Below are 72,089 nucleotides of genomic sequence, written 5' to 3'. Positions count from 1 at the left end.
GCTGCTTTTCAGCATACGGTACTGGCAAATTTCTTATCGTTGAAGGAAGGATGAATGGAAAAATATACCAAAACATTCTTGATAAAAATCTGCTGCCATCTACCAGGATGATGAAGATGAAATGAGGGTGGACATTTCAGCAAGACAATGATCCCAAACACAAAGCCAAGGAAACTCTCACCTGGTTTCAAAGAAAGAAAATAAAGCTGCTAGAATGGCCCAGTCAATCATCTGACGTGAATCCATTAGAAAATTTATGGAAAGAACTAAAGATCATAGAAGAGGCCCATGGAACCTTTAAGATTTGAAGACTATTTGTGTGGAAGAATGGGCCAAAATCACACCTGAGGAATGCATGCGACTAGTTTCTCCATACAGGAGGCATCTTGAAGCTGTCATAACCAACAAAGGATTTTGTATGAAGTAATAAATACATTTCAGTTAGCGTGTTCAATACTTTTTCCCTGTGTCATTCCATTTTATTACATATAACTTAATTTCTGAACTTATTTGCTTTGGTTTCTTTGTATGTATGGATTGCATGGGTTGTTGTTGACATGTGGTGAACATTTCATGTCAATAGTACCTTTAGAAATATATTTGCTGAGAAAAATGGTGATGTGTTCAATACTTATTTTACCCGCTGTATGTACAGTTTTACCAACACAGGTCAAAGTTGTAAAATTGGGTTTGGGCATTGAGATTTGTTTTGACCTTGGTTATGAAGGGGTAAAGTAGGCTGACAATAAGACTTGGTTCTCTGTCTATACAATGTGTGCAGAAAAGCATATGTCATGGAAGACTTATTTTTTAGAGATAATTGTGCTAAGGTTTATATTTGTCTGTGGGACTTTCACTTGTGGCACATTAATTAAAGCCTATTTTGTGGGTATAAAGAATGGTAGCATATGTGTGTTGTGCATAGAGTGAGTAGGCTCAAGTTCTATTTAATTATGTCACTTTAACTGACAGTGCAGTGGGGCCCACTGTTTACTACAGCGTGATATGCATCATTCTTGTTCTTGGAGTGCCTACACAGATGCCTCAGGTCTTTCATAATTCTATCAATGCCCTTGGTCTTCTGTCTGTACTGAAAAACATGATTTGTGTGGGTGTAATGTAATTTTTAGCTTTGTTGGCCCTAAACAGGCAACAATGCAGGGTGCATTTTCCATGATGCAATGTGTGACAGACCAGAGAGCTGATCAGGAATATCAGGTATCTGAACACCCCTTAGGTGTGAATGGCACCATAAGGTCATCATTGTCAAAACAGTAGCCAGAGTATGGATGACTACCGCAAGATTCTTATCTGACTTGGAAGAACTGGAAGCAGAAGCTTTAAAGGAAAATAAAAATCTTTGCGCTCTCATAATGAAGACTGACCTGTATGGGAAGTCTTTTACTTGCCCAGGAGGAGTCAGATGCAGCATATGGAATGGATATGATTCAACTGACACCCAGATACACTTTGTTCCTTGTCTATATCTTTGCAGTATTGTTGTAATAAGTGAATCTTGGATCCCATCACCATGTGCTTGGCAACCTATGCCAGGCAGAATTTCCCACCTCCAAATGGAAATTATGATAGAAAGTACCAACCTTTAAAAAAAACTTTTTTATTTTTGTTTTTTTTACTTCATCAAATGCTAATTAAAATGCATGTGAGCGCAGATAATTATACATATGGTTTTGGACAAAAAGCTTAGCCTGGCACTGCGTTTGGCTCGATCGTAATCAAAACATTTTGCTTCCATATGGCATTGAGTTAATTACTTTTATTCTCCCTCATCGTCATATTTCTTCTTCTTTTGGATAGTCTGCGGCTCACCTCTTCCTAGCCCCAGCATATTGACGGTGTCGAAAGTCAACGTAAGTGGTGGTGCCAGCGACGGCTGCATGTTGGCTGCGTGCGTTTTTTCTCTGGCAGGGAAACTCTTTATAACTGGGAGAAAAAACAGGCTCAACGTCTCTTTGTTAGAACCAGCCAAGAAAAAAAAATGCCAGTATTTTGCTGTTGTCTTCCCTGAGTATAGATTAACCCCCGCGCTCCGACCTGCAGCTTCAACTCCGGGCTCTTAAACTAGTCAGAGGGTCATTTTATGGCAGCGCTTGTGTCAGTTATTGACGAGATTAATGGAGATTACTCAGAATCTCTCTGGCAGATATTGATGCCTCAATGCTGCCTTCAATTTACAGAATGAATTACCTGCAAGAAAGAAAGAGGAGAAGACATTGACGAATGCAAATTAAAATGAATATGCTTTGTTTACAAGTCTATCCAGAAGTTTCTCTCTGACTTCATATCTGACCTCACCAGTAAACATGCCTCCAAACGCACTGTCATGGTGCCAGATTTCCACACAGGAACAGTCTCAGGACTCAAATTCTCATTAGAAATTTTCAGGCCAAGGACCCATCCTGATTTTTTTTCAACAACAAATGAAATCCACATTGTCTCCACTTTATGTTTAATACTCTACACCTGACTTTTTTTTACTTCACAGGAATCCTTAAAATAATTTTCAGGTATCCAGGAACCCTCTATGGGAAAATGTCCGTTACATTGGTGGCCAGTGGGAAGAATGTCCCCCTTTCCAGTGGTGATGAGAATGAAACCTAAAAAAAGATAATTGGTGTCATGCAGCTGGCTCTGGAAAATGGTGTTGGCTTCAGAATTATGCAGGCACCATTATATGGGAGGTCAATGAGCTACAGCTCACCCCTACTAATCTCTGGGGGAACCCTAAGGAGGTTCTATGGAACCCTGGTTGAGGATGGCTACTCTAAACAAAACCTCAACTTTTGTTTAAATTTTGGATGCATTAGATGTTAGTTGGATTTTAATTGTTATAAGTAAACCATTTGTCTCACACTGGTAGTTCATCAGGATGTGTGCATGGCCTGTTTTGATAGAGAATGACCAGTACACCAAAAGTCAAGATTCAGGTTTTCTGCTTTGGAAATGAGTAGCTAAGAGCTCACACTGAATGCAATAATATACTAATAAAGAGATGTTTGTAAAGCTACCCATAAGAGATTATCTGTTTGGATGATAAAGAATAGTTGTGAAGCATGTTACATCTGGAAGGTAGCAACTGATTTGGGGTATTAGCTTTTTGTGGACTGGTTCATTACATGGTGAAAGTCACATTCCCTGCTTTATTAACAGACCCTGATCATGTGATAAACCATGGTCTGGTGCTGCTGAATTGGAAGTTAATAAAGTATAAATGCTTGACTTCTAGGGTGTTGGCCATTTTCTGCAATTAGGTTTTAATTGCTATATGTCAATTGAGGTGAAGAAAGGAACTCCAGATTTTGAAAATTGTCACTGAAAGAAAACCCCTGGGGCCCAATTCACAATATTTTGTTCTGATGCATGTTATGTTGCACGTTTGGGTGGCCTTTTAATTTGAATGGGCCACACCAATGCACCAGAACTAACAAAAACTTTTTTACTGACACGGCAACATTGCTTACTGTGTTGGTTTGTCATTTAAAAAGAATGCACATCTGACATTCATTCCTATGGATAAATCATCGATCATTTGTCCCAGTGATAGACAACCTCTCCATAGAAGCAAATGAGACTTTTCTAGTGAAGGACCAGTTAGGTTGGCCACACAGTGTTGATATGGCAGGAGTATGGATTGTTGAATGTAAGACTTTGCAAAGGAGTAGGGGTGTAAGAAGGGAGTCATTCAAAGGATAACTATATGAAAGTCCTTAAAACAATCCTTCATAGCTCAGCTCTTCAAACTTTCCTGTGCATTTTCTCTAACCATCACCTCATGGGCAGTGCATCAGAGGATACACACATCCCAACTTTCTGGGATGAAAAAGAAGGTTTTTATTGTTGTCTGTGCTCCTGTTTTTTAGATTTGCCCTGCTTACTGTTCTCACAGAGGTTGGGGTTCTCACTAGAACAGGAATACAGGGGAAATGTCCCAATGGGGACACTAGCTTTGGTAACCCTGATGAAGGTTACAACAATGGATTTCAGTTTAGAGGAATTCCCTCTCATCTCCTTCTTGGCTATGGGACAAGAAGTGAAAGGAAATCTCCACAATGGGGTACAGATGACAGAAAACTGACAGAGGTTATAGCCTTCCTTTAGTCTCCTCAAAGGTTTTGCATTTAGTTCTACTTTAGGCAATGAACACAATGTGCCAATATTATTGGTTAAATGCACAAGTGCTTTGTTCATCACTAGTTTTCCTTTAAACGTGTTTTTCTTTAAATAAATACATTAATTTAAAGGTTAGATAAAAGGCTTAGTGCTGAACAGTGCTGAATAATTTTGGTAGGTAAATAAACACTAATCTAATTACAGCAAAGTAATAAAGTATATGGGCCATGATCAATAACTTTCTGCTCTGTGGCAACATCCCAATTATCTATTCATATCAAATTTTAAGGTACTTGTACCTGATATGAATCAATCCACACATCACATACAGTATATAATATAGGTTTAAATGTGTGTGTCAATTGTTTGTTGACAAATATTATATAGATTTGTATACTAATGGAATATATTTATGTAATTCTAGACTATTATCCTCCTGTTGCTCCTGAAGAAGTAGACCCTTGGTCTAAGAAATGTGTAGAGCTCAACCAAAATGTTTTCCTTTCAGAATAGCAAGTTTGAATAAGAATAACTAGGATTGAATCTGAGTATTGGGTTCCTATGACATATGTTGATAGAATGACTTACAATTACAGGTGATATTAACCCCTTCACGCCGACATAACACAAATATGCAGCCTCACAGAACTGGGCTTTTTTTCCACGGGTCAGCATATTTGCTTACCTGTCTTTGTGCTGGGAGCACGCTGCACAGCGCTCTTCCAGCATAAAGACTGGGGTGTCACTGAGTACCCCGGGTCCCGTTCTAATGATTGGGACCTGGGACTCCTGATTCCAGGTCACATGATTGCTGTGATAGGCTCTGATTGGCTATCACGGCGATCAGTCACTGTACAGCCCGCCCCCCTTGTTTTTTTTTTGTTTTTTTCCTCTATGAATGGAGGAGATACATTGTATCTTTCTCTCTCCTTGCATAGAGGAAAAATAAACAAAAACTGTTTGTTAAAAAAAAAAAAAAGAAAAGATAAATAAATACTAAAAAATAAAATTAAAAATTAAGCAAAAATATCTAAATCAAGGTTTGATCTAGTTCAGTGCCATGGTTAGTGTTTGGGTCAAGGTCAGGGTCAAAGGTCAGGATTAAAAAAAAAAAATTGGTATCAGTGTCAGTTAGTGTCAGCGTGTCAACAACAAAATGCGCACTATTGTTTCTGGGCTGTACTACAGGTACAAACAACAAATAACATACACATGTATGGCATCACTGCAATTGTCAAAAACTGGAAAATTTATTTTGGGTTGTTCTTTGGTGGTAGGTTATTGTGTAACAAGAAACACACAGCTAAATTTAAAAAAATGATTTGTTTTACTATTTTGGGCCAGTTTTCCTTTGATAATAAAAAAAAATCAGGAGATATCCATTACCACCAAATGAAAGCCCAATTTGTCCTGAAAAAAAACAGGTGTAATTCATCTGGATGTACAAAGTAGTTGCGTTGATATGTACGGTTTTACTAACACATGTCAAAGTTGCAAGATTGTGCTTAGGCGTTAAGATTTCTTTTACCCTTTGGCGTGAAGGGGTTAAAGTGGGGTTGGCCAACTCATTGGCCCGTATGAGGGTGCTCAGGACCCTGTTAGGTCTTCTTTTATTCTATGCTAGGAAGGCCATAATCCTCAAGCGGAAATCTTCCCTAGCCCCTACTCTGAATTATTGGAAGCACCTAGTTAACCTAGAGTCTGGGGGTTTCCTGAAAAAATGTACTAGGGTTTGGGACATTTGGCTCAACTCTCCTTCTACTACTTCCTCTCCAGAACAATATCCTTCACATTGAGTTGGATATGTTGTTTTGAGGACATAAGTGGGGTTCCTTTCGGTACTCAGGTTTATATGTACATAAGCTGCTGTGATGTTTTTTTTGTTGTGGTGGTATGAGTATAATTTGTTTTTTTTTTTGTACCTGCAAGCCATGTGTATGCCCTATAGGCTCTGTTTTGTAACTTTTACATTGAACTTTAATAAAAAGAAGTTGCAAATAACAGTGATACTAAAGAGTTTTTTTCTTAAAAATTAAAAAGATGGTATACCTACCTGCTCTGTGCAATGATATTGTACAGAGCGGTCCCTTACCTCCTCTTTCGTAGTCCCCCACTAGTGCTGTCTGCTTATTCTTTCTTGAGGTGCCCCCTTAGCAATCTGGGTTTTAAGGGGGCACCAGTACACCCAGCACTGGTAAGCCACACCCCTGCTCCCACCTCACAGGAGTTTTACTGATATCAACAGGAGCCTATGACTGCTGCTGCACTACGTGACTTGTGAGACCAGGAAGAGAGAGGACGGTGCTGCAGTTGGAGAGGAGAGGGGAGTCAGGTATTTAGGAAGGGGGTAGGTAGAACAGTTAGTAAGGCAGTTTTTTACATAATGCACAGAATTCCTTAAAACAGTATTAACCTCAAGAGGAAATATTTATTATATTGCAGCTTACCAATTTTTAGACTTCATTCACACAGCCATAAAAATATTACTGATGTTATTACATGTGGTTTTTAGGAGAAATGTTTCTTCATAAGGATCAGTAAAATACTTGCATATAGATGCGTTTAAATGTGTAAAGACGCATATGCTATATGCATTTTGTATAGTAATATTAATATGCGTACATAATGATCATTTATTTTTCCCTTTTGTGTAGACTTTATCTATGCACTTACAAACGTGTATACATGTGTTTACATGCATAAGCATGTAAAGCATATTTTCTAAGACACAGATTTTTAGATTCTGTGTTACGGATGTGAATGCAATGAATGTTTACTCACCCATGTGAATGGTTCCATTGAAAAAATGCAGCTGTGTTCAGACCTGTAATTAAAGCAGGACTTCACCCTCACAATCAACATTGACTATTTTTAATCCTTAAGCTGCTATTCTTATAAAAAATAGTTAGGAAAGTATATCTTATTTACTCGTTTTAAACTTTTTTTTAACATTTCTTCAGTTACTTCCTGGTTTTCATGCCTATGCAAATGATGTCATACATGCCAGGAGTCTTCAGGAGGCGAGGAGGGATTTTCTCAGCTAAGCACACCCTCCTGTCTACATACCTGACCTAAGGGCAGATGGATTCCAAGAAGTAAATGCTACATGAATCATCTGCCCTTACTCAATATGGCCACAGCAAAATATACCATGGAGACATGGATGGATGGGGGAGTTTGCTTTGAACATTAAAAATGAAAGAAATAGCATTCTTAGTTTGTTGTGCTCAGATGCAGTGTAGTTCTGTATTTTTCAACAAAAAAGCTCACTTGCAGTTACAGGGATGAGACAGACTATTTACCACTGACAGGGGTGCTTACGATGATCAGCTTTTATATATTTATGCAAAATCTTTATCCCAAAAGAAAAAAAACTGTTTGCTGTAACTGATTATAAATAGTGTTGGGCTCTATGTAACCTAAGTTTGACTCGAACATAGAGCGTTCGTGTGATCGCTGAACACACGAATGGTACAGGCTCCCCACAATTCACTGCGCCCTGACAGTGCATTGTGATTGGTCAAAGCAATGCACCTGACTACAGGTCAGGTGCAATTCTTTGGCCAATCACAGCACAGGATGATGTAATAAGGGGGTGGGGTGAACCTCCGTCCTCTTGTCACTGCATGACAGTATTTAAGAATTGTCATCAGGGCGCAGCTGTCAGACAACCGGGAGCCAACATCGCAAGCAGAGCAGGTTTTTTTTTTTTCTTTTTTGGGTAACAGCGGCGGGCATCGTGATTGACAATGTATCTACTTTGGGGGACATAAAGGACTTGTCAAAGACTGTCTCCTGTTTTTTTTACACTGCACTTTTTTTTGTGGGTAATGGTACCATGTACCGCATACTCATTCACATGGGGGGACTGGGATCTGGGGGCCCCCTTGTTAAAGGGGGCTTCCAGATTCCGATAATCCTTCCACCCGCAGACCTCCAAAACCACCGGCCATGGTTGTGGGGAAGAGGCCCCCTGCCCCAAAGCACCCTCCCATGTTGAGGGCATAGCCCCCTCCCTTTCCTGACCTGCCGGGCTGCATGCTTGGATAAGGGTCTGGTATAGATTTTGGGGGGGACCCCACACCATTTTTTTTTTATTTTGGCATGGGGGTTCCCCTCAAAATCTAATCCAGACCTGAAGGGCTTGGTATAGATGGGAGGGGGGACCCCACTCCATTTAAAAAAAAAAAATTGTAATTGCCGGGCAATGCCGACAATTCTTTTTGCGTTCAGCTGTCAGCCGAAACATGAATGAATGTTCCCCTACTAAAATACCACATGACTTAATAATATAACTCTACTGTATTTTAGTAACTGTGCGGTATATTACCCCATATTCAGATGAGTAAATTATTTACTCAGTAAATTGTTTATGTTTGAAATTCGTGGTCGAACATTCTGTAGGTTTGACTGTTCGACCATGAACTGAACAGAGGGGTGTTCAGCACATCATTAATTACAAAGTGTTATCTGGAGTTCAGCTTCAGTTTGTAAGTGTAAGTGTATGTAAATCTGCTAAAACAAACTAACAAAACAAATGCAGCCACTGTCATCTATTGATTTGTAAGCTGCAATATATTACATTTTTAGTTTTAGGATTAATACTGCTGTAAGAAACATTTTGACTTTAGAAACACTTTATTACTTTGAAAATAATACTTCTATAGATTAGTCTAAAAAAGGGAAGCAACTGAGGAGGTATGAAAGACAGAGGGGTTTGGTTCTAAATTTGACTATGGCAAAAAGAATACTACTTGCTTTAATAGCAAGCAGGTTCCCAAACTATATATACATTCCAAATGTATTCTCCCACTGTTCTTGTTATCCTAAAGCAGGACTAAAGACCTCAATACTTACCTCTCTTTTAGGGTCCGATGTCCCTTACTACTGCCAGCATCTTCTACTCAGCTTCTTCCAGGTACTGGGCTGCAGCTGTCTTTATTGCCTGGTGTGGGATAAATTCACAATTGCACATGTAAAAGTTCAGTTATTCCATTGTATTATTATTATTACACAGTATTTATATAGCGCCAACAGTTCGCTCAGCGCTGTACATTACAAAGGGAGACAGAACATGCGACAGTACAATAACAATACAATGTGATACAGGAGGGGTTCGAAGGCCCTGCTCATTTGAGCTTACAATCTAGGAGGGAGGGGATAGTGGTACAGGAGGAGATAGCTGTGGGGGATGGAGTGGTAGGAAGAGTGGAGGAGGTCGGCAATTAGCAGGGGGTGGGGTAGGCTTCCCTGAAGAGGTGGGTTTTCAGGGTGCGCCTAAAGGAGAGGAGAGTAGGTGATAGTCTGATGGATTGGGGTAGGGAGTTCAAGAGGATGGGTGAAGCCCTGGAGAAATCCTGGAGGCATGCATGGGAGGAGGAGACCAGGGAACTAGAGAGAAGGAGGTCTTGTGAGGAGCGGAGTGTGCGTGTTGGGTGGTACTTGGATATTAGGTCAGTGATGTAGTTTGGGGCAGTGTTATGGACAGCTTTCTACGTCAGTGTTAGGATTTTGAATTTGATCCGTTGTGCAATCGGAAGCCAGTGGAGGGATTGGCAGAGGGGGGCTGGTGGAAACGGAGCGGTTGGTAAGGTGAATGAGTCTGGCTGCCGTATTCAGGATCGACTGAAGCGGGGATAGCCTGTGGCGAGGCAGGCCAGTGAGGAGGGAGTTGCAGTAATCGAGTTGTGATATGATGAGGGTGTGGATGAGCTGTTTAGTGGTTTCTGGGGCACCCTCTTAGTTAGCTAGGCCAGCCTTTTTCAATCAAGGTGCCTTGCTTCTTCAGGGATGCCTTGACAAAATGCCTACAAATTACCCAAAAATTGTGCACATGCCGGCGGGTGGATCAAGCCTGTTTTTTGTTACAAAAAGCCTCAGTGTTTATTGTGCAGCCTTACGACATTGGGGACTATGCAGGCCAGTTGCCAGCATCCTAACAACTGCTGACATCATTGGTTGATAAGAAGGACATCCAACAACCCCCCCCCCCGTCAGCATTGGGGTCATGTTAGCTGCGAAGGGGAGAGAAAATGAGGAGGAAGAAGAAATACCAGTCAGACACCCAACATAAATCACCTCTAATGTTGGGTGTCCTATATGTGTGGAGCTAGCATTAGTTTAGGTTTTCTTTTACATTTTAGAATGGGGTGCCTTGAGATTTTGAATAATTTTAAAGAGTGCCTCGACTGAAAGAAAGTTGAGAAACATTGAGCTAGGCTAATAGGACTAAATAAATGTAGCAGTTATTTTGGTTATACTGTAGCCAGTGGAACGATTTTCAATGCTTTTGGCTTTTCTGGGTTCTGCTGGATGCATTCACAACTACTGTCCCCTGTCTTCTGGTTAGTTCTGAAACATATTGGGCTGGAAGAGGCAGACCCTGGGCTGGAAATTCATGCAGCCTCAGGCCAAGCCCTGGTCAAGAGAATGACCAGCAGAGCGCTGAGGTGTACATAAATAGGCTGGGGCTTAGAACAGCAAGGTCATTGTCCTGGTGGAGAGAAACCCAGCCAGGAGGTGCTGTCTGCCTTCTTGGGCTGCTTAGCTGAAGACTACAGGAGGTTCATCGAGGTCCCAGCTCAGGGAAAGCTGAAGGGTCTGCTTTTGGAAAGGAGCTGGAATTAAATCAAGGGGAATCAACTGAGGAGCTAGCCTTGGGGGTCACAGTACACTATCTGGCAGGTACTAGAAGGAGGCAACCAAGTACACAAGGACACAATGAGTAAAGGCCTGAGAGAAAGAGATCCTAGTTACCTGTTCCAGAGCAGCTAATTTCAGCTTTGCTTGTGTCTGAAGTCCCTGAGTTGCAGCGCTGCTGTTTTAAAGCAAGAGGATAGCTATCCTAAAGAGCAGAAAAAAGGAAGATCTTGCACTCTACTACTCTGTTCATGTAAAATTGGAGAGACTGTTTCAGAGTTGCTGGCTCAGGGTTCCTTCCAGGGTAGGAGTCCCCTGAGCTGTATGTCCATTGTCTCTTTCCCAAGAGTTCTATCCTAAAGAGTTTATCTACTATCAGAAAGTGTCCTCTGTTTCAGTTTACACTAAATTTGTAGTATCCCAAGGCTCCCCCTATACCCTATCCAAGTTCTTCAAGAAATAAATCTAAAAAAGACACTTTCTGCCTTGTTCTTTGGAGGAGAGACTTGGAAGCTTCTGTGTGCCTGGCTGCTTGTACCCACTAGGGAAAAGAACTCAGGACATATAGCGGGGCCCATCAGGGGTCGGTGCACTACACCAGCACACACAAAGCACTACACCAGCACACAAAAAATGTAACCTGAGCTGTGCTTGTACATTCTAAAAAAGACTGCAAGCAGGCAGGTGGGCTTTTTTTATTGCAGAAGAAACATTGCACGACTCTTCTGCTATAAAACACAAGCCTGCTCACAGTATTTAAAAAGGAGACTTTAGTTTCACTTTAGTTAAGCTGTTTGAAATTATTAGTATTATTATAATAATACAGAGTTTATATTGCACCAACAGTTTGTGCAGCATTTTACTAAATAAAGGCAGACAGTACAGTTACAATACAATTCAATACAAGAGGAATCAGTGGCCCTGCTTGTTAGAGCCTACAATCTCAAAGGGAGAGTCAAGTGATTCAAATGGTAATAACTGTGAGGGGTAAGTTGATGGCAAAAGTAAAAATTTGTTTATTAGTTATTAGTTTATTATTTAGAAGCAAGATGGGCTTCTCTAAAGAGTGGTTGAGGCAGGAGATTACCAGGGAGTGAATTAGAAGCTTTGTGGTATCATTGGTTAAGAAGGGGCGTATTTTGGAGAAGCTGCGAAGGCTGAGACCTCATGATTTGGACAGCAATTGGATGTGGTACCAAAAGGAGAGTTCAGGGTCCATGGTTACACCTAGCACCCTGGCATGCGGGGACAGAAATGCGTCAGTTCGAGGGGCTTCTGTGGGTGGCATCTGTTTTCGTGAAATCCATGTGGACCTAGTGGAGACGAGTGGGGTAAGTTTCTATTTAATTCTTGCTACCTACATTGTTTGGTGTAGTTATGTCCTGGAGCGCCATTCACCTCCAGCCATTGCCCTTTCCCTTCCCTATAGTATCTAATGTTCCTTATGTGCAGAGCTGGTATATGTAGACAGGTTGTCTTCTCCTCCTAGGTCATGTCTCTGTACAGGTTTTTTTTGTCTGTAAACTGTGAATATCACACATTAAACACATATGCATCACTAAAACACACAAGAATGAAAAGGCTTTTAGAGGCAACTAAGTCTTGCACAGTTGTACGGGCTCCTCTCCTGTAATGAAATGGATTACTAGTCTGTCACTGCACACTGTGAGCTTTTCACAATGGGGGTGATTTACTGAAACTGGAGAGTGCAAAATCAGGTGCACATTTGCATACAAACCAATCAGCTTCCAGGTTTCAATGTCAAAGCTTAACTGAGCAGGCTGATGTTAGAAGCTGATTGGCTACCATGTCCAGCTGCACAAGATTCTCAGTGCACCGGTTTTAGTACATTTCCCCCAGTGTGCATTAGAAGCTGCAGCAAGTCCGATAGAGCCTGCCCTATTTCCTGGCTGGATGTCCAGAATCATCTAGTCCTTTCCACCCCAACCTGACTGTCCCTAGCCCGCCACTTTCATTTATTGGATTTCAGTTCTTTCGGTCATGGAGACTCAGCATCACATGTTGGTGTTACCTAGCGAGGTCTGCAAGCAAATACAGCCTGCCTAAAGATGCCCACACTTACAAAATAACACCCACCCATTAGGAATTTTGATATTTACACAACTCCTCCTTAGAACAAGCCCACTGCTTTCTATCGGTATAAGGGCTTTGGAGAGGAGTACTGAGGCAGGGGCTGTACTAATATCAAAAAGCAAAATATTAAGCAGATTAAACTCCAGCTTTAATGAAGTGTATCCCAAATATGGTACAATGGACCAGGGAACATTAGCTGCACGCACATGGAACAATGAAGATTTTGCCACCAGTTGGTGGATGGATGGAATTCTTTACCAAATGAGGAAGTCATAGTAAAGACAATAATAGAATTTAAGAAAAAAAAAGAATGGATGATTTTTGAGCAACTAAAAATATCCAGGGTCAAAATTTCTAAGGACTAAGACAGAAAAATTCCAATCCAGGAACTGAGCCAACTGACCTTGGGGGCTCTTGAAGGAATTTTTTTTCCACTTGTAAGGCAAAATTGGCAACATTTACACAGTTGCCTTTCTATAGTCCATCTGTGAGAATTTGTGAGAGAGTGAACTTGATGGACATCAGGCCTTTTCTTTACCCTGTTAACTGTGTAGCTTGGTTCTCAAAATAGGAACAGTTGCCTCATGTGACAATTTGTATTTAGCCTATGAGAGAGGTGGAGGAGGAAATCTACATACATTGTGAGTGCTGGAATAACCAGAAAAATAGCAGGGGATTTCCCTTCACATTCTGCATGGCTATAGGATAGCAAGGGAAATCTCCCTAATGGGAAAAAAACCTCAATGAAATACTGAAATACTCAATGAAATACAGGTAAATATTTACTAATACCACGTGAAAATGATGGTGGGCTAAGTTGAGCTTTAAAATATAAATCCAGACACAAATAACAAGATATACTATGCGTTATAGGTTGCCCCTTATTTTTAGCCTGCATACTTTTTTGCCAATAATTCTTGATGTGTAAACTTCTTGAATCTTGGGGATTTGCCAAGAACCCATGGTAGAGGTGAACCCAAACCTCATCCCTAGTGCAGAACAAATGTTAAAAGTTGAAAGCTGAACTCCAGTCTTATCTTTGACCTTACACAGTTGTACAGGCTCCGCTGCCTAGATAAAATTGCTTACTCAGATTTCACTGCACACTGTGAGCTTCTCGTAGTGTAGATTAGAAACTGCAGCAAGTCAAACAGAGACCACCATTTAATGACTAAAGGTCAGCCAGCATCATATAACTCTTTTCTTCTAGCCCCACTGTACCTGGCCCACCTGTTTTTCAAGAAATTAAGTACTGCACCCTGCTTGCCCCTACTGCTAGCCATGATCTGGCTGCATTGCATATGGAAGCACATAAACCTGTTGATGATGTCACTGGTTCTAAAATAAGGTTAGTAATGAAAAACACAACTGTTTATTCATTAATTTAATTAGCATGTTGATGTGGGGGGAAAGGAGGAATTAGAGAAGACAAAATATAAGTAGAATAAAGTTCATCTTTAAATGTGGGATTTGAACAAAATAAAGTGCCTTGAAAAATTATTCATACACCTTGATGTTTTCCACATTTTGCCATGTTACAACCAAAAACGTAAATGTATTTATTGGTATTGTATGTGATAGATCAACACAAAGTGGCACATAATTGTGAAGTGGAAGGAAAATGATAAATGGTTTTCAAAATCTTTTACAAATAAATATCTGAAAAGTGTGGCGTGCATTTGTATTCAGCCCCCCTGAGTCAGTACTTTGTAGAACCACCTTTCACTGCAATTACAGCTGTAAGTTGTTTTGGGGATGTCTCTCCCAGCTTTGCACATCTAGAGAGGGACATTTTTGCCCATTCTTTGCAAAATAGCTCAAGCTCTGTCAGATTGGATGGAGAGCGTCTGTGAAAAGCAATTTTCAAGTCTTGCCACAAATTCTCAATTAGATTTAGGTCTGGACTTTGGGCCATTCTAACACATGAATATGCTTTGATCTAATCCATTCCATTGTAGCTCTGGCTGCATGTTTAGGGTTGTTATCCTGCTGGAAGGTGTCTCAAGTCTTTTGCAGACTCTAAAAGATTGCCCTGTATTTGGCTCCATCCATCTTCCCATCATCTTCTGTCCCTGCTGAAGAAAAGCATCCCCACAACATGATGCTGCCACCATGTTTCACGGTGGGGATGGTGTGTTCAGGGTGATGTGCAATGTTAGTTTTTCGCCACACATAGCGTTTTGCGTTTAGGCCAAAAAGTTAAATTTTGGTCTCATCTGACCAGAGCACCTTCTTCCACATGTTTGCTGTGTCCCCCCATGGCTTCTCGCAAACTGCAAACAGGACTTCTTATGGCTTTCTTTCAACAATGGCTTTCTTCTTGCCACTCTTCCATAAAGGACAAATTTGTGGAGTGCACGACTAATAGTTGTCCTGAGGACAGATTCTCCCAGCTGAGCTGTGGATCTCTGCAGCTCCTCTAGAGTTACCATGGGCTTCTTGGCTGCTTCTCTGATTAATGCTCCCCTTGCCCGGCCTGTCAGTTTAGGTGGATGGCCATGTCTTGGTAGATTTGCAGTTGTGCCATACTCTTTCCATTGGATGATGGATTGAACAGTGCTCCATGAGATGTTCAAAGTTTGGGATAATTTTTATAACCTAACCCTGCTTTTAATTTCTCCACATCTTTATCCCTGACCTGTCTGGTATGTTCCTTGGCCTTCATGATGCTGTTTGTTCACTAATGTTCTCTAACAAACCTCTGAGGGCTTCACAGAACAGCTGTATTTATGAGATTAAATCACACACAGGTGGTCTCTCTTTACTAATTAGGTGACCTCTGAAGGCAATTGGTTCCACTAGATTTTAGTTAGGGGTATTAGTGTAAATGGGGCTGAATACAAATGCATGCCACACTTTTTAGATATTTATTTGTAAACAATTTTGAAAACCATTTATCATTTCCCTTTCACTTCACAATTATGTGCCAATTTGTGTTGGTCTATCACATAAAATCCCAATAAAATACATTTACATTTTTGGTTGTAACATGACAAAACATGGAAAAATTCAAGGGATATGAATACATTTTCAAGGCACTGAAAAAGAAAAAGCTATTAACGCAATAATATTGTGTGAACTATACTTGGGGTTTTTGTCAAAATGCCCCAAAGTAAGGAATTTTTATCTTGCTCTAACATACTCTCGCATTAAAGTGCATTTTTTTAAATTATTCTGGACGACAGTCTATAAGAGGTTAATCCTAAACAAGCTCAGAGAAACTCTCCCATTTGGCTGAGCCCACAAAGTCCACAAAGTCCTCTCTAGTTCCCTGGTCTCCTCCTCCCATGCCCGCCTCCAGGACTTCTCCAGGGTGTCACCCATCCTCTGGAACTCCCTGCCCCAACCCATCAGATTATCACCTACTCTCCTCTCCTTTAGGCGCACCTTGAAAACCCATCTCTTCAGGGAAGCCTACCCCGCCCCCTGCTAACTTGCCGACCTCCTCCACTCTTCCTACCACTCCATCCCCCACAGCTATCTCCTCCTGTGCCACCATCCCCTCCCTCCTAGATTGTAAGCTTGAAAGAGCAGGGCCCTCGATCCCCTCATGTTTTGCATTGTATTGGTATTGTTCTGTCACATGTTCTGTCCCCCTTTGTAATGTACAGCGCTGAGCGAACTATTGGCGCTTTATAAATACTGTATAATAATAATAATATAAATTGTATCATTTGAATTTTCCGGTTGCATCGGAGCGCTGATGCTCCGCATCATCCAGTAGGGGTGCTGTTTCCCCGGAACTTCCTTTCTAATGTTTCCCTTTATGCCCTGCTGCGCCTGCTATTAATAAATGATCAATACAAATAAGCAGAGAATACAGGAATAATAAACAGAACGGTGCTATTCTATGTTTTATCGAGCACAGACAGACAAGTAAAGCGAGAAGAGTCCTGGCTTATCTGAGGATTTTGATCCCCTTTAAGCAGGTCATTGATTCCTACTGAGGAGCAGAAATGATTTGTATGTCATTGTTGTGTGACGACCACACGGAGCCTCTTCTGGAGGAGATGCAGGATTGTTCTTACAGTGTGAGAGAGCATTAGTGGTATTGATCTAATAGCCCTGACAAATGAGACAGAACTTCGCTAATAGCATCTCATACCGGGAGACTAATGTCAGTGTCTATTTAAAGAGCTATTGTCACTCCCCTAGACCACAGAGGTGGCCCCGAACTAGAGCTCCACTAGGAAATATACAGCTATTTAGACCGGTAGGTTGTCAGCAGGAGGTGAAAGGACCCGCGCACAAACTCCACCTTTAAGACCTCCGTGGAACATTTAAAACAGATTTTATATCAGCTAGTAAAACCATACAGGAGCTGGGTACGTTTTACAAGCTGGAATAAATGCTGTTTCTACAGAAATCCTAGAGGCAATTTGCTGTATAGTGCAGCCACTAGGTAACATGGCCTGTAATTGCAACTTTTTTTTGCATTGTTAGAGTCTGTTAAAGGCTGACTTAGCTTAAAGTGGACTTAACATCAGATACAGTATTTCAATTTACTGAAACTACATGCAAAAAATAAACATTTTTTTAAAATACATTCCCCAATAACCACAAAGGTTATAAATTCACTTTTTGAGAACCAAATACCTTTGCAAACCCATATAATATCTTGTGAAAAGCAGCAGTGACATCATCACTGTGCTGTACACAGCCTAGTGCAGAGCAGAGCTGTGGGAGGGACCCAGGAGGCCACACCCACTACAGGCTACCTGTAAAAAACTACAGTAGGGGGAGGAGACAAGACCAGTCATCCTGCACAAGGAAAAAGAGCAGCAGTGGTCGGTCTTTATTACAGGAAGCTCCTACACAGAGGTAAATTTCACTGGATTACTGCACAGATCTGGAAGAAATACACAAAACACACCAAGATTCATGTAAGAATACACATGCTTCCTGTATTTAGACAATATTTACTTATCCCAGAGTTCAGCTTCAAAGTATAACTAAAGGCAAAACTTTTTTTTAGTTTTGGATAGTGTAGGATTAGACCATTTGTCAGGTTTTGTTGCTGTCTGTGCCCCATTAAGGAGATTCACCCTCTCTATTTGTCCTGTTTACCATTAGCATTGAAAATGAAAGTAAAAGAAAATCCCAAATCTTCCAAAGGGGCCCTAGTTCTGGCGACCTGGGGGTCCCCAAGGAATTCTCTTAATTTGCATGGATTTCCTCTTATTTCCTGATCGGCTATGAGACAGGAAGTAAAGGTAAATCTCTGCAATGGGAGACAAATGGCGATACCCCGGTCATATCAAACCCAACTTTGAAATCGTGCGACTTCACTGTAAGTCGCACGATTTCAAAGTTGGGTTTGATATGACCAATTGGTTGAGATTTCTCGTGTTTCTCCTGGGCGGGCTTACAGAGCTCTGCTTAGCGCGGCTGGTCGGCCATCGTTGGTGCCACGTGTGGGGAGAGTTGAGCTGTTGGCAGAGATAAATCCTGTAAAAAATGCAAGCTTGAGAAGAGAAATGCTTTGAAAACTCAGGTGTGTGAACTGGTGGAAAAATATGGTTCTGTTGAAATTGATGGAAAGGAGGTTTTAGGCTGGTATATATTACTTTCTACTGAAGATAGAGAAATCATCAAAGAGTACGGGAATTTAACTGGATTTCTTAGGAGTAATCCATCCCTGCTATTGGTAAACAACCAAGTAAAACTAAAAGGAGGTGGAGTGGAGGTCCTGTGATTCCTTACTGAGCTGCTTGGAAGCAAAGGATTACCTGGAGGAGAGTTATAGCCTTGTGGCCCTTTGCGGGTCGAGTTGGGGAGGTGAGCAGGCATTGCTGCCATTGGAGGATTTCTTCTGTTTTGAGCACTAGAAGTGAAGAACACTGAGTGTCGTTTTCACCTTATTGCATGGACTGTTTTTGTTCACATTTGTGGACACATTTTCATATTTAAACATCACAAGATTTAGTGGATCATTTATTTAATAGTTTAATGTTTGGTTTTTTCACAATTAATATTAATCACGTTTATTTGATTGAGAATCACAATTTATGAATTTTTATTTATATTCTGTTAGGTTGTCACATATATCATTGGAATTATCACTTATATATATATATTCTTTTTTGAATATTAATTAACACAGATTTTATTTTTGTATCACTGTTTATTCGCATTATTATGGATTTTCAATTTTTTATCACTGATTGATTTGAAGAAACATTTAAGGGCAAGGAAAGATTTTTTTTCTCTATAATTTTTTTATATATTTTTATTTTTTTTTTGATTTTTTTATTGATTTATTTATTATTTTATACCACAGATTTATTTTATTTATGAGGTATGTTTTTCGTCTCATGTTATATGCACTGTGTGTGTATATAGGGATTCACTTTAGCGCTTCACTATTTTTGTGTTTGATACTTTAATACTTATTGGTTAAGGCAAAGTGATAGCAGCTGTTAGGATAGGGACTTATCCATATTAAGCGCAGGAGGATATTCCCATTCTCTACTTGCAGGTATTTATTACCTATCACAGATATCACAATGCCCCCCCCCCCCCCCCCGGACAATGCCTTCATCTGTTTTCCTCTCCAGAAGGACAGCACCATCTATGTTCAGCCATCATCCAGGGTCACCACCATTTACTTCCTGGACTGCGATGCTGGTTTCTGTATGACGGAATCATGTTATTCCTGGTCAGGGCTGCTGTTAGAAACCACAGGACCCCATAATGCCAACCCGACAGGGCCCCCCCTGAAGAAAAACACTGGTTTCTAAGTTTAATTTATGAATGAACACAGCGAGTGATCGATACCAATCACTCATTTTGTTCATTCAGGAAAGGCAGGGGCTGGTAAATGTGACATATTTACTGGACTCTTCCCAAACTCTCCATCCTGAAGGATCCTATTGTGTATTATTATTATTATTATACAGGATTTATATAGTGCCAACAGTTTGTGCAGCTCTTTACAATGTAAAGGAGACAATACAATTCCAATACTTTCAGTACAGAAGGAATAGGAGGGTGTTTGCAGCTGCTGGTGGGAAGGAGAGGAGGGAAGCCGGCAGTACTGTGGGGGTGGGGGCACACAGGGGAGGCCTGGGCAGCAGGGTGAAACGTATGGTGCAAGGAGAGGGTGGAAGGTGCAGTGAGGGGCAATTACTGGAATCCATTCCCTGCGTGGCTCTCTCTGCAGCAGCTGAAAATCGGCAGGAGGGAGAAAAGAAGAAGCCAGCTTTCAGCTGCTGCAGATGAAGCCATACAGAAAATCAGTTCCAGAAATCGACCCCCCATCATGCAAATCACCCTCACTGCCTACATCTGATTCACCCAGCTCTCTGGCCCCCCCTGCTGGCCTGGGCCCCATACAGTTGGACTGGGAGTACCCCCTTATCCACAGCCCTGGTTCTGGCGCCTGTACAGTTCTTGGCTGTGTTCATAAATGCCCAATACAGATCAGCCCCTGCTGCAGCCTTTCACCTGCTACAAAGTTACATTGTTGCAGTCTCATCACGGTAAGAGGTAAAACAGAAGAAATGCTTCCTCCTGCCTGCAGCAGACACATGACATCTTTTCAAGATATTTTTATGCAGACTTATAAAATTACTGACAGGTCCACTTTAAACAGCCTTTGCTAATGCTTTCTATCACTAGGGATGAGTGAAGAGATTCCGGCCAGCTTTCTCAGAGTGTGGGTGAGATGGAAAGTGCTATTTGCTGGCAAACCCATTTTGCTAAAAGGAACTGGAAAGCCGGGTAAGAACCACCTACAGTATCAGTTTAGTAGCAGCTAATTTTCTTGCACTACCAGAGTCGCAGTGTGCCCCTCCACAGGATGCACCTGCACTGAAGGATCATGGCTCCCTGCCACCAGACAGGCGTCAATCATTGCCCTAATAAAGAAGTACTCCCAGCTTACAAATATATAAAAACGTAAGTGCTATGTCATATGTTTTAATTTTAGTTTTGTAAAAACATTTCATTCAGGGTGTCTCCCTGACATTTGGTTTGTTGAGGATGATGGGATATCTAATTGCTAGCTGGCATGTAAGATGAGAGATATTTCTATTGCAAAAGTCTGTAAAAAGAACAGAGGAGCCGCTCTGTTCTATTTGGGTTGCCTATCCACCAGCATACAGGTAAAGTGGACACATTTTAGGAAGGGCTTTGGCAAGTACAGTGGGTGATAGCTTAAAAAACTGTATCCAGCAAGATGTGACACCTTTATTTTTTAATTATTAAGAGGTCCTTGAATGGTCCTTGGAAACAGATGGTGGCTTTGTGTACATGTACTTTACGGTCATTGAATGGCCAGTATTTAAAAAACTTTCCAGGGACAGAAGTTTTTTTTTTTTTACAAAGCCCAATGTGCAGAGTACTCAGATGTAAGTAGTCATAGATACCCAAGGTATCTAAAAATGCATTCTGAATGCTTTCTGCAGGTCCTAACTAGATAATAGTTACCGTATTTTCCGGCGTATAAGACGACATTTTAACCCCTGGAAATCTTCTACAAAGTCGGGGGTCGTCTTATACGCCGGGTGCTGTGCTGAAACCTTACCGTACTTCCGGGTTGACGCTACTGCGCATGTCTTCGGCAGCAGTAGACGATCGCGGATCACCGTAGCTCGCAGAACTGCATGAGACGTCGGATGCAGCAGTGCTCGATTGAGCTTGACTGAAACTGTGATATGCAGAGAAGGGATACACAGTGATTCTGCGCATGTCACAGTTTCAGTCACGATCAATCGAGCACTGAACGGCTGCATCCGACGTCTCATGCAGTTCTGCGAGGAATGGTGATCAGTGATCGTCTACTGCTGCCCTAGACATGTGCAGAAGTGTCAGCTCGGAAGTACCGGTATGGTACTGCTGCATCCGACCTTGTCCCCTTAACTGCTATGAGATACGGTAATTAATTATTAATATTATAATGTCTGTGGCAGTTCTGTGCAATTTATGGTATCTTGGAGACAGGCAGGGCTGGGCAGGCAGGGAGAGCTGACCCACCCAATCCAAGCAGGCTTTGTATGCAGTGTGCACAGTGTGCACAGAAAATACTGGTACATTGCTTGCCGTGATTGGTTGGAAGAGGGGGGTAGTCTTATACGGCGAGTATAGCCCAAACCCTATATTTTAACAGGAAAAGTAGGGGGGTCGTCTTATACGCCCAGTCGTCTTATACGCCGGAAAATACGGTAATTTGCTCTGTACGCTGTGCAGGGCCAGGACAAGGGGGGGCAGAGGGGTGGCTGCCCTGGGGGCTGTGAGGTTTGGGGGTGTTGCATGGTGAGTTCCTGCTGCTACAAGCTGACAGGAGTAGTAATAACAGCATCATTACTCTTGTCAGCTTAGAGCGGGTAGTGACAAGTCAAATCTTTGGAAGAGGAGAGAGCCTAGAGGAGGTGTAGGCTGTGCTTTCTCCCCCCTCTAGCTCCATACTCCTGGTGCTGCAGCGCTCCGAGACCAAAACTATCAGATCAGTGCAGGGTTTGTTTACTCGCCCCCATCTCCTCCCAGAAAAGAATGTGGCTAGGGGGTATGTAAGCAAACTCTGTAAAATCCAGATCCCAAGTCATATGGGAAGTGACAAGTCAAACCTGGTGCGGCTGTGCTCTCTCTACCCTCCTGCTCTTCCTACTGCCAATGTGGCACTCCTGCTTTGGGACTGTGAGTTTGCTCACCCACCCCCATCTTCTTCCAGCATGGATGGCTTGCGGGGGGATTTGTGCAGGGAGGGGGGGACAGGATTTGTGCTACAAAGAGACTTTTTTTGGGGGGAGGATTTGTGTTAGGAAGGATTTTGGGGGAGGGGACTTTATACTAGCAGGGATTTGAGCTACGAGGGCAAAAGTTTGTGCTTGAAGGGGGATGTCAGCAGGGGGGGACTTGTACTAGGAGGAGGGGGGATTTTTGTGTGGGGAGAATTTTGGCTTGCAAAGGGAATATATGGTTAAGCGATTAGCATGCAAATGAGTGTTTGATTTTTTTTTTTGGGGAGAGGGGATTTTCACTGACACGTAATGCTCATACATCTGGGGGGGGGGGGGTATTGGCATCTTCCCTTAGGTGCTAGATGGCCTTGTCCCAGCACTTACACTGTGTATTACTAATGATTGCCATAGTATCCCTCCACAGAATCCTTGTTTTCCTCCTTTTCCCTTCTCAGTGCTGCTGATCTCCTGCAGCCTCTTTTAGCCTCTGGCTGACTTTATCCATTTACTGTAGCGTCAGTTGCATTCATTCTTCCTGAAAATTACAATGGTGTATGCAGGCCCCTTGTAGCCTTCACCACGGGTGCACTTGACAGGGTGGCAACCTAGGATCACAAGAGCTGAATCTACATGACTGAAAAGGAAGAAATGTAATGATGTAATTGGGTGGTCCTGAGACCAGGGACAGAAATGTTTAGAGACCATTCACCAAAGTCCACAACTGTTCCAGTGTTTTTTCTTTTCAGATGATACATCACAAAGCGGTATAAAGCTGTGTGCTCTTTAACTGGTAGCTGTGATGGGGCAGGCAAAGCAACATGGCTAAGGTATTGCAGATATTACGTCTGCTCCTAAACCTTTAAAACCCCCCACCTAACCCTGTGACCTCCCTAAACCAAAAATTACATTGACCCACATTGGAGTTTAAAGGCCATAGCAGCAATTTTTTTTAAACAACAAGATTACAACTTTGTTACCAAAAATACAAATTCTTTATAACTCACCTAACGTTAATCACATTACTGTTATTCCGGATTACCTCATTAAAGTCTAGGGTCTTAGAAGGCGACTTGTATATCGACCAACTGGCTGTATCTACCACCAACATACTTCAAGGCCCCCAACTGCAAATACACCGACTCAGGGACAATTTCCTAAAAATTACCCTTGATACAGCCAACTTACTCCTGAACCATTACTGCAATAAATTTGCTAGGGTAGGTACACCCATACCTGTGATGGGCTCAACCCACCATTCTCCAAAATGTTTAAACCGTCACTGCCTTCTAAGACCCCTGCCAACTGCTATGACAAAAGAAACCCAGAAAACAAGCGAACCCTCCCAAAACACTGGAACACGACCAAGAAGCCACCCATCCAGGAAACTACCCAAGAACCACCAAACGTTTGGGAAGGGCCAAACAAGGTGAGCCCCCGAACACGGAGCTGCCAAACAAATTGTTCGGGAGGGCGGGACAAACTTCCTCTACGCTGTCCCAGCTCCATCTGTCTCGAACCACATTGCACCGCCCTTCTTTCTTCCCGAGCCACCCGGCCCCTCTTAAGCCACACCCGAACCCCTTCCAATCAGCTAACATTTTCCCTTTTTAAACTAAAACTCCTCCATTAACCCTACGTTGCTCCGCCATCCTGCCAACCTAGTCTTGTCAAGCCTTCAGTCTATGCTGCTCATCTAGCTCCAGGCCTTATTCTTATAGTGAAAAACACTGACTGACACCTAAGACACTCCTGGCACAATGCGATTGGTGTAGAATCCTAGAAATAGCAAACTGCAGCTGTGAGAAACTAGGGAACTCAAATATAAATGTTCCTCCACTCTTAACAGCTGAGTCTAAAAGATCTTTTTGGTTAAACTCCAGGCAGCTGTAAAAGACACAAATTAATGCAGATCTGTGATCATAAATACATAATTTATTTAATGTTTTTATATACAAGCAGCGTAAGTACCAGAATTTGACCTGGTATACAGTCCTTGTAGTCCTGTACAGCAGAGCTCAGAGTGTAAGAGGAATAAGCAGCATGGTGAGCCACTCACTTTGTGTACTGACAAGGAGGATACTGAGAGAAGAGTGTCAAAAGAGATGAGGACCGATCACTGTGCTGATTCTCATTTCACTGTCCAGGCCCGGGCTAGGGTATGGGGGCTTACAGGTCATCCTGGGTTCAGAGAAAGTGGGTTTATTGATGCTGGCCTATTATAGTGATACAAACAAACCCAATATTTTTTTTTCGTAAGATCTCTTTTAACTGTATTGCTCAATTAAAGACTAAAAACTGCATTCAAAACCTTTTATTAAAAGTTTAAAAGAAAAGTGTAGGAATTGCGCAAAAAAAAAATCATACTCACCAAGATGGCTGCAGCACCAATCCCAGCTGCATCTGTCCCCTGCCGCCTCTAAGATCAGAAACTGAGCAATCAAACACCACTGATCACTCAGCTCTCGGTCCTCAGCCTGCAGAGAGCAGGTTACTGTCAGTCTTTGGCTTATTGCTCTGCCCCTCCAGGGCTCACTGGAATGCTGGGCTTTGAAAAGGAGTGGGAGCAGCTGGCTAAGTCTCCCTGCGGCTTGTTTAAAAGCTTAGTTGCCGGTTCAGACTTTTGAGTGGACACTGACCATATGATCAGGATCTTTTCAGAGCCAGGACAAGCTCTGTGACGTCCTCCAACAGTGGGCTTTAGCCCACTGTTGGTTGAAATTGGGTTGCAGGAGTGCAGAACTAACTGCACTCCTGTGACCCACAGGAGAAGTATAGCCAACATTACTTTGGCCATACCTCTCTTTTAACCTGCTTATAATTTGAAGTTGTAGGGCAGCCAGCATTTGGATGTAAACCAAGCAAGACAATGCCCACATATGATGCTAAGCTTCCATGACTGAAAGAACTGAAATCCAAAAAAATGAAAGGAGCAATGAATAAAAAAAAGAACTAGATGATGTTGGATGTCCTCCACCCAGAAAATAAAGCACGCTCTATCTGACTTACTGCAGCTTCTAATCAACACCGTGAAAAGCTCACAGTGTGCAATGAAATCAGAGTAAGCAGTTTTAGTACAGCTGAGAACTACGCACAACTGTAGAAGACTAACGGTAGGGCTGGAGCACAGCTTTAGGATTTGAAAAGTATAGGTAAGGGTTAGAACCTCTGTCAAGTGTTTACTGTGTACCCGCTATGGATAGTTCTCTCTTCCTGATCCACTGTCATACTGTGCATTGGTTGTAAGGGGGTGCACTGGAACAGGAAGTGAGGTTGAGTCTCCCCAATGGCACAGACAGCAATTAAAAGCTGACAGAGGTACCAAGCCATCCTAAACTATGTCCTGAAATTTACCGGTAAATTAACAGTAATAATAAAAGAATCTAAAACGTTCCAGCAAGAAAATGACACGCTGATAATAGAACAAGCAGAAACAAAAGCAGAGATATTTTTTCTTTTTCTTTTAAGACTAAAAACAAAGAACTTGGAAGATGTTGAAGGAAGTAAGAGTGAAGAATTCTGCCACATAACATTCCCGGGATAAAAATAATAAATGAACAAAAGAAAAAAAAAGAAAGCAAAGGACGCGTTTTCTTCTCTTTCCACTTGAACATTAGTCTTAAAACAAACTGGTTTTACTAATTCCCGACGACTGGCCTTGAATTACCTTCTCCTGAGCCTCCTCTGAGCTCTGAGATGAGAGTGTGTAATGGGGATCTGTTAATTAACTAAGAAGCAAACTTGCACGGTGGGGATCAAACGCTGGATGCATCTATTGGCTCCTGCGGGGAAGATGAAATGCACTGCGAACTTTAAAGACTTCCCGTCATTAGCGGGGACCTTGGCTGCTCGGAGCCCAGACCCCTCCTGTTCCAACGAACAATGAGGACAATGAGCGTCAAAATGAAACAGGGCATCCGGGAACAAAAGAACGCGCTACTCACCCACCGCGCCAGAGAGAAGCGTGGAAGAAAAGAGAGTGGAGACGCTTGTTCTTCTCGTCTCCTGTCTACTTTTAATTAATTTATGGCTGCCAGCGACAATCACACGCCGAACACTCAAGAACATTGTGCTGTGTTAAGTCGTTACAAGTCCTGTTTACTCGTAGGCCGGCGGAGGAAAACAGAGAGCCGGACGAGACGCGGAGATGCTGACAGGATTATTACATTTTCAACTTTAATGTGGAAAAGAAAAGATGATCAGAGGATGCGGCAGAGAGTAATGGGATGCGGAGAAGTTATTTAAAGTGGTGCCTGCTCACAATGGAGTCTACCATGTTTTGGGCGGGGTCTTTAGAATGCCACTCAGCTCTGGGGATCTATAAATCATATTATTTGTGAAGTTTATAAGTAGGCAGTCAAATCACAATGGCCCCTTCAGATCTTTGTGGTATGTTGCTATGTATTACCGCATGCAGGTTAACATACAGTAATACCTATTGTGTTAACACAGCTCATTTAGTTTGAATAGGCTGCTAATTTACGGCAATGAAAGAGATACCAGACTGTTCGCCATGTGCGCAGTCGTGTGCTGCACCTTAGATTTGTTGACCCCTGCTCCGCTTGTGCATTTCAATGCTCACTGAATGGCACCACTAACGCATCGAATGCATATTTTGCATGATATTACCGCAACTGGACAAGTGTGAAGCTAGCCTTCTGCTTATCTTTAGCCATTATTATATGGTTACATTTACATTACATGAGATATATTGCGCAATGCTTGATTTCACTTTTCCTGTTAAAAAGCAATATAAATGTTGGGGAAAAGAATATGATTAATATAAAATAATAACAAATACATAATAAAACTAACTTCTATAGTGCTTGGGGACTCAATAATGTTATATGATGATTAGGCACGTATGTAGAAGTTGCAGGACACCAAAGCAAAATTTTGATGGGGCCCCAATCAGTGACAGATGGCCAAATTCCCTCCTATTTACATCCAATAAACTGTGATGGTACGAGGTGGGCAGATTAGGGCTCAAGCACACTGGTGTATATAATGCTGCATTCTGATCCATACTGCCTAAAGTTCTATACAGATTTGAATGTAGCAGTATTAAAAGCTATGGGCCAATTCACGCAGCTGTGTTTAGTCAGGATTTCCCTGCAGTGATGAACTGCTCAAAACTAAAGTGGAATATTTTCTGATTCTGACTGTATTTTATGTGGTCATGTGTGTAATCGTTTGTGCAAACATTTAAAGTTATGGCCAAAAGTATTGGCACCCCTGCATTTTTGTCATCACTTCACCCAGAAAATTGTTGCAATTACAAATGTGTAGGCATTCTCATGTTTATTTCTTTAGTTTGTATTAGTATGAAACAAAAAAGTGGAGAAATAAAAAGCCAAATCTGACACATTCCACGCAAAACCCCAAAAATGGACTGGACAGAATTATTAGCACCTTCATTGTCAATAATTGTCAAGAAGTGTCAACATAAAAATTGTCAACATTGTCAAGAAGTTTACAGCCCATGGCACTGTAGCTAATCTCCCTGGACATGGACGAAAGAGAACATTTGATCAAAGATTGCAAAGAAGGATTGTTGGAATGGTGGATAAAGAACCTCGATCAACTTCCAGACAAATTCAAACTGACCTTCAGGCACAGGGTACAACAGGTTCAGCTCACACTATATATCACCATCTGAATGAAAATGGACGCTATGGTAGAAGACCCAGGAGGACCACACTGCCGACAAAGAAACATAAAAAAGCCAGATTGGAGTTTGCCAAACCTTACCTGAGGAAGCCAAAATCCTTTTGGGAGAATGTGCTGTGGACAGATGAAACAAAATTAAAGCGTTATGGTAAAGCCCATCATTCTACTGTTTTCAGAAAAAGAAATGAGGCCTTTAAAGAATAGAATACAGTCTCTACAGTCAAACATGGTGGTGGTTCACTGATGTTTTGGGGTTGCTTTGCTGCTTCAGGCACTGGGTGTCTTGACCGTGTGCATGGCATTATAAAATCTGAAGACTACCAAAGAATTCTGGGGTGCAATGCAGAGCCCAGTGTTAGAAAGTTTCCATCAGAGGTCATGGGTCTTACAGCAGGACAATGACACAAAGTACACATCAAAAAGCACCCAGAAATGTTTCAGCCAAAGTGCTGGAGAGTACTGAACTGGCCAGCAATGAGTCCAGATCTCCATCTCATAGAGCACCTGTGGAGAGATCTCAAAACAGCAGTTGGGAAAAGGAACTCTTCCAATCTGAGAGACCTGGAGCAGTCAGTGAAAGAAGAGTGATTGAAAATTCCAGTAGAGATGTGTAAGAAACTCATTGATGGTTACAGGAAGCGATTGATTTCAGTTATTTTTCCCAAGAGTTGTGCTACCAAATATTAATTTGAGCGTACCAAGAATTTTGTCCAGTCCATTATTGGAGGTTTGCGTAGAATGTGTCAGATTTGGCTTCTTGTTTCTCCACTTTTTTTGTGTCATACCAATACAAACAAAAGAAATAAAGGCACTACAATAAGATGCACTATGGACCCCTTTGTACACTGGATCTTGCCGCCAGCAAAGAACTGCATACATTTTTTTGGGCACATGTGCATGAATCTTTGTAAGGCACTTCTGTGGGGCCCTATTTATACTGTTTGATATTGGTTGGTGCAATTAAAGACTTATAAGCTGTAGCCAGAAAAATCGAGGGGGACTGCCCTTTGTACCAATCGTGAGAAACCTCACAGTCACTCAGTATGGCAAAGGGACAGTGGCTGCCACCTCATGTTTCCTCTCCCCTTTTCTGTTTTAAAAAAAAAGTGTTACTGTCCCTTTAAAAACTCTGTTTACCTGCCGTGTGAATCGTGGTGGGAAGCCTAGATCCTTCTATCCCTGTATAAAAGGGAGCTCTGTTCCTTGGTTTTTACAGTCGATTGGCATCAGATCGGTCAGCTCCCCTCCCTCCCACGCCTTGTCGTCAGCACCTTATGTGGTATGTCACCCTTGGATCAAGGGGGGACTTTTGGTTTATGCTTAATTCATGATTATTTTCACTTGAGTTCTATGACTGAGCAATATGTGTTTAAATGTTTTATATCTCAGTATTTATTTGAATTTAATAAAGATTTGTTCATTTCATCTATTAAACCCGTAAAGGTGCAGCGGCCATTTTATATATCACTAATAATTTGTATGCTGTCTTTATTCAAGTTAAAGTGTTACTAAACCCAGGACCCTGCATTCACTATATCTTGTTTCCCACAGCACACAGAACATGGAAATGCATTATTTTAGTAAATATAAATTGCTAAATACCTTTTCTCATCAGCAGTATATAACAGTCTTGTGACTTCTATCAGTGTCCAGCTAAGCACTGGTTAGAGCTTATAGGAGGAGTTTTCATCTTCCTCTCACTGTCCTATGAGGCAGCATAACCCCTGACCCTCTGCCCTGTGCCTATCACATGCACTCTCCCAAAGAAAACAAAAACTCTAGCTATACACACCAAACTGAACATGTGCAAAGTGACTTCAAGAGCTGTGTGCTATCAGCAGATGGATTGGGGACAGTAGAAGAAGGGGAGGATCAGAGAATACAGGATCAAACAGTCTTTTTACGCAGTGTGGACTTAACTCCTTATGTTCCACAGTGAGTATAACAAGCATGCTTTACTGCATATACAGACTGATTTTACTGTTGTGGGTTTAGTAACACTTTAAGGAGAAATGTGCAGGCTTCTGTTCCATGAAGCTGATTCAGGTCAGTGGAATAAAATGTAGAAAACTCTGCACTTCCCACCCCTTTGCAAGCATGATCACTGCTCCAGATATGGCCTGGGCCCTCATTGCTCTGGGCCCCACAAAAGCCACATAGGGTGTTATCACTGTAGGTATGCTCCTGCTGATGATGGTATTGTACAATCAAGTACAGTATGTGGATTGCACTATTGCAGGTTGTGGGTTGCACTATTAATATGTATCAGGTAAATCCCTATTCAGTTCCTGAGCTTACGTCAATGTGTGATGGGGACATGAGTGTATATGGTCTGCTATTGGCATGTCCATTGGTAACTAATTAGGCACAGTGTTTAGTGGCTTATAATGAGCTTTCAATGGCTCCTAAGAGTCATAGAAGCTTCATTCAACTAGGTTCAAGTTTTAGGTCATGCGGTATAGCACTCAAATCCACCAAATGAAGCAAGATTGTTGTCTTATGTCTTGTGAGAGCTGGCATCAAGGACTCTGCCATTCCAATCTTCCTATTGTTTACATCAAGCCATGCACCATCTTCCAGGGGCTCCATGGCTACCAGTAGACGTAATGGTGATTTCACATTTGTGGCTTATTCATTCTAAAGCTGCCCATACAGATTAAACTAATTGTACAGTCACATATAGATTTGCCACCAGCTATAATGAGGGTCGTCCAAATCAGGTTTGAATGTGAACGGTGGCAGTGAGGGAATTCTTAGAACTGAGACATTGATACATCAGCCAACCTGTATGTGAAAGACAGCAGGGATCCTGCAGTGGGCATGTGAATCCCTCTCCTTCATCGCAAACTGTGTTTTTTAGATGATCAGAACACCAATAAAAGGTACTGGGGTGTCCTGAAGCAGTACAGCAGTGTCTGGATGGAAAACAGATACCTTAAACTGTATGTTCAGACAAAATGTTTTCTATTTTTGAATAGAGTCAGGAGGGTTACAGCTCATTAGAGAGATTTCTCCTCACTTCCTGTCCTGTTGAAAACAGCTTACCAGACAGGAAGTGAGAGGAACTTTCAAACAGCAAAACACTTTTTTTAGTAGATTTAATGGAGCATGGTGGTGGTTCTCAACCACTAGCCTTCTCTTATGCTCAGCCATGCCTTCCTGTCTGCTCCAACTGCTACTGCCATCATGCCAGACTTAGACTGCCTCGCCGAAAAAGCCAGGAGATTTCTACTATTTTTTATAGATGAAGTGCCCTGGATGAAATTACTCCATGGTGGATTGATCTGCACCCCATGAATCTTAATCATACACTGCTATGCCTGTGCACAGAAAGACATAATTAGGAGAGGCACTGGTGGGCACTTGCTGGTCTCCTGTCATAAGGTAAGTTAAGTACCACCACTGCCACCAGTGATTTGAAGGGTCATGCTCCCATGGGGCCCACTATACTACTAACACCATTGATTTGAAGGACTATATTTTTTCTGTGGTCCACTATTCTACCAACACCAATGGTTTGGGGGTATATTCTCCCCTGAGGGCCACTATCCTACTGGTAAAAATGAGTTGAGGTGCTATTCTCCCCTGGGGACCACAATCCCACTGACACCAATGATTTGGGGGCTATTTTCCACTGAAGCCATGATCCCACTTACACCAATGATTTGGGGTTCTAATCTTCCCTGGTGGTCACAGTCTTAATGACATCAATGATTTAGGGCCTCTTCTTCCCTGGGGCCATTATCCCACTGACACTAATGATTTGGGGGATAGTCCCCCTGGAAGCCATATTCCCACTGACACCAATGATTTGGGGTTCTAATCTTCCCTGGTGGTCACAGTCTTAATGACATCAATGATTTAGGGCCTCTTCGTCCCTGGGGCTACTATCCCACTGACACTAATGATTTGGGGAATAGTCCCCCTGTAAGCCATATTCCCACTGACACCAATGATTTGGGGAGCTAATCTTCTCTGGTGGTCACAGTCCTAGTGACATTAATGATTTGGGGGCTCTTCTCTCCTGGGGCTATTATTTTAATTACATTGATGATTAGGGGGATATTCCTCCATTGGTGGCCACAATCCTGTTGATTAATCAGTTTGTAATATGCTTTAAATACATATTTTTTATTCCGAAACAAATTTACTGAGCCCTGTGCTTGCTAAGGTTGTGAATTACCGGATCAGGATAAGGTAGTCAGCTTTTTATTTCTGTCTGTGTCTCTGTTGCAGATTTTCCTTCATTTCCTGTCTTGTAAAACCATTGTCAGCAGGACAGTTGGTAGAGAAAATCTCAATAAGATGTAAGAAAAAGAAAATCCTTCCTCCACTCCTTTGAGAACCAAATGTTTTTGGTTGACATACACTTTAGGTAGGTAGGGTGTGCTTCATTTGCAGTTTGGACTCCAATCAAGCTATAAGTGGCCCCTGCAAGAATTTTTTGGTTGGATGACGATCCCATGGCTGTTAGCATTCACGTAATGTCATGTGCAGATCATGTCACCAGCTTAAGGAGACTTTTAGCATCATGACCTAAACCAGGCAGGTTATATAGAGCTGGAGATGAGAGGGAAGGGGAGGCGATTAGAGGCTGCAGATTCTGGTACACTCTGTATGTGAAGTCACTGGATTAACATCTTTATAACCCATCTAAGCCCACAGTGGCAATTACTCGCCCGCCTGTGACAGCAATCACCTGCGGAAAGCCACATTTTGGGAGCCTCCATGTTGTGGTGTAGTCTGCTTTGGTCACGCTCCTAAACTAGAATACAACTAGAGCAGAAAGGAAGAAGGAGGGTGAGAAGGGACGACGCTCTTTGTGTCAGTACGGCGCTGTTCTAGTGGACGTTTATTCTGATAGGCATGAAGAAAGGTAGATTGGATCTGCAGGAATGTGTGCTTTCCACATGGAACAATGTCTTTACACACACATTGACAGGTAGAGCATACCCCCCCCCCCCCATATGTAAATCTAATTCTAACTTCCCATAGCTGATTGCCAAATTGCAGGACATAGTACACCTATTCATGTACCTTAGTGGCTAGTGCTCCTGCATTGTAGCACTAAGATTCCTGGTTCAAATTCCAACCAGCACACTACCTGCATGGAGTTTGCATGTTCTCCTCGTGCTTCTGTTAGTTTCCTCCAGGTACTCCAGTTTTGTTTCCTCTTGATTGGCCCTAATAGCAGGGCCGGTGCAAGGATTTCTGTCTACACAGGCGATGAGGCATTTTGACGCCTGAAGAGGAGAATTTTCAGGAGCCGGAGGCAGTACAGGAATCGCTGCTTGTAGGCAGCAAGGTACCATGGGATATGTGGTCCTTAGAAATTTTAAAGTAAACAGCAGAGGAGAAGCTGCAAAGCATGCAGGGAATCTGAGAATTTGAGGGAAAGAGATGGCCAGCAGACAGGCAGAACTCACAACATGAAATTAAAATTTTCCAAGTAAGCTTACTGATGTTGGATTGTCAAATATAACTATTGTTTTTATTGTTATTACAGTGCTAGTGTTATAAAATAAAAGTGTATGCTGTGACCATAAAACACCTTGAACTGTGATCCTCTCCTCCTGGAAAAGCCACACTACTAAATGCTGAGACACTTTGTCACATAACTTTGGGAGTCCAAAGCATCGTTTTCTTCAACCCAGCTTTTTTAACATAGGTGAATTTAAAGTAGACTTATACCTTACCTGGGTGACATTTATTTTGCTTGGTGCCTTGTGTATCATAAACAATTATTATGATTTCTTTTTTTAATAAATCCTGTTTTTTACATTTTTTAATGGTTTTTTCTGTCTCAGTGCTGCTGATGTCCCCCATGCTTTTTTTTAGCCACTTCTTGCCTATGTCAACATACTTACCAACAGTTCAGCCCCGGTTCAGGGACATAGTTACCCCTATAGCCTCGGGCCTGCCCAGGGACTGGGGCATCCCACCCAGACCTCCCTCATTCTTTACTGGGTAATTCACCTGTAGCTCTACCCTCGTAAGTGCCACTGGTATTGTTTTGGGTCCCCCTTAAGCTCTGCACAGTCATCAACACGCATTTTCCACACTTCCATCCAAAGTCAGTAAACAGTCTTTGGACTTTTTTGTTTTATTAAGGGGTTAAACTTGGATAGGGTAAAGGGGTTATAGGATGTCCAATTTGAAGAATATGAAGAAACAGAATAATGAGGACTTTTATTGCTATGGCACACGTAGAAAAAAAAAAAAAGGACTTGACTGCATTCCAGCAGGAACCATTACAGTCCTTAGTAATCTTTTCTAGAAGCTTGATGTCCCTTGAGTGGATTTCTAGCAATGTGAAAATGTGTAGGAGCTGTTGGTCTCCTCGGTACACAGAATACCAGCCCACCTGGCTACGCTATCTGATCCCAGGACAAGGGATTGGGTAAGCTACGAACTGTCCCCTGAAGACTTGCCAGAACTAGCATCCAGCAGACTTCTCCCTTCTAGGCCCTGGGGGGTGTAGAGGTACTCACACTGTCCTTGTCCTACAGCTGTGGATAGAATTGCTTTCAGGCCTTTTAGCTGGGTTGGTTCCTCTGCAAGCTTTGCAGGCTGTCCTTCCCCCGGTGGACTGCAAGGCAGTGGGGCTCCATCTTTCAGCTTCTCCTCAACTTCCAGCCTCCAGCCTGAAAGCAGAACCCCCCTCCTCTGGGGCTCCCTCCCAGGCTACACAGCAACACCTCTCAGCAATCCATCTTCCACCCGACTCCCCTACTATCATGGCTCTCTCATATTTATGGGCTACTCTACCACACCATCAGGGCCTCTTAGCCTGGGATTGGTTAGACTCCCATGAATATGCAGATTGAGATCTCCACCCTTCTGTCTATTGGCTTCTGGAAGCTTCCATGGACCTCCAGAACCAGGTGGAGGTGATAGTGTCCCAACCTGCTGAGTCATCCAGCCTGACCTCACTGCCAGGAGCCAAAAATAAATTTACCTTACACTAGCACCACCTAGTGGGCGCTAAACACCCAAACCCCACCTCTAATTATGCAGGGACCTCCTGCTAACAGCTTTGACCACCATAAAAAATGCCACATTGAGTTATCATGAATCTCGAATGGGGTGGCCAATGCGACCCCGAGACATTGCCTGGGAGACAGCTTTGTCAGAAGGTCAGGATGTCAAACAGTCCCAGCAAATCCAGGACAGTTGGCAAATATGCATTAACGATGCATTGTTGCTTCCTGAAGGTGACATCAATGGACCACACCTGAGCAATATGTATCGGCAAGGTTGCTTGTAGTCTCTACTGGGGCTGCCTATGACAGGGTTACAAGGCAGGAGCACAATTGTGAGACAGGGACAGAGCTATGTCACCCTAGGGGTTATTTTACTGAAATCTTCAGATTTAAAAAGATCAAAAGCAACTTTTGGAATCCATTAACATGTTAAAGCTTGTGAAAGATTTTAGTTTTGGGGTTTACATCAAGGCAGCAGGTGGGAGATGTTTGTGTGTGTGTGGAGGTGGGAGCTAAAAACTGAGGTTTTCATTAAATTTTTAAAAAGAAAAATTTTGAAAGCTCATATTACCAACCAAAATCTCACCATTGATCCAAAAATTGCTTCATTTTTCATTATAGCCTTCTTCATTACCTGGGAGCCTGAATACAAATAGCTTTTATTGTTTTGCTAGCTTTGTAGGCAACAACTGCAATGTCCTGACTGTCTGAAAATGGTTCTTTAATATTAAAATCAAGTCTTTATTTACTGGCAATAAGTGATGCAATATACAAGCAAACTAACTTTGCCTTCCTTAATATTTGATTTTTGAGAATATGCATTTGCCTCTGACCAGAATGTGCAAAGCTGTAATGTGAGCAATCTGAACTGCGGCCTCCAGGCTCCATAATGTGTATAACAGTACCCCATAACAGAACCAATTATTTAAGAAATCTAAATTAGTATAAGGCTTTCTTGTTTGACACTGTTATGCACATTCAGGGATTGGGCGACACTACTGTGTTTTATTATCATTAGGTTCCTGGCAGAGCAATGGGGCCTTACAGATAGGGTTGCCACAACATTATTATTATTATACAGGATTTATATAGCGCCAACAGTTTGCGCAGCGCTTTACAATATCCCTTTAAAACTGAACACAGTCAGTCTGTGGCTGATTAAGGTGGTAATTAAAATCTCGTAGTGCCTTATCTGCATTAAATTAGCCTCAGAACCTGTCTAATTAATATGTGTTCGGTTTTAAAGGGATGAAGTGGCAACCCTACTTACAGGCCTGGCTCTGAGCTTTAGTTCAAGAGTGTCTGGGATGTAGTGTCCTCAGTGCCAGGGAGTGGCCATTGTTTTCCATCACACTAGAGTCTGTACATGACTCTACCCAACAGGAGAGAGGGAAGAGAAGGTGTTAGTACCAGCAGTAGGTGGGCCATATGTAGCAGCCTGTAGGTTGCCTGGCTGGGAGAAGGGGTGAGTGTACAACATGCAGTGGTAGAGTCAGTTTGCAGTATTTACCAGTAAGCATCAGGGCACTCATAGGTTTTAATTTTTTTTTCTTTCTAGAACAAGACCACATTTTCTAAGTCTGCAGTTATTTCCATATATACCACTGCCCCACCTACTGGCATTCACCTGCTTTTCTACTAGTAGGGCTGATAGCTATGGGGTATTTTCCACAACCAACTTTAGCCAGGGGCTACATGTCCTAGAAATTGGAATCAGCATGTTATACTAGTGACATATACTATAACTTCCACATTTGCAAGGTGTTGAGTATGCGGTATATGTGTGCAGCGATGGCACTTCTTATGAATTAATGGCCAGTCACTGATTATGTTAAAGTGGTATTAAACCCAAGAGAAAACATTTATTATATTGCAGCTTGCTTTCTTAGATGTGATGGCTGCATTCATTTTCTTTTTTAGGTTTTCTTTATTCTCTTTACCTGGTGATCCAGCCAGTAAGTCTGATATTTTTCAAAAGAACAAGCTGTCATGCAGATGTATCAATAACAGCAGCCTTTCTCAACCAGGGTATCCAAACACCCTGGGGTGCCTTGGGGTTTCTTCAGGGGTGCCTTGGCAAAATGTCTAAAAATTACCCAAAACTTGTATACAAGCCAGCGGGTGGAACAAGCCTGCCTTTTAGGTACACAAAGCCACAGGTTTTCATTGTGCACCATTACCACCTTCTAGCTGCCGGCGTCCTGACAGCCAATGACATCAATCAGTTGATGAGGAGGAGCTGACTGCACAGCATCCTAGTTTGACCCTCCCCTGCCCCTCTCCATCAGTGCTGGGGTCACATTAGCTCAGTAATGAATAAAAACTGAGGGAGAAGAGAAACACTGGAATACTAGTCAGTACCAGTGTGCAAAAGTATATTTGCTTTGGAAGAATAAATCACCTCTAATGTTGGGTGTCCTACATGTGTGGATGTTGCTGCGTTATGTAAAACTATTAGAATAGTTTTTCATATTTTAGAATTGGGTGCCTCAGGACTGTCCATAATTTTCAAGGGTGCTTTGACTCAAAAAAGGTTGAGAAACACTGAGTTACAGGGATGAGACAAACATTCAACATTGACAGGGGTGCTTATAATGACCAGTTTTGTTTCTTTATGTAAAACCTTTTTCGCAAAAGGAAAAAATGTTTTCTGTAACTGCCTATAAAGTGTGAGCTGGAGTTTGGCTTTAATTTATGTAGCACTAACCCCCTAGGAGTTGCTGAAGATTTGGGCCCCACTATAGTCCTGCACAGCCAAAGCATCACACATCTTCCATTCAGACTTGCATCAGGAGACAGAAAACCAGTCCTTGAGCTTTGTTTTGAAGTATTATTAGGAATGTAGAACCTGGATGGGGTAAGGGGTGTATGGGATGCCCAAGGGAATGGTAACTGAGGACAATCTTTGTGAACTATTTACAAGCCTTATAGTCAGAACGTCTTTTCTACGAGAGCTCTCTAGCCTCTCCTGGTGTAGCACCCCAGACCCCAGATAAATCCTATTCTTCATCCAGATGTCTGGAGTAATCCCTGGGCAAAGGAGTCCAAAGCTACCACTTGAGTTGTAACAGTCCTGGGTGTAGAGCTAGTCAGGTTCCCCACCCAAATACTGTCCTCTTTCTGACCCAGGGGGTGTAGAAGTACTAACTGAGTCCTTCTCCTGTGATGCTGTTGTTGGTTAGGTGGCTGCTACCAGGCCTATCAGCTGGGCCACTCCTTCCCTGTCACCAAGTGGTCCTGTCTCAGGTGGCCAGTGAAGTCCCCGGTATGGGGAAGGAGCACTCTGGTGGGAAACTGGATTAGCTCCTACCTAGAACTGTCTGCTCTTAAAGTGACAGGCACTGGATTCACCCAGAACAGTTGGATAAGGAGTATCTAGGTTCTGGGGTGGTACTAGAGGAGATACTGTTTAGCTCTCCAAGAAGAAGGATTTGTTCTTTTGCTGCTAAAAGAGACTTGTACATAGTTCAGGAAGATTGCCCTCTCTTGCCATACCCTTGGTCATCCCATACACCCTTATCCTATCCAAGTTCTAATTCCCTGAATAAAATCCAAAAAACAAGCTCAAGGACTGGTTACTGTCTCCTGAATGCAAGTCTGAATGGAAAATGTGTGTTGCCTGGCTGTGCAGGACTAAAGGGGGACCCAAAATGTCAGTGACTCCTAAGGGGGTAGTGTTACAAATACAACTCAACTCCAATTTTAGCGTATGTTTAACAAAAATGATGCTTTAATATTTTGGGAGGGGGAGAGGCCTGTCAGGTAGGCTGTACGGGACCCCATGATACTAACAGCAGTGCTGACTATGACAAAACCTCCAATCAGTGGTGACAAAAGCAACAAGTGACCAATGAAACAATCATTTGCCGTATTTCACTAAGCCCCTACGATTCCGCCATTCTGCAGTTTTTATGGATGGTACTTGATGAAGTGCATTGTGTATTTTCCATATCAGCAGCAAGAATCCTGGGAATTGCCCACACAGTCTCCCCAATGAATGGAGAGGGCGATTAGATGGCTGCCCGGGGCCCGGGGCTTCTATCCAGCTGACAGCCTGTTATCAGCTCCACACAATCGGATCATGGCACTAAACCTTGTTAGCGGCCCGTTCGGCATTCAGGGATCCGGGTTTCATAGTAACCAAGTGAAGAGGCTCATTCGGAGACGGAATAAATGTCATTTTGACTCGGCGTCCTCCCAGGAGTTGAGTGATCCCTCTCAACCGATAGATCGATATGAGAGAGAAAGAGGAGAAAAACACACACATGAGTACAATGGTCTGGGGGAGAATTACATTTATTCATTTCACAGACCCTCAAGCAGAGTCTTTTAAGCACCACAGTGGCAGAAAATGATGCTCTTGAGTGCGTCTTTGTACGCGTTCTGGGGGGGTTAATGTCGGCTGGAGGCATGGTGGGTAAGGGGAGTTATAGGTTGATGGGGTGGAGGCGCAGTGTAATGAGTATGCGACCCGACATTAACCAAACATTTTAACCTCTTTGTGTTCAGGTAGATATGTTGTTACACATTATGTGGGTTTTGTTAAAAAGGCAAGGAGGAAAACCGTGAATTAGGCAGCCAATGAACTTACTGAAGTCAGATTACATAAAGAGAAACATTTTTTTATCTATGGGAGATGTATTATTTATTATTTTTTTTGTTTGTTTGTTTCTTAATCCCTGTTTTTTTTTCTGTTACCCAAAAATTCCTAAATGATAACTTTTAGGATGCAATATTGATGTCAATATTTATAAAAGAAAACATTTTGGCTTGTGTTTCATTTTGGAAACACATGCTTTTTTAATTAAAAAAAAAACCTCACATTATCCAGTTAATGGCCAGGTATCGGCCAGGCCTAGATTGTATATATTAGTTTATGGTGAGAATTTACTTGAGCTGGAGCAGACAGAATCTGTGCATAGTGACCATTCAGCTTTTAACTTCAGCTTGGTCAATTAAAGAATACGTAAACCCAACATTTCATATTCCTGATATGTGCCTGCTGTACCTTGTACTTGTATGATAAAGTATCCTGTTCTCTTCGTATTGGTTGTGAAATCCTTGATGTTCCTGCCAGTCCCTCTGCTTTTCTATTAAAAACCGACTACACTAGGCATGACCACAGTTTTGTAATTCTCTAGCTGTGCTGGGAACTCAGCCTACTCTCCTTCAATGATTAGACTTCCCCGTGCACAGCCATTCACTGGGAAGATCAGTGTGCAGTGTGAGCAGAGCAGAGTGGGAGGAGGACAGGACCATGTCCACTCTGCTTATGCCAGGCTGTCTGTTTACACTGTACTGCTTTCCGATCCACCCAGATGGAGGTGAACAGATCCCCTTTTGTTTGTTTTTAGAAGATCGGAGGTAGGCGGGTGTAAATTCACACAACTGAATAGTATTCCAGAGTTTTTTTTTCTGTCTCAGTATATTTCTCTCACTCAGCTAACATGACCCTAGTGCTAAGGGAAAGTGGCAGGGGAAGAGCAAACCAAGATGCAGGTGCCCAACTTCCTCCTTATCAACCAATGATATCATTGGTTGTTAGCATGCCAGCAGTTGGCCTGCAGGGTGCCTAAGGCGGTAAGGAGTATTTGTCAATATTCCTATTGCACACATTCCTGGACATAGGCTCAGCAGTAATGGGTACAGCAACAACAACCAGATGAAAGCTGGAAACATCTCAGGTCAATGCACATATTTGCCACCACACCATAGCTCATCAAATGTCACCCTAAACTTTTATTGCAGAAAGATTACATCACAAAGGACCAAGTGCAATGTTCTGGAGCCGTGTACGACCCCTTAATCAGGCATGTGCAGCTTCGAAACATTGCACTTGGTACTTTGTGTTGTGAACTTTCTACAATAGAAGCTTTGGACGACATTCGATGATCCATGGTGTGCAAATCTGTGCATTATTAAAGCTGTAAGGATGCACAATAAAAACCTGTGGCTTTTTGTAACAAAAAGGTAGAGTTTATCCACATGCTGGCTTGTTGACAATTTTTGGGTAATTTTTAGGCATTTTGAAAAGGCACTCGTGAGGAACCCAGAAGGCACCCCAGGGAGCCACTGCACCGTGGTTGAAAAAAGGCTGGGTTAGCCAAAGGGACAACACAGAGGCTCGCTGCCATTTGCCTCACTTTGTCTGAAAAAAACTTTAGACTGAGCCCTCCAAAAATGGGTTGTTGAGAGCTTGAGCTATAGAGCTCTGTTAACAACTAGCTTTTTACACCAGAGTGCTAAGTAGTAAGGAAACTAAAACCCAACCTACAAAAAGAGATAAATATTAATATGCAACATTTAATATTTCCTTTTTTTTTTATTTCTGACCATAATAAATAAAGTCAATACACATTCCCTTTAACCGCATTGTAGAAAATGTTTGTGGTGCATCTTTTAGGTGTGTGATACACTATGGAAGGCCAGAGAGTGAATGATCCCTAACATGCTCACACTGTAGCCCATTCCGCGGGTGGCTGAAGAATCTCTTTACATTTCATCTAACCTATCAACAGATCTGAGCAGAGAGAAACTCGTGACATTTTCCTCCTTCACGAGCTGACCAGGATAACGGATTCTGGCTGTCATAATTACCACTGGCGGCCGAGGGTTCGGCCTTTGATATGGAAATCCCCGTCAATCCCTCTGCGACTCCTTGTCCTCTTCTATTTTCATCCCCAATTGTGAATTTTAAACAGGCTTGTCAGCACCTGGCAGCGGCCTTGTCACCGCCGCTCTCTGGCCCCCATCCGCCGGGCTGAAAGGAGCTTGGCGCGGCTTTGACAAGGTGAGGGCGACGCCATGCCACTTCATAAGCGTTGCCCAAGCCAGGGCTATTATGGGAGCCTGTAGAGGACGGCGGCGCAGCGCGGGAGACGCGGGGCTGTCATGTACATTCATCCTGGTATTGTCATCTGCCTCCTGTGTGACTCCCGGCTTTACTTTAATTATTAATTGTACTTGTCAAATGTCATTAATTCCTCCTTAGCTTCCCTGTCTGGCAGTAATTAGACAGAACAGCCCCAGCGCTCTCATTGTTTAAAGAATCTCCGTGAAACAGTCCTCTTATTACAGATACATCTGAGCCTTAACCCTTAACATGCAGAACACGGCAACTGTGTTTCTCGGGCAGCTGTGTTTCTTAAAGGGACATTCCATTAAAAATGCTTTTGAAAAGCTGGGTCTAGTGCAAGGAACTAATACTTGGTATAAAATTTTACATTTGTACTTAGAACTTTTTCATGGGACCAAAAATGAGCTCTGTAGTCACTTTCGTAACAGTCATGTTCCTATTCCAGGTCACAGCCATATGGTGGAAGCAAAAGAGTGTTACATCACTTCCGCTTTCAACACCACAATACATGTCATCACTTTCACACCTGCAAATCATATAGTGTTTCTATATTTTTATCCATATATACAGCACAGTGGCTACATGGTTAGCACTGACACCTGGCAGTACTAGGGTCATTGGTTCCAATCCCAACCACGGCACCACCTGCCTGGAGTTTGCATGTTCTCCCTGTGCCTGCGTAGGTTTCCTCCGGGTACTCCGGTTTCCTCCCACACTCCAAAGACATGCTGGTAGGTTAATTAAATCCTGTCTAAATTAGCCCTAGTATGTGTATGTACGGTATGAATGTAAGTTAGGGACCTTAGATTGTACACCCCTTGAGGGTTAGGGACTGATGTGAATGTACAACATATATGTAAATATAACGTAAATTGACAGCGCTATATAAGTACCTGAAATAAATAAATAAATAAATAAATATATATATATATATATATATACACACACACACACACATTAGACTACTGTCAAGATTCCCATCATCCCTTGCACACCAGCAGAAAACTCTCTATTTCCAAATGAGGTGTAAATTAAATGTCTATTTTTTTTCTGTATTTTATTACTTTTGAGATCAAATTTGTGCCCTGTGTCAAAAGAAAAAAAATCCCTCTACATAGAATTTTCAATTTGTTACTGTTGGAAAGGGAACTGTTTGAAAATGACACTAAATATTCCTCTGCCAGTTACATTTTTGTGGTTGCTCACTTAATCCCCTGGTGTTGATGTACGGCGGATATAGTCTGAGAGCAGAGCGATCCTTCTCCTCCAGAATGCAGCTAGTATAGTGCAATGTAAAATGTGTTACTAAACCCATGACCCTGCATTCACTATATCTGGTCTCCCCGGACCCTGCATTCACTATATCTGGTCTCCCAGGACCCTGCATTCACTATATCTGGTCTCCCAGGACCCCACATTCACTATATCTGGTCTCCCAAGACCCTGCATTCATTATATCTGGTCTCCCAAGACCCTGCATTCACTATATCTGGTCTCCCAGGACCCCACATTCACTATATCTGGTCTCCCAGGACCTTGCATTTACTATATCTGGTCTCCCAGGACCCTGCATTCACTATATCTGGTCTCCCCGGACCCTGCATTCACTATATCTGGTCTCCCAGGACCCCGCATTCACTATATCTGGTCTCCCGCAGTACAAAGAACATGTACATGCAATTATTTTAGTAAATATAAGCTGTTAAATACCTTTTCTCATCAGCAGTATACAGCAGTCTTGTGGCTTCTATCAGTGTCCGGCCGAACACTGGTTAAAACTTGTAGGAGGAGCTTTCATTTTCCTCTGACTGTCCTATGAGGCTGCATAACCCCTGACCCTCTGCCTGGACAGTGCTGATTGGCCAAGTGCTGATCACATGCACTCTCCCAAAGAAAATTCTCTAGCAATACACACTAAACTGAGCATAGTGACCCCTAGAGCTCTGTACTATTAGCAGATGTGTTGGGGACAGTAGAAGAAGGGGAGGATCAGAGAAGACAGCATAAAACAGCCTTTTTACACAATGTGGAGGATTAACCCCTTAGGTTCCACAGTATAACAAGCATGATTTACTACATATACAAACTGATTTTACTGTTGTGGGTTTAGTAACACTTTAGGTTACATATTGGAACATGTAGACAGCTGGAAGGCAACATACAAACTTCATGCGCTTTATCAGCTGAAGCCAACATTTCCAGATCACATCTCAGGAGAAAATAGCCCCACCCATGAGGTGTCAGAGGCATATAAACTCTATTCAGTGTCTGATAGCTCCTCTTAATTAATTAATATGGTTCCAGTCCAGTTTGCAATCTGAAATACTGTCACTTTCAGCATTGCCAAAAGGAGCATCCCCAAAGAGTCCTCAGATCTCCAGCAGTAGAACATGATGAGTGTGAAAGGGTTAATGTACCTGTTTATATGGCAGAGATCGTTCTCCAATGCTTTCACAGAACATTCCTGTAGTGCTCACCCCTGAAAGGGCCCATTGATTTGGCCCCAAGGTTCCTTCCCCAGTAAGTGCAATAGCAGCCAGGCACACAGTCTCAGTCACTCTTCTGGCTCAACGATAAGTCTAGGGCAGTGCCGGGCCAAGGCCAACCAGCGCCCAGGGCAAAAAAGGAAAACTGTGCACCTCCATTATGTGCGAGCTTCAGGGATGATCTCCCCAGCACTTATGCGTTTGTCAAAATGCCTTGTATCAGAATGAGCTCACTGATGCCCCCATCAATACAGTAAATCTCTGAGCCGAGGACAGCTGCCCCTCCTGCCCACCCCAGGTTAGGATCTTCTCTTCCTGGACAAGACCCCTCTGCTCCAGTCCTCAACCTATATATGCACTCTCCCAGCCACCAACTGGGAACTGTTCCCCAGGGATTTCCTGAGACCACATAAATATTCATACTGTAGATTTGACTATCCCAGCACACTACTCTGCAGAACCATCTAGAAGGCAGGGGAAGCATCCAAATCCACAGTCTGTGAAACTCGGAGCTGAGTAGAGTAATCACAAACAGCTCTACTGATTACAGGAGAGCTAAGAAACTAACTTTACCTAACCTATCAGCTATCTACAATGTATTGAAAAAGTATTCATACCCTTTGAAGTTTTCCACATGTTGTCATGTTACAACCAATAACGTAAATGTATTTTATTGGGATTTTACGTGATAGAGCAACACAAAGTGACACATAATGGTGAAGTGGAAGGAAAATTATAAATGGTTTTCAAAAATTTTTACTAATAAATATCTGAAAAGTGTGGCATACATTTGTATTTAGCCTCCTTTACGCTGATACCCTAATTAAAATCTAGTGGAACCAATTGCCTTGAGAAGTCACCTAATTAGTAAATAGAGTCCACCTGTCTGTAATTTATTCCCATTTATAAATACAGCTGTTCTGTGAAACCCTCAGAGATATGTTAGAGAACATTAGTGAACAAACAGCATCGTGAACACACCAGACAGGTCAGGGAGAAAGTTGTGGAGAAGTGTAAAGCAGGGTTAGGTTATAAAAGAAATATCCCAAGCTTTGAACATCTCATAGAGCACTGTTCAATCCATTATCAGAAAATGGAAAGAGTATGGCACAACTGCAAACCTACCAAGACATGGCCGTCCATCTAAACTTACAGGCCGGGCAAGGAGAGCATTAATCTGAGAAGTAGCCAAGAGGCCCATGGTAACTGTGGAGGAGCTGCAGAGATCCACAGCTCAGGTGGGAGAATCTGTCCACAGGACAACTATTAGTCGTGCACTCCACAAATCTGGCCTTCATGGAAGAGTGGCAAGAAGAAAGTCATTGTTGAAAGAAAGCCATAAGAAGTCCTGTTTGCAGTTTGCGTGAAGCCATGTGGGGAACACAGCAAACGTAGAAGCAGGTGCTCTGGTCAGATGAGACCAAAATGTAACTTTTTGGCCTAAATGCAAAACGCTATGTGTGGCGGAAAACTAATACTGCACATCACCTTGAACACACAATCCCCACCGTGAAACATGGTGGTGGCAGCATCATGTTGTGTGGAATGCTTCTCTTCAGTAGGGACAGGAAAGCTGGTCAGAGTTGATGGGAAGATGGATGGAGACAAACACAGGGCAATCTTAGAAGAAAACCTGTTAGAGTCTGCAAAAGACTTGAGAGTGGGGCGATCACCTTCCAGCAAGACAATGACCCTAAACATACAGCCAGAGCTACAATGGAATGGTTTAGATCAAAGCATATTCATGTGTTAGAATGGCCGAGTCAAAGTCCAGACCTAAATCCAATTGAGAATCTGTGGCAAGACTTGAAAATTGCTGTTCACAGACGCTCTCCATCCAATCTGACAGAGCTTGAGCTAATTTGCAAAGAAGAATGGGCAAAAATGTCCCTCTCTAGATGTGCAAAGCTGGTAGAGACGTCCCCAAAAAGATTTGCAGCTGTAATTGCAGAGAGAGGTGGTTCTACAAAGTATTGACTCCGGGGGGGATGAATACAAATGCACACCACACGTTTCAAATATTTATTTGTAAAAAATTTTGAAAACCATTTATCATTTTCCTTCCACTTCACAATTATGTGCCACTTTGTGTTGATCTATCACATAAAATCCCAATAAATAAATTTACGTTTTTTGTTGTAACATGACAAAATGGGAAATAAGTCAAGGGGTATGAATACTTTTTCAAGGCACTGTAGGTGGGTGCTACATTCTCCAATGATTTCAGAGTTTGTTCAAAGCATGGATTTAAATATACTTGGAACAAACATAGGTGTATACAAAAACAAAAAAGTAAAAAAAAATTGCAAAAATAGGGCAGACTCAATGGAGCACTTCCTTTTTTTCTGCCATCACTGTTTCTGTGTCTATTTTTGCTGCACCAAAGGAGCTAATAATATAATTGCAGCCCTACTCCTGGAGGAGTCACTTGTATATTTGCCCAGATTTCCCCCTTTCTTCGCCCTGCAGGTATACACACTCTTTCGATTGTTATCTTCAATGACCAATCTAGGGGATGTTTGTTTTTGGAGTTTTATTGTAGAACTGGGGATAGGGATGGGGAATTTAGTAGGATATTCCAAAACTAGAACTATTGACACTGAGGACATCTAGCTGATCTCTTAGTTGAGCACTTTTGAAGTCCTGGCTGAAAGCAGATAACAGACTATTCTTTAAATTTGCAAGGCTACAACTAGTTTAGAAGTGAGCAAAGTCCCATTAGAGGTAGTAGTAGTTTCAGGGCTGAGCTCCTCGGGTACAAGCCTGTTACGGCAGATTGTGGCAGTCCAAAAGTAATAGAACTGAGCAACATCCTTTGCAGTAGCAACAGGTGGACAAACTCCTCAGAACACTAGCCAGTGTTCCCTTTCTCAGACCCACGCTGACTATCAAGCACCAGAGGGGTAGCAAAGCACGAATAGTCCCTAAGATCTCTCAATGTCTGTACTCACAAGTCCAATGACAGAATTGTAACCTTTTTCCAAGCGACTTTTTCCAGTGATACGAGACAGATCTTTGGCAGATGGCTCCCCTCAGTCAGTGTACTGTAGAACCAGGGTCACTCTTCCTAACATCAGGCCCATGGGTTGCCCACCTGACGCCCACATGACAGCAAGTGCCAGGCGAGGCAGCCTGCCTCCAGCCTAGCTTGGTGCAATCCTCTCCCAGGAAAGACGCTTAACCCAAGTGCTCACAGAACATAAATATCATCCCAGCATGCAATGGGGCCACACTCCTCTGCAGTTGGCCAGGGCTGTATCCATATTATGCTCATTTGCCTAGTTCCCTCCCAGGTTCTGGAAGGCTCTCATAGCTTCCTGAAGGCGTGCAGAACTCAAGGCAAACTCAGGAGCACCAGAGCATCATGAGCAGACCTGACTAATCCATCACAGCACTCTGATAAGCAGAAAGCACAACTAGATTTCCCTAACAGTCTCTCTGTTAAGCAGAGAAACACAGCTATGTTTAACCTAACTATACAAATCTGAGCACCTACCTAGGAGGGTGTTACATAATGATCATTATAGAGACATCAAGGTATATATTGAGTCTTGGAGTGTTGGATCTTACCGATATGACTTCCGTGGGAAACCTGTAGTGCCAAGAGGAAACCAGCACAATGGAGAAGACATACAGGGGGAGATTTACTAAAACTGGAGCACTCAGAATCTGATGCAGCTGTCCATATTAGCCAATCAGCTTCTAACTTCAGCTTGTTCAACTAAAGTGAGAAGGTGGACGCTGCTCAACCAGCCCCAAGAGTCAGATGTGTAGATGGCTTGGCCTCGGCCATCGCTCTGGCCATGCCTTCTGATGCATTTCACCCCGCCCACTGGGGCTTGATCTACACATCTGACTCCTGGGGTTGGTTGAGCCGTGCCCACCTTCTCACTGATTAGCCACTCTGGAATTGCTTCGGGACACCTGCTCTCTTTCCAGTGCCGGTGGAATGGTGTCTGTCCTATTTCCAGCTTGGAGCGGCGCCACAAGGTATTTCCATTGTTCAATTAAAGTATTACTAAACCCATAACAGTAAAATGAGTCTGTATATGCAGTAAAGCATGCTTGTTATACTCACTGTGGAACCTAAGGGATTAATCCTCCGCATTGTGTAAAAAGGATGTTTGATCCTGACTTTTCTGATCCTCCCCTTCTTCTACTGTCCCCAATCCATCTGCTGATAGAACAGAGCATTGGGGGCATGCTGCACATGTTCAATTTGGTGTGTATTGTTTTCTTGGGAGAGTGCATGTGATCATCACAGGGCCAATCGGTACTGTCCAGACAGAGGGTCAAGGGTTATGCAGCCTCATAGGACAGTCAGGGGAGAATAAAAACTCCTCCTACAAGCTTTAAACAGTTCTTTGCTGAGCACTGACAGAAGCCAGAAGCCTGCTATATACTGCTGATGATAGAAGGTATTTAGCAGTTTATATTTACTAAAATAATTGCATTTCCATGTTCTGTGTACTGTGGGAGACCAGATATAGTGAATGCAGGGACCTGGGTTTAGTAACACTTTAAGCTTTGATAATAAAACCTGGAAGCTGATTGGTTTCTGTGCAGAGTTTCACCATATTGTGCACTCTCCAGTTTTAGTAAATAACTCCCACAGACTCCATGCAGACAAAGCACTGGTGGCAATTGAGCCCACACCCCCAGGGCCCCAGCCCTACACTCTGCCACTCAGCTGCAGCATATATACTACACACATATCTATTTAGCCAAGCCTGTTTCAGTCTTTCACAAAAAGTTCAATTCAATCTTCTGCCATAAAAGCTCCAAAGTCTGTCGTCCTAATACCTGCTCAGCTGTATAAACTGTTAGCTCAGACCATTACAAGTGAATGAGACACTAGATGCTCTTGCATGATGTTGATGCCAAATTTGTACAACTACTGTGAAATGGTCTTCAACTATTCACGTAACGTTTCTGATTTGTATATTTATACAAAAGACTTGGTTGTCAAGGTAAAAAAAATTATATCATGAATTTTGCTAAAAACATGACTGTTACTGAAGTATTATCTAACTGCAATTATTAAATCAGTACTATGACATAGGCAGGTTTTTGTTGTGCTACAGGCTAGAACAGCAGAAACGGAATTCTTCTTTGAAACAGTGTAGCCAAAAGTTGAAGGCAGATACAGTTAAACTGTCTCTCTCTGTCTCCCCAAATGTATGTATCTTGCTCTATAGTACAATGTCACAATCATGCTTCTGTTGTGCTACAGACCTTAAGCCTCAATGTAACAGGACGTTTGGAAAATGATGGAAACTGACTGCTGGAAAACGTAGGTTTAAAACGTCTGTTTAGCCGCGTTTGCATACCACGTGTATGCTCGTTTATGAGTGTTTGCGTTTAGAAGCGTTTTTTAAAGATTTTTTTTATGGTGTTTAGATGTGTTCCAGCTCATTTCTGTGCAGAAATGATTGCAGCAGTGTCTAACATATTTTCTTTCATGCGAAACCTCAAAGTATGGTGTACCAGGTCCATTTGAGTACCGGGAAAACGGTTTGCATGCATTTTTCATGATGAAAAAAGGCTCTGGACAGCATCTGCAAATGGAAGAGTTAAAAAATGTTTCCAAACGCAAACGCTTATAAATGCGGTTAGCCGCGTTTAGATATGCTTACAAGTATTTGGCGTTTGAAACGCTGATAAAATCTACTCCTGAACACAAGTTTGGTGCGTTCATAAAAACGACTGTAAACAACTGTAAATGACATAGTGTACATGGACACATAGGAAAACATTAGGGAGAGTTCAGGGGCTGCTAAAAAAAAACCCCGCAGAAAATCTCCTAAACGTGAGTTTATCAGCTGCAGTGTACATGGAGCCTAAAGAGGTATTAAACCCAAAAGGAAACATTTTTTATATTTCATCTTACCAGTTCATAGATTAGTTTTCTTTTTTTAGGCTACATACTCGCGCCACCATTGGCAGCTTCAGCTGTTTATCACTGGGTCCCATCCGGTGATTTCCTGCCGGCGCCCGGCGATCGCTGAGTATCACTGTCAGGGCAGAGCTCTGTATGTAAACAATACAGATCTTTCCCCTGTCCGCTCCTGCACACTGCTTTGTGTTGCTCTGCATATCAGAGCAATACAGAGCATTGTGCTTACTCAGTAAAACACACACACTGCACACAGTAAGGCTCCATGCACACGGGGCATTTTGATAACGCCGGTAACGTTAGCTGTGTAGAGTCACATTGAAAACGTAAGTTTTTCAGCTTTTTTTTTAGAGTTTTTTAAGTTTTGCCACGTTTAGTGGCATTTTCCTGCATTTTTCCACGTTTACATTTTTTAGCATTTTTTTACCAAAAAATGAATTTTGTTGGTCAACAAAATGTCCAAAAACGCCGGTTTGTGGTGTTTTACCGCATTTTGCCACGTTTTTCAGCATTAGAGTGTTTTTACAGCTAAAAAAAACTCCTCTAGAAACCCACTAGTCCTGGGTTTTTTTCCAGCCAAAAAATGCTGATTACAGTCTATGTGTGCAGGGACACATAGGATAACATGCTGGGGGGTTTACTGGCTGTAGAAAAAAAACATCGAACCCAAAAACATCAGCTGTAAAAACGTCCATTGTGCATGAGGACTAAAACAGCAAACAGCACACAGTTAACCCTTTGATCGCTCCAGATGTTAACCCCTTCCTGCCCAGTGTCATTAATACAGTATTAGTGCTTTTTATTAGCACTGATCACTGTATTGGTGTCACTGAGGATGTCGGTGACAGTTAGTTCCCCCCCCCCCCGTGTCAGAATGCCTGCCGCAATCCCGCAGTCCTGCTATAAGTCACTGATCGACACTATTACTAGTATGAAAAAAAGACATGTAGCAGAATACATTCTGGCCTAAATTTATAAAGAAATTAGATTTTTTAAATTTTTTTACTGGACATGTTCAATATCAAAAAATGAAAAATATAGTTTTTTACTCAAAATTGTCGGTGTTTTTTTGTTTATAGCGCAAAAAAATAAAAAATGCAGAGACCATCAAATGCCACTGAATGAAAGCTCCATTTGTGTGAAAAAAAGGACATAACTTTTATTTGGGTGCAGTGTTGCATGACCGTGCAATTGTCAGTTAAAGTAACGCAGCGCTGCATCGCACAAAATGGCCTGGTCAGGAAGGGGGTAAACCCTCTAGAAGGCAAGTGGATATATTACATTTTGGGGTTTGGACTGCTTCAAGGCCTCAATGACATGAGCGTACCTATCTGAGCATGTGTGCGAAGGGCCTCTTTGCTTGCACAGGATGCACAGGTGTTCTGTGCATCCGCATGCAGGCAGTCCCAACCGTGTCTATTGGAATGCAGCAGCTGCACAAACACACCCACTGGTCCCTGTTTGACAGCCGTGCAGGTGCTGGTGCATGTCCCTGAATGCACACTGTCTGGTTTGGGGACACGCACCAGCACCCGCACCCATATGGTACCTATGCATCCCATGCGGTCAAAGGCTGCCCTTCATACAGGTCTATGGGTAGGTACACCCGTGTGATTGAGGCCTCAATCGTAAACAATGCATGCTGAAGACTAAGGGACCATTTATGCAAAAAAGGTGTATGTTAACGCAATGCACCTATATGCACTGTGTGGCGCTCTGTGGTGTCATTTATTGTGAATGACACCCAGGGGCGGACTGACAACTCATGGGGCCCCCGGGCAATAGGGGATCATGGGGCCCCTGTGTCCTTGCCCAAACTCAAAAAAGCCTATGAAAAAGGTACCAGGGGCATCTCATGGGGCCCCCTACTGACCCCGGGCCCTCAGGCAGTGCCTGAGTTTCCAAATGGTCAGTCCGCCCCTGATGACACCCCATCCTAATTAACAGCATGGCACAACCTACTGCAGTGCTCCACAATGCATAGGGTATACTGTTGCTAAGAAAAGGGCATGTTCCCTGTCTCATCCATTGTGGTGCATTGTTAATGAATAGGTTGTCTCAATGCAATGCATGTTAATGTGTGCCATAATGCGTATTAATGCATGTGTATTATCACACCACAGTGGAACGCTTACATGTGAATGGGCCCTAGAAAGCAGAACCGGATAAGTATCTCTCCACTAGGCGTGTGTGCTCTGCCTGAAGCATCCATTTAATTTCATTTGCAGGTTTGCTACATGGATCATTCGGACTGGCTGGTTCTCTGCCGAAATTGTCCATTTCTGTCTCTGACGCAAGCCAAGCGACCTCCGTGGGACGATGGCTGCAATTTATGGGCCAGTTGTGGAAGTTGTAGAAGATGTCATCAGACTGAGATTTGACTTATGTGTTGGACTGCGGCGCTGTCTGCTCGTCTACACGTCCCATCTGGAAGGCTTTCAAATAAAGTTTCAGAATGAGCTTTTCAGGCTTCTCGCAGATTACTCACCCGGAGTAAATCATGTTTAACAGGAAAAAGTAGCAGAAACACTCCTGACCTGCTTCATATTCCGCAACAGTTTAATGTTACCAGCTGTCAATCACAGCAGAAGACTCAGACTGGGGCCAAACAGGAAAAAGGGGGGCCAGGGGCCAAGAAAGGGGGGCCCAAAGAGAGAAAACAATGTCTGCATGTGTGTTATATGTCACAGCACAATTCAGGAAAACTGGAAAGCATTTCAAATGACTAAACACGGCCCACTGTAATTTTAAAGTGGACCTGTCAATAACTATACAAGTCTGAAAGAATAAAGTCCTGACATGTTTAATTTATTTCAGAAAAGCTCCACCTTTATCATTAAGGTCCCAATTACACTACTTGTGAAGGGAATGAGCATTCCTCCTCGCGATGTTCAAATTGTGATTCTCATGTGATTCTACGTGTTGCATATAGGGCAGCCCATTCACTTGAATAGATTGCCCTATGTGCATTTGCCATCCTGCTCCTTCTTGGGACGACGGGTTTCATGTAATTTTTAAAGGCACATTTTGCAGCGATTGCCAAGCTATTCTGTCATGCGGCAATCATGGTAAAATTGCATTGCATCTGGCATGCCATTTAGAATGAATGGCACCCAAACATGTGTTGTGTGTTTTTTATTCGCAGGCAGAAATGCAGCAATTCATCCCCCAGTTCCAAGTTGTGAAGTGTGAACGGAGCATGGAAGGTCTTCCTTGAACTCCAGTCAGTGACTTTGCCTAGGCTAATATAGTACCTCCTAGGTAACTAGGGAGAGATAGACTCCAATGGTTAGACAGGGGCTGAGCAGCAGCCCAGGTGTAATAGCCAGACTGGGGTCAAATTATGGTCAGAGCTGAGAAGCTTTGCAGACCAGCCCCTCTGGAATTTCCCCCTGCTCTGGAGCTTTGGAGGAAGGCTCTAGAGGCAGTGGGTGGATCTGAGGCGTGGCTGGCTGAACTTTTGAGGGACCTCAGCCAATCCGCAACAGAAGGCTTGGCAAGGAGCTGAGGCATCTTTAAAGGTGTTGGAGCCTGCTCAGTAGCAGGAGTGTGTGGGTGGAAGATGGAGAAGTGAGGCTGAGATGCAGGATCCTGGGAGGGAGCCCAGGCTAGAAGGGGCTCACCTCCAGGCAGAAGAACATTGAAGCAAAGAAAGCTGTAGATTTTGCTGGCCCCCTGAAAGAGGACCACTTAGCGGCAGGGAAAAGGCAGCCTAGCTGATAGGCCTGGTAGCAGCCACCTACCCAAGAGCAACACATGAAAAGGATTCAGTGATTACTCCTACACCCCCTGAGCCACAAAGGGGAGAGATCTTTTGGGTGGGGAACCTGACTAGCACTACACCTGGGACTGTTAAATTTCAAGTGGTAGCTTTGGACTCCCTTGCTCAGGGATTCCTCCAGCAAGCTGGATAAAGAAGAGGATTTATCTGGGGTCTAGAGTGGTACACCAGGAGAGTTCTCCTAGAAGAGAATTTCTGTGTAAAGACTTGTAATATAGTTCAGGAAAATTTGTCCTCTGTTGCCATTACCCTTGGGCATCCCATACACCCCTTACCATATCCAAGTTCTACATCCCCCAATAAAACTTCAAAACAAAGCTCAAGGACTGGTTTTCTGTCCCTTGAAGCAAGTCTGAATGAAACCTGTGTGATGCCTGGCTGTGCAAGACTACAGGGAGAGCCAAATCTTCAGCAACTCCTAAGGGGTAGTGCTACACTCAGATGATGTCATCAGTCTGCTGCAGACAGGAGGAAGCATTTCGTCAGTCTCTCCTTGTGACGTTTGTGAACACAGTCAACAGCTGCACAGGCACCAGGATTTACACGATTATATCATCTTTGAGCCATCACCTCTGTCCGGGAAGTGAATGATGACCCTGAACAATGCCTAAACAAAGGTGGTTCTGGAAAGAAAAGTAAATGAAAGCATTGTGATCCTGTGAGAGGTAATAAATGCCTGGAGCCGCTGGTAGCAGTTTTTGAGGCTCCTAGAAGTTAGTATTATCCTATGTGTCCAAACACACTACTTTAGGCGGTTAACGTTTTTTGAGCTTCAGCGTCTAGGAGCAGAAAAAAAATTGTATATGTAGAGTTTTTTTGCAGCGTTTTGCCAGGAGAAAAAATTTGAAACACTCCTAAACTCTACTAAAACACTGCTAACAGCTTTTTTCTAGATTTTTTTCCTACATGTAAAAACGGTAATAAAATGCTGATGCTCCTAAATGCTTCTAATCACTTTTAAACACTACTAAAATGCTACTGAAACTCTACTAAAAAACTCTATTATCCAGTGTTTTTTTCCACCGTTTTTCCAGCATTTCTTGATCTAAAAAAAAAAAATGCTAGTGTGCATGTAGCCTCACAGTGACACTGTTTCATGTGTTATCAAAAATATTTTAGAAGCGTTTAATCATTGGAGGGTAATTTTGGACATGCTGGTGCATGGTTCACCATAAACCCTTATCATAAAAAGCTTGTTTTTTTCACACATTCTAATATTGTAATATAGGATCTCTTTTTCTCTTGGTAAATTTAGTTTTTATTTTATTTTTTAATGGCAAATTTAGTTTTTATGTTATTTTTTATTGGCAGTGCATCTGTACTTCCATTCCCTAGTACAAGTTAGTATAGAGCAGGGGCGGACTGACCATTTGGAAACTCGGGCACTATCTGAGGGCCCGGGGTCAGTAGGGGGCCCCATTAGATGCCCCTGGTACCTTTTTCATAGGCTTTTTTGAGTTTGGGCAAGGACACAGGGGTCCCATGATCCCCTATTGCCCAGGGGCCCCATGAGTTGTCAGTCCGCCCCTGGTATAGAGTGACAGGCATGAATGTCTTGGCACCACCCACTTGTCAGCCTGCAGCAACAATTGTCAATCAGACCAGCGGTGGGCAGCTCTGAGCAAGCTCCTCCCGCTGATGCACACATAGGGGCTGATTTACTAAAACTGGAGAGAGCAAAATCTGGTGCAGCTGTACATGGTAGCCAATCAGCTTCTAACTTCAGCTTGTTCAATTGAGCTAATAAGACCTGGGAGCTGGTTGGATTCTATGCAGAGATGCATCAGATTTTGCACTCTCCAGTTTCAGTAAATCAACCCCATAGAGTACAGCAAGAGTATGCATTTCAAGTGACAATGCTGTAGCCACAGGCAGGACCTGGAATGGCAGTGTTGTCACCCTAACAGAGACACCCAGGATCAAATTTTTAAAAAATATTTCTAGTGACATGCTGGAGCCCTGCATAGGTAAAAGAATAGTGAACCAGCATGCAAAACGGGGGAAGATGAGTTTTATCTTTTTTTTTTTTCTTCAGTTGGAAAATTCAGATACATGTTAACATACTCATTTATTTTAAAAGGAATTGTGTCTGGCAGCTTCTCAAATAAGTGAAAAATAGCTATTCAAGGAATCGGGGTGAACAGCCTCTCTTGCCATTCACAGGACGGCCTTGGGGAGAGATGCTTCCAGCATGAAGGGTCACTAATGGACCTACAAGTGGATGAATGCGGGCACCAAATCCAGTTCTTTATGTATGAAGAGGTCTCTCTGTGTCCAGGAGGGGGGGGGGGGGGCAGGGTTTACGGTTTATGAACTCAAAATAATGTTAAAACCTTAACGTACAATTGGCATATCATAACAGCAGCCAAGGAAAGTTTTACATTTTGTAGAGCTGCCTATATAATAAAAAACTTTCCTTTTCTTTGTAGAATCATGATTTTATGTCTTCCATTGTCCAAAACAGCGATGGTGATGGTGGGGGGCAGGACTATTGTGCGGATTATAAGTGATGTCAGAGTAAGGTTCAGGCCATTGCTAAACTTCAAGTCCCCAGCTACCTTGCGTTCTATGCAAATCGGGTGCATATTATTGGTTGGTACAGCCATGGCTCCCGAGAGTTTGGACATCTGTGTACAGATCCTGCCTACGCAGAACAAAAGTGGGCATAGCCAGCGGCTGATGGACATGCTTGTCCATCAACGGAGACAACGCTGTTGTTCATGCCTCCATCCCAATGTTGTCATTTGGTGCTGTAGTCCTTGTGGACCTAGTTTGCAAAAAGGTGACAACACTTCCATTTCTCAAGAAGCAATATAGCGTTGTCACTCTCTATTATTATTACTATTATTATACAGGATTTATATAGCGCCAACTGTTTGCACAGCGCTTTACAATATAAGGGAGACAGTACAATTACAATACATTTCAGTACAGAAAGAATAGGAGGGCCCTGCTCGTGGAACTTACAATCTAAAGGAAATTACATACAGCAGAGTGTTCTGGCAGGATCAACCGGTATTAAGTAGGATTTGCAGGAGGAATAGTAAAATTAAAATTACACAAGGGAGTGAGTCTAGAAAATAATAAAATATATTATTCATAGGTTGGGCCCAATGGTCACAGAATGCAACCTAGAAATACAATGTACAGGATCAGCCAATCAGCTTTTAACTTCAGCTTTGACAATAACACCTAACAAATTAGTTGTTTACTATGCACAGCCGTACCACAGTCTGTGTGCATCAGTTTTAGTAAATCCGTCCTATAGAGTAGTAATGGAAGAATTGCTTCATATATTGAATTGCAGTTTGGCATCATTTGCCTGAAATTTGTCCATTCCTACGAAACTCATACAATTCCTAAATTACGATCCAGCGGATTTTCTGTTCTCCACCAATCAGATAGATCAACATGAACATGTTCTAGAGCAACAATAGTGTTTGACTTACAGAATCATCCTATTTAGGGGTGAGCAAAACCGATCATTTTCATTTTCCCAAAATTTTGGCAAAATTTGGACGTTTCAGAAATATGCATCAAAGTTAATGGGGAAGGTGAAATACAGAAGGTTTTAAGGGTGCAATGGGCTATAAATATCTACTAACTGAAGAGATTTTTTTTTATTCATGTAAATTCGGAATAAGTGGCTGAAAAGGAAATTGAAGTCCAAAGCAAAATTGATCATTTGCCTTTGCTTGTTCCTAGACAACACTAAGGACGTATACATGATTTACCGACAACAGGAAATGCGCAGGTTCTTTTTTGGCAATATGACAATGCTCTCCAGGTAAAATCTTCCTTTGCTTCTGTCGTTGTCTATACATTATACAGCCAATTGGGACTTACATTTTTTAAGTCTAGGTTTTACTTCTAAGGGCTTGTTCACACTAAAACACAGTATGGGAAACCGGCGTTTCCATGCCGTTTCCTGCTCTGCATTCACAACGGACTGGGTGTGCGATCTGCTGCAGGTGTCAATATAGTCCTAACGACACCCCAAATACAGATCTGGTGTTTGACTGCACCAGATCGCATGGTTCCACAGTACCATGCAATCTGATGCAGTGCATTTTTGAAAAGTAGTGCACGCACTACTTGTGGTGTGATCCACTGTGTTTTCAGCCCGTTCAAGTGAATGGGCTGAAAATCACACAGCACTGAGTCGCATAGGAATTGCACAGGAATGCAAACTGCTTTCTTTTCCTTTTCTGGTGAGATCTGGATCTGGCCCACATTGTTATTTTTAGCCCTGCTGATTCAGAAGTTCATAAATAGTTTGTATAGTTTCCCACAATTCTGCCATTGCTCAGGTTAAAAGAAAACTTTAATAATTTGGGTCAATTTAATTTTCAATTTTTTGTAAGTTTTTGAATTTAAGCAGTATTAGCTCCAATTCACACTGTCATATTGCATGTGATTCGCACAGGAATTGCACCGCGATTTTGTGTGGTGAAATTTGAACCCCTTATTTTGTATGGCTCAAGTCGCAATGCATCTTTTTTTTGCCGCACTGGAATCGGATTGCATGGGTGTTCATACCCATGTGATCTAATTCAGGCAAACACCCTGCATTATGCAACTTGCTTTTGGGGTGTTGTTAACCTTTAATTGACACCCGTAGCAGATCACATAAACACAGTGCTATTGCTATGCTGTGCAATGCAAAGAAACACAGTGATTCCTGTGTATTTCCCACATCAGTGTGAACCAAGTGTTAAACCAAAAAGCAAACATTTATTATATTGCAGCTTACCAATTCTTTCAGTAGGTTCACACTTGTGCAGTTTACGTTTGATTTGTTTCTGCAGTGTTTTTTGTGGCGCATTTTGCATTTTTGCACATGCGGTTTTGTCTTTTTTTATGCGTTTTGCTTTTTTTTTTTCCAACTTGTTGCAGGGCAGATTAAAACATTAAACTCATCAAAAGCGCATCAAAGGTGCACTACATGCATTTCTGCAGTATCTCCATTGAAGTGTATTGAACCAAAAACTCAACATTTTGCATTTAAAAAAGTCCCTGACCCTTTCCAAAAAATGCACCAGGTGAAAATGTAGAAAGTGTCTCATAGGAAATCATGTTAAATGGACTGTAGTGCGCTTCTGCAAAATGCAAAACGTACCCCAAAATGCTTAGGTGTGAACCTAGACGTAGATGTGATGGCTGCATTAAGTTTCTTCTTTCTGGCTTTAATTTCAGCTGGTGATCTGGCCAGGAAGCCTGTTTTTCTAATGCACAAGCTCTTCAGCAGAATGTATCAGTTTACATGGATGAGACATTTACCATTTATCACTGGCAAGGGTAGTTAAAGCGGAGTTCCAGTCCCCCTTTTTAAAAGCAGATCCACGATGACATTACAAATATCATTCAGAATTGGAATAATGCAATATTAAAATCATTGTAATTACTTTGCAAATCGTTCATATTTATCAGGATCTGTGAAGCAGGCAGTCGCCATGATGGCTGTGGGCACCTGAAGCCCGCAGGTCTTTACTTCCTGAATTCTTGCAGCTGGTTATCCCAGCATGCAACACTCATTCTCGCGCATGCGCAGTACAGACAATGCTCGGCGTGATGTGTGCAGTACAGGTTGCCATAGCAATGGTGGGGACTGATGAAGTTCCCGCCCCCCCCACATCAGGCAACCTGTACAGCACTGCAAGGAAGGCTTGCGAGCACAGGAGACCAAAGGACTCCTGGGATACAGGAAAACACATCCCAGGAGACCTTGCAAATCGCCTATCTACGTCATCGCCTAGGCGGTCGGGACCTGAACTGCAGGCTTGCAGAGGATAAAAAGGTATGTATATATGAAAAAAAAACATTTCCAGCTTCTTTTCACAGGGAATATCTAATAAGGCAAATTAGTAAAAATGGTTGGAACGCCGCTTTAACATAATCAGCTTTTATTTATTTATTTATTTATTTATGTAAAACCTTTATCCCAAAAGGAAAAAAATATTTGCTGTAACTGATTATAAAGTATGAAATGGAGTTTGGCTTCCGTTTGTTAGTGTAATTAAATCTGCTAATACATTCAACACTCCCCTCCCACAAGACTGACAATGCAGCTGTCTGCTGTGCCTCCTGTGCTCATTCATCCAGAGGTATGTCTCATCAATACAGGAGCTGTGTTATTGGCCAGATCACCAGGTGAAAACAGAAGGGAAAAAGGCCACAGAAAAAAACCTAATACAGCTGCCATATCTAATGATTGGTAAGATGCTATATAATATATTTTTGTTTACTGTTTACTATCTGATTTTTACTATATGTATATAATCTGTGTTTTATAAATAAACATTTAATACAGGGTGCACCAATGACGCTGAATTTCCAGAGCACTATGGATTTTCTGAAGAGACAGCAGACGCTTCCTTTTGGACACTCTGGGGTTTATTTACTAAAGCTGGAGAGTCCAAAATCAGACTCCCTTCTGCATAGAAACCAATCAGCATCTAACCTCAGCTTGTTCAATGAAGCTTTGGCAATGAAACCTGGAAGCTGATTGGTTTCTATGCAGAAGGGAGTCTGATTTTGGACTCTCCAGCTTTAGTAAATAAACCCCTCTGTGTCTAATTGAAACCTCCAAAGGAACTACAGAGGGAGCAAGGGGGAGAGAGGGGGAGGTTCCAGTGCTCTAGTGTGGGAGGAGTCACTATTGTAATTCATTCATGAGGGTGTGAAAACTTCAGCTTGAGTCATTGAGCTCAGTATCTGATTTTTATTTTGGCTTCAATAAATGTTTCTAAAATAACAAGTTTTTTGGAAATGTCACAATACAGCATGACTGTAAGAAGTGGTCTCTACGTTTTCTCAGTCTGCTCCATAGCACCGTGATCTTGTTTCAGGTATGACAGATTCACCCCAGCAAACAGCGCTCAGAATTTTCTAAACCCCAACATATCCCCCCCCCGCTCACTATTTGCGCCGTGCTGTTCAAATCACACTCTTTACACTGTAACTGTATTTCATTATCGCAGCCGTGTCAGACAAAGTGGAGGAAATTAAGATCTATGTAGGATCGGAAGGAGAAGTGACACGTTCATTGTGTTTCTTGCATCTCATTAATCAGACATCTCGTTCCTGAATATTACACCGCAGCGCGGCGGCGTCACTCCTGGTGAACGCAGCTCGATATGATGTGACACGACCCCCGTACCGCTGTCTCCCTGACCTCTTTTTATGGGAACTGACGAAGCGTGTTAGTGTGACGTTCCGTTCTGGGCTAATTTGAAAGAATTCTAGTGGGGAGCTTAATGAGTGTTCTTTTAAATGGAAGAACAAAGATTGTGTAAATGACGATATCTGAGTCGATATTTACAGATGTAGTCGCCTTAGTAAAAGTTTAACAATATCCCTGTCCTGCTTGATAGGTGACCTGGTGATGGCTTCTATGTAAAGCTAAAAGATTTTCTTTTGTATAAAGCAGAGAAAGGTTAGAGAACCTAAGCTCAGTTCACACAGCTAACACACAGGATAAGCAGACTTACTGTGGAAGTGACAGTTGTTTTCAGTTAAGTGCAAACAACTGTCACTTATACATCACATTCCACATGGCTGAAATAAAGCTCCTTCCTTAGTATTTGAGTTCTATGACTGAGCAATATGTGTTTAAATGTATTATATCTCAGTATTTATTTGAATTTATTAAACATGTTTTCATTTCATCTATTAAACCACTAAAGGTGCAGCGGCCATTTTCTATATCACTAATAATTTGTATGCTGTCTTCATTCAAGTTAAAGTGTTACTAAACCCCGGACCCTGCATTCACTATATCTGGTGTCCCACAGCACACAGAACATGGAAATGTAATTATTTTAGTAAATATAAACTGCTAAATACCTTTTCTCATCAGCAGTTACAACAGTCTTGTGACTTCTATCAGTGTCCAGGAGAGCACATGTTAAAGCTTGTAGGAAGAGTTTTCATTTTGCTCTAGAAAGCTGCAAGCCCCCTGACCTCTGTCTGGACAGTGCTGATTGGCCCTGTGCTGATCACATGCACTCTCTAAAGAAAAAAAAAACTCTCTAGCAATACACACTAAACTGAGCATGTGCATGTGGCTACAGGTTCAGTCTGTCTTTAGTTTGACATTTGAACAAGAGGAGGGGCAGAGAAAATAGGATCAAACCACTTTTTGTTTTACACAATGCAGAGGATTAACCCCTTAGGTTCCACAGCAGGGGCGGACTGACAACTCATGGGGCCCCCGGGCAATAGGGGATCATGGAGCCCCTGTGTCCTCACCCACACTCAAACCACACCCAAAAGGCTATGAAAGGTACCAGGGGCATGTCATGGGGCCCCCTACTGAGCCCGGGCCCTCGGGCAGTGCCCGAGTTCTCAAATGGTCAGTCCGCCCCTGTTCCACAGTGGGTATAACAAGCATGCTTTACTGCATACAGACTGATTTACTGTTGTGGGTTTAGTAACACTTTAAAGATGAACTCTCATTCAGTTTTGTGCAGTTGTTTAGACTCCTCTCCTGGACTGAAATTGCTTAGCCTGATTTCACTACATGTTGTGAGCTTCTCATGATGTGCATTAGAAGCTGCAGCAAATCAAAGCCTGACGCATTTCCTGGCTGGAGGACATCCAGCATCATTTAGCTCTTTCTTTCTCGGCATGACTATCCGTGGTCTACCCCTTTCATTCATTGGATTTCAGTTCCTTCAATCATGGAGGTTCAGCATCACATGTGGGCATTACCTAGGGTGGTCTACGTGCAAATACAGATTGCATAGGAATACACTGAATTTCACCCATCAAAGCGTTTCTGTATTTGAATAACTCCTCCCAGGGCCAGCCCACTGCTTGCATCAGGACTAAAGACTATTGACCCTGACACAGGGTGCTGTGATGTTTTCAGTGCAGCACCCTTCTAGCCCCTCCCAACCGCCATGACCTGCCTGCAATTGCATAGAAAAGCACAGAGACCCAGTGATTATGTCACTGGATCTAAAATAAGGTATGCAATGAAAACTGAAAGATTCTATTTAAGCATTTTATTAGTATGTTGGTGTGGGGAGGTGGGGAAGCAACATAAGAAGATTAAACGTTAAGTTTTAAAGCCCTGTGATTTGAACCCTATGGCCCCTTTCACACGCGTGTTCCATATTTTTCATCAGTTCAGTCACATTTTTTCCAAGAAAAAACAGATCAGTTCACATTAGTTTTTCATCAGTTTACATCTGTTTTTTATCAGTTTACATCTGTTTTTCATCTGTTTATATCCGTTTTTTATCAGTGTACATCAGTTTTTTTTATCAGTTTACATCCGTTTTTTTTTATCAGTTTACATCCCTTTTTTTATCAGTTTACATCTGTTTTTTTTTAGCAGTTTACATCCGTTTTTTTTTTATCAGTTTACATCCGTTTTTTTTTTTTTTTTATCAGTTTACATCCTTTTTTTAGCAGTTTACATCCGTTTTTTTATCCGTTTACATCCGTTCTTTTTTATCAGTTTACATCCTTTTTTTAGCAGTTTACATCTCTTTTTCATCTGTTTACATCTGTTTTTTAGCAGTTTACATCTGTTTTTCATCAGTTTACATCCGTTTTTTTTTTTATCAGTTTACATCCGTTTTTTTTAGCAGTTTACATCTGTTTTTCATCAGTTTACATCCGTTTTTTTTTATCAGTTTACATCCGTTTTTTTAGCAGTTTACATCTGTTTTTCATCAGTTTACATCCGTTTTTTTTTTTATCAGTTTACATCCATTTTTCATCCATTTTCATCCATTATTCATCAGTTTACATCCATTTTTCATCTGTTTGCATCCGTTTACATCCTTTTTTTTTTTTATCAGTTTACATCCATTTTTCATCCATTTTCATCCATTATTCATCAGTTTACATCCATTTTTCATCTGTTTACATCCTTTTTTTGTTCGTTTTTGTCCGTTTACATCCGCTTTTGTCCATTTAGATCTGTTTTTTGGCTGTTACGTTTTTTTAACAGAAGAAAAATAGGGTTTTCTTCCATTCAAAAAAAATTAATGTTAACGGATTCGGACATTAACGGATGTAAACAGATGATCATCCGTTTACATCCGCTAGTCCACAGAAATACACAGGTGTTCGTTTTCCATCCATAAATGGACAGATGAAAAACGAACATAGGGAACGCCCGCATGAAAGGGCCCTATGTCAGTTTTTCTTGCCATCTGTGCCCCTTTTGGGAAATATTCTCTTAATTCCTGTTCTACCAGTGGGGCCACAGACAAAAAAATGTTTTTCCCACTAAAACCAAAAAAAGAATTGTGCCTGGGGTTATACGTGTTTGAGACTATAGTGATTGGATTTACATCTATGTTAAGGTGCCTAACTAATTAGCATCCAGTACATAATACATAGTACAAATAATACAAGCAGATATAAATCGATCATTCCAGGGAGCTGCCCGTGTGTAAAAGTATGCCACAACCCATTTATTGGGGAGGTGTCTCCAACCTGAATACTATATACCAAAAAAAAAGAGAAAAAAAACTGACATGACACCTTCTGAAGGTTACTACAAGAATACATTTATTCATTTATAATTGGTTAAAATCTTCTCAATGTGGTAACCTAAGCCATTCCCCTAGCCCAGGGGTAGGCAATCTGTGGCTCTCTAGCTATTGTGGAACTACATTTCCCATGAGGCATTGCAACATTACCAAACTGACAGTTACAGCTATGACTTGCAGTGGCATGATGGAACTTGTAGTCCTGCGGCTCTCAGGTCGCCTACCCCTGCCCTAGCCCCCCTCCCCACTCCTCCTAGGAGGGCACTTGTGGGTAGGTAGGGTTGGGAGGGAAGGGTTACATTTCTATGCCATTGTGAGTGGGTAGGGGTTAAGTGGGGAGGGGGGAGGGGAATGGCCTGGGTTACAATATTTTAACCAATTCTAACTGAATCAAATATATAAATAATTACATTTATTCTTGTATTAGCCTTAAGAAGGTGTCATATTTGTTTAGCTCAGAAACACTGACCTTGTCGCTCCCCTGGCCTGTGATTGGACAGTGAAAGGAGGATCAGCAGACTGATGATCTCATCTCTCTGTCACTTTGCTGTCTCCTTCTATCAGCATGTTCTGTGTTAGTATTGTAGCACATCTAATTGGCTTTGTCGGCTGCGTCTCTGTCTCACAGTCTGAGCTCTGCTGTATAGGAGAATGTAGGAGGCTGCTACCTGGTCAGATTGGAATAAATGTAATGATGTAGTAATCAATACATATAATTTGTGTTTATTGTATCTGCCAGGAGTTCAGTTTTAATGTGTTCATCACCGATTGCGCAGTTTAGAAAGCAGATGGAACTTTCCATGCGATATGATACACTTAGCACCATTCATGGCTCTAGAAGCAGCACCTAAATGTATAGATCTAAATGGCACTGTTCAATAGAAATGTACGGATTTATTCCTGCACATTCGGCGCGGTTTTGTGCTGCGTTATAGAGATAAACGCAAAGTGTAAAGGGGCCCCCAGGACAACACGTGTATAGTAAAGGACACACAAATGTTAATGATCTCCTTTTCAGCTGCGGAGACTTTGACGTACGCGGTTTATTGTGGATGTGACCGGAGCTCCGCCGTATAAAATAACTTTTTCTTTTTTTCGGTTTAGTTGGCCTTTAATGTGTCTCCACCTGCTCTGTATTTCGGAACGCGGCTTTGCCGGAGCTCAGGAACTTTCAATTTATTCCCGAGAAACATTTATCCTCCATTAGAGAGAGTGTAATAGACTAGGCCGAACGGGTCAGCGTCCCTTCCATTTAATGATACATCCAGCGCCAATATACATTTTCCGCGGCGTATTCCTTCACTCCCGTTAAATGGCTGATCTTTGTACAATAACAGCTGATTTCTATTTATTAAGCTAAAAAGGTCACCATTTTCCACAGTGGGGCCATCCTCCACTACTGATAATTTTATGCATAAACAAATGGCAAATTTGTGGCCCATAAATATGCATTAGCAATTACTGCGTCCCCAGGCGTCACTCGGTGCATGCAAATGATGGCGTCCCAGGGGCCGGTGGCTTTTGTTGCAAATCCTGAGAACCAAAACAAGGAGAGAACAATGAGGAGTTAAAAAAATATCTAATCATGGAATAATGCAGATTTCAGATAAATGGATTTAGAAAAGAAAAATCGAGCAAGCAGAACAATTAAACCCGGAGTGGATTAACGTTTTTGTTTAACGCAGGTGTAAAAAAAAGTCGCTGTGAAAAGCTGATTGTACGCATTGAACATGAATATGGTAGATGCAGCACATGTACATGGTAAAATTAAGTGGTGCATATGGGAGATAGTGGTGTCAGAGGCTCTTAAATATCCGTAATATTATTGCAGGTGTCACATCTTCTACTTGTGTTCACACACACAGGGGTCCAGACACTGACCACATTGTCTGCAGGGTGTTCAGTTGCAAGAGTGACACCTGCAGACTGAGAGAGGGTACTGCATGCTTTTGCAAAAAAACTGTATTGCAAAAAAGCGATGCATAATTATTATTATTTCAGGTACTTATAAAGCGCCATCAATTTATGCAGCACGTTACATATATATTGTACATTCACATCAGTCCCTAACCCTCAAGGAGCGTACAATCTAAGCTCCCTAACTTACATTCATAAATACACATACTAGGGCCAATTTAGACAGGATCCAATTAACCTACCAGCATGTCTTTAGAGTGTAGGAGTAAACCAGAGTACCTGGAGGAAACCAACGCAGGCACAGGGAGAACATGCAAGCTCCAGGCAGGTAGTGCCATGGCTGGTATTCGATAGTAACATAAAAAAACACTATATATATATATATATATATATATATATTTATTTATTTATTTATTTAGTTAGTTATATTTAATTTAGAATATATGGAATTAGAATATTTAAAAAACATAAATTAGAAACTAGAATATACTGATTTTTTTTGTCTCCTTTAAATACTTTTATTAATCATACATAGGATGAGTTGGCGCAAGTTAGATTTCCATAATTAGGTCCATAACTCCACTAGGGGGTGGGTAGTATAGGAGCGAAAATGAGGGGGGGGGGAAAGAATGGGGGAAACAGGGACCACTTGCTAGATCCAGCAGAGAGTCCACGGGGGGACCAAAAGCGGTTAGTACCTCCAGGCAGCCTTCAGGGTATTGTAGAAGCAGGTCTCCAATGTCACATGTAAAAAAAGAATAAAAGAAGGTGCCACTGAGTGCAGACCGTAAAACACTTTATTTGCAAACGATGGTGTGAATGAACACTCACATTGTGAAGAATACAATAAGGCATATCTGTAGTCCAATGGAAATACATACGGAAGCGGTTGGCATCTGCTGAGGGTCAGGTCGTCCAATTCCTAGGTCCAGAAGCCGGCTAACAGATGAAGTGGGACTAGAAAGCTGCTGTGTGCTATGATGGAATGCAGGTGGAGTGAAGTGTATGGCGTAACCGTGTCACCAGAAGTGACGCAGCAACGTTTCGGAGCATGCGCACCAGCCAGGAGGCACGCTCCTTTATCAAGCTCGATAAAGGAGGGCACCTGCCAGCTGGTGCATTCTTCCCAATGTGAGTGTTCATTCACACCACCATTTCCAATGAAAGTGTTTTACAGTCTGCACTCAGTGCCACCTTGTTTTATTTTCTTTTTTACTTTTAAAAATCATACTTTTCTCTAACACATTTCGTTTTCTGAAAAGGTCATCATCTACACTTTTATGCAAAACACCAATTGTTTACAAAAAGAAAAAAAGACATTGGATTTTATTAATTTTAAACTTGTGTTTTTTAAAATTTAGCAAAAGATTCCTCTAATAGTTTTTGTTTCCATAAGAGATCATCATCTAAACTGTTCTGCAAAACATTGTGTTTAGTTGTTTAGTTATAGTGTCACTGCAATTCCTCTACCCCATTCGCCATGCAATATACATTGGGTTGATTTAGTAATGGCAGATGGATTGAGCACCTTCCACAACTTAGTAAATGAGGGGAAGCTCTTCCGCCATCGAATAATGTGCAAGCAAAATGTTGTTTTTTTTATTTCCCTTGCATGTGATGAGTTATTATATGCAAAGGGAAGCTTCATCTCATTTACTAAGCTCTGGAGCAACTGCACTAGCAAAGTGCACAGTCATTAGTTTGCATCCATCACACATAAAACCAGGGTGGCATCACATACAGGCCTCTGAGTACTAAATCCTTCTGGAGCCAATAGAAACAAAGGAAGATTTTTGCTGTGTCGGTGGATATATGTTATGTATGTGATATATAAAAATTCATTTGGCCCTGGAAATGGGGATTAGTGAAATTAGGAGATTACAGTTCACTGAAATTTTGGTTAAATTTGGCTATTTTGCAGAATTCATTGAAGTCAAAGAAGAGGGCAAAATTTAGGTGGCTTTGGGTGGTTTTTAAAGAAAAACTTCAGACAAAAAGGGAAGTTCCACTTGTTTACAACCTCCCTCCCTCCACTGCCTCATTTTTGACAGGTACCCACTGCCACTTCCGGTCAGATTGCTGCGTCAGTCTGTGCGGAGGTTCGGTCCCCTTCTCCTCCCCCCCACAGCTTTCTGGGACACATCACAGGTTTCAAAAGACTGCCGGACCATTCAGGCTTCGCTGTCGGTTTCCATTACCTAAAATTCTGGCCCCTGCACCTGAAGCCGATTGAAGAATCAGTTCGGGTGAGGACATCGCTGGATCCCTGGACAGGAAAGTGTCCTTATATTACAATTCAGGGAGACTGGAGCCCCTCTTTAAGGCTGCAATTGATTTTGAAGTGCTCCTAAGGGTTATAGCAGCTCATTTAAACCTCACAGACCTGTCTTCTTTAAAGGCCAACTTGGGGCTCCACACTGCTCCCCCTGATCACCTCCCTTATTTCCCTGGAGATCTCTCCATCTGTAATTTATTTATACATACATACCTTTTTTGGATTCTTCAGGTTGGTCACAGGATGCCACAGGTTCCTTGTCCGCTTTGCCACTTCCCCAGCCTGGGTCCTTACTGATGCAGACCAGCACCAGGACACTGTATAAGAAGATTTCAGTGCTGAAGCTCCCTCGGGGGAAGGAACATGGCGTGAGTCAAGAAGACATCTTGTGGTCAAGAAGAGATACTGCAGGGGACAGCTCTGGATCAAAGGTGATTTTTTTAATCCAAGCTGCTATTTTATTTTTTCAACTGTCTGGGAAACTTTATCATCAAATAAAAATATAGGCCAGAATTGGATTTGAATAAAAATATTCTCAACATGTGCCTAGAAAGAAGACGGTGGCAGCAGTGGCATGGTGATCACATAGCTTTGCCGACAATCCATCAGCATTTGTTTTCCGTTTTTTCCTGGAGTGCATCAATATTATCTCATCTTTAATGTGTGAACTGCTGCATTTCTAAGTGCATGTCATACATAGAACATTCCATGCATTTCTATTCTTTTGCTAAGTTGATATCACATAAAATCAGGAAAGAAAGTTTTTTTTTTTATCATGTAGTTCAGCAGCAATTAAGGAAATCAGTTACCAAATGTCAGCCCTGCCGCTATTCCCTGTTAGTGAGGCCCCCGATTCTGGGAAGTCTTGAAAGGTCGGAGGGATGATTGCGGATGGACATGAGCAGCTAAGCTAAGCACAGATCAGAGAAATTATCTAAATATTAGTGCAATGGAAGCTCACACGTCTGCCAGGATCAGTCGTAACTTTTATTAACGGGGCAAGAAAAATTACTGAGGCGTTAATTGAGCGATATGCGGTCGGGGTCAGAGCAGGGCCTTTATAATATTGGACATTTTAACCCGGGCAGATATTGGCAATAAAACAGATAACCTCATTACGGAGTGCAATGGAGGGAGGAATGAACCCAGAAGAGACACTTTACAACCCTCGGAGATCGGTGATTAGAGTGCTACACAATGTCAGGCCCTCATTGTTCAGGAAGAGGGATAAATACAATGTGCATATAGAAACAGTAACAGTAATCAGGTTTTCAGCTTTACCCATAGTCTTGTCTGAATTTACTAGTTTATATAAATAAGCCACACAAAATATTTAAAGTGGAACTTTAGTCAGAAAATTAAGTTTTGCTAGATCACTTCAGGCTGGCTCTTTTTCCAGGTATAGCTATGTAAATCATTAAAAATAAGTGCCTATATTGTGTAAAATCCAGTAATACACTAACTCACCCAGCTCTGCACATGGTCAGTTGCTTCCTATTTTTTTGCATTGTGCCAAATATCACAGGCACCAAAGGTCGATCTGCTGACAGCCTAAAGATTTACTGCTGCTCAGGGGCTGCAGCAAAATGGTGGCCTCCAGCAAGAAGAAACAGAAACAATGCTGGAGGGAATTTACAACACACACACTCATTTTGGTAGCATAATTATTAATGTGGAATGTGTGTTCCTTACTAAAGAACATTATTTTTTATCAAGTTGTTATGGGTAAACTTCAACTTTAAATGTATTATACAAGGAAAACAAACTGTTAGGTCTGGTGGGCCATGGGTCTAAATGATCAAATATCAGTTTTTGCTTTTATAAAAATTCTAGAAAAATGGATGTTGTATAGTGATGCAAAGAGCTTTGCTCATTACACATGATGCAATGACCCTAGTCAATGGTAAATGAGGTATAACGATCTTCCAATCCAGAATCTATGCATCTTCCAGTTATCATCTACCTCAGCAGTCTTCAGACTTTTTAAACAAAGGGCCGTTTACTGTTCTTCAAACTTTAGTGGGGCCGGATTGTGAACAGTGTAACTCCCCTCTTCTGGCCCGGCATCAGTGAGGCTTAGTGGTCAGTGGGAGTAAAAAGGATAACATAGTGCCTGTGATCAGTAGGAGATGGAATAGTGCCCCTGCAAATTTTAGCAGTGGGAAGATCAATTCCCCATCATTGCTATCAGTTGGGGGAATTGTACCCCACCGTTGATGTCAGTGGGACAGTGGGAGGAATATTGCCCGATGGTTGGTATTGGTGGGATGAATAGTGACCCATGATTGGTGTCAATAGCAAGAAGTTTGCCCTACTGTTGGTGTTCATGTGAGGAATAGGGCCTCATATCAGTGGAAAGAATAGTGCTGCAAGGGCAAAATAAAGGTTAGTATAGGGCAGCGTTCAGCTTGTGGGTTGCAGTTTGGAGATTGCTGATCTACCCCAATGCGTATAAATAGCTAAAACATTCTTTATGCTCTCACTCCTCTTAAATAATACTGTGAGCTGACCCCTCCAATGCATCTTCACTTCCTGTCCCATAGCAAAAACAGAAAGTGAAAGGAAATCCCTGCAAATCCCTTGGGGCTCCCAAGGTCACCAGAACTAGTGTACCCATTGGAAGATTACCCCTCTATTACTTTTCTGTGAACAACCCAAAATTTAGGATTTTCTTTATCTTTCTTTTTCAATCTCAGAGGCAGCAAAAACAGGTGTTCTAATCCCTCTCCACTCTATCCAAAACAAAAAAAAAATTGCCTTTGGTTATGCTCTATATTCCTTAAAGAATATGTCAACCCAACATTTAAAGTTTTTGATATGTGCCTGCTCTACCATGTACTTGTATGATAAAGTATCCTGTTCTCTTTGTATTACTTCCTTTGTGTGAAATCCCTGGTGTTCTGCCAGTCCCTCTGCTTTACTAATAAAAACTGACCACACTAGGCAGGAAAGCACACAGTGGTCAGTTCTCTAGCTGTGCTGGGAACTAAGCCTGCTCTCCTACAATGCTGAGACCTGTCCTGACACCCCCCACCCCCCCCCCTCCACACAGCTATTCACCGGTACTACTGTTTCTCCTCCCCAGCTCTCTGAGCCCTATATACAACTGAGCACAAAGGGTATGTGATCACTTATTAAAAAAGGGGGAAAAGGGTATGTATAATGTTATTTTA

Source organism: Staurois parvus, unplaced genomic scaffold (genome assembly GCF_062004578.1).
Source record: "Staurois parvus isolate SC_StPar_1 unplaced genomic scaffold, SC_StPar_1.0 ptg000628l, whole genome shotgun sequence".
NCBI classification, from domain to species: domain Eukaryota; kingdom Metazoa; phylum Chordata; class Amphibia; order Anura; family Ranidae; genus Staurois; species Staurois parvus.
The sequence above is the reverse complement of the archived record's forward strand: the minus strand, read 5'-3'. Positions refer to the sequence as shown.